Raw genomic sequence first — 72089 nt, forward strand, 5'->3', positions numbered from 1 at the left:
CCTTAATATGATTTTGCATCACTTGGTCTTTTGATGTTACACTTGATTGAACAGTTTATAAGTAATATACTTAGCAGGTTTTCTTAACATGCTTACTGGAGATGTTCATTGGCTGTTTTTTTAAGCACAGAAAGAAATAAAAGGACCAAAGAACTTGATTAGTCCTTCCCACAAAAAGTGATAAGGATTTCTTTTTCATTGTCTCCACACAGTGTCAGGTACCAAGTATTCAATCAAATCTAAGGTAGCACGGTTTCCTGAAGGGAAAATCTTGCCCAAACCTATTGGAATTCTTTGAAGAAGTGACAAGCTGGCTGGATGAGGTAAATGCAGTGGATGTTGTGAATTTGAATTTTCAGAAGGTATTTGACAAGGTGTCGCACATGAGGCTACTTAACCAGAGCCTGTGGTACAATGAGAAACATACTAGCATGGGTAGAGCATTAGGTGATGGAGTAGGAATACAGGGATCATATTCTGATTGGCTGCCAGTTGCTGGTGGTGTTCCACAGGGGTCAGTGTTGAAGCATTTTCTTTTTATGTTGTATATTAATTATTTGGATTATGTAATAAATGGCCTTTTGACTAAGTTTACAGATGATGCAAAAGTAGGTAGACGAGCAGGTAGTGTTGTTGAAACAGGGTTGCACAGATTAGGAGAATGGGCGGAGAAGCGGCAAATTAAATATAATGTCAGAAAGTGTACTGTCATGCACTTGGCTCGAAAAACAATAAATGTTATAAATAGAGAGAAAATAGAAAATACCCACATGCAACAGGGCCTGACAGTCCTTGTGAAGGATGCCCTGAAGGTAAATGAGCAGATTGAGTCATTGATGAAGAAGGTAAATGCAATGCTGGCATTCATTTCAAGAGGAATAGATAGAAGAGCAGGGATGTGATGTGGAGGCATTACAAGGCACTGCTGGTATCTCATGTGGTATTGTGAGTAGTTTTGAGCTCCTCCTTTAAGAAAGGATTCACTGACATTATAAAGGATCAAGGAGGTTCACAAAGATGATTCCGGGAATGAAAAGGTTATCATATGAGGAAGGTTTGATGGCTATTGTACTCATTAGAATTTAGGAGAATGGGAGGGGGTGGGGGGAAATCACTTTGAAACATTTTAAATGTTGAAAGGCAGGGGCAGAGTTAATGTAAAAAAATTATTTTCCCATGGTGGGAGATTCTCGAACAAGAGGCGCAAACTTCAAGATTGAAGAGCGTCCACTTGGAAGAGGTATATGGAGGAATTTTAGCTAGATTATAGTAAATCTGTGGAATTTATTGCCACAGGCATTTGAGGAAGCCACATTGTTGGGTGTATTTAAGGGAGAGATTGATAGATTCTTGATTAGACAGGGCATCAAAGATTATGTGGAGAAGGCTGGGCAGTGGGGCTGAGCAGGGAAATGGATCAGCTCATAATTTAATAGCAGGCAGACTCAATGGGCTGAATATCTTAGTTCTATTCCTATGGCTTAGTGAGTTATGGTTTTACTAAAACAGAACAGGTTCTGTGCAATAAGGCACTAAGGTAATCAACAATACTCATATGAAATGTTGACTAATATTCTGTATAAATGCAAGATATGCTCCTGTTCTATTTGCCACAGTTATTAACATAAGAAAATAGCTAAACACTCATTTCAAATTTTATTTCTTCTAGTTTCTACATGTAGGAAGATTTTTTAAAAATCACTTTGAGAAGTCACTGAACTATGTAGTCTTTCATTACATTTCAATGGATGGGCATAAATCAATCAATTCACAAATCATAAATAAACCTTGTTGAGTCATGGCATTGTCATGGTTTCAACATATCAAATGGTTTTGAAAGAACCAAGTTATTTTGAGCACAAAATCTGTTTGTCACAGTTAAAAATTAGGCTACATTTTAAAAGTTTTTATAGCACTCATAAAGTAGAACATTTTTATTCAATTAAAATACAAACATTTAATTGTGAGATTATGGAATTAATTTTCTTCTCTTGCAATGGAGGTAATAACATGGATTTTTGCAGCCAATAGCCAAGTCCTATGAATGATGATTAAGTAAATTGCCAGAATATTTGCTTTAGCCTTCAAGTTACAACCCATAATTTTATGATTATAAGAGGCTGATCAGCTGACAAATTCAAAAGAATGCAGTTATCAGAAGGTACAAAAAAATATTTTCCCATCAAGTACAACTTGCTGGTAATTTTACATCATGCCCAACCTCTCTAAGAATTAGTTGAGGACTGCAGATTTGAGGATTTTTTCATAAATTTATCCAGCTACTATTTCTCAAATTAGTTTAAATGGAATTATTGTTGTACCAATCCATCTATCAAAAGAAAAAAAAAATAACAAGACCATAGCATTATTAGTGAAAATAGTTGCATTTATTTATCCAAATTAGCTTTATTCAGCAGGTAAAATCATTCCTTGAGAAAAAAAATAGCTTAACAAGTTAATCACAAAGGTAAAGGAAACATTGAATAAAATGACACAACATATACAAAACAAAACTTCTACAACAAAGTTGTATATAATCACAATTAGCTTCTTCAGAGAAAATGAAAGGGCAAATATAAAAGATCTCCGAGTTATTTGCTCAGCAAGTTATGACCTTTTCAATTCATTGGCCAAGTATTGGCACAGAATTCATTGCAAGATATTTGCTATTCCTTGATGCACATAATACATCTGGGACATGCCATGGACATGCTTACTGGGATAACTAAATTGCTGCAGTTAAAGTTATTGCCTAATATTTTGAGCTTACCACAGAAGTATTAACTTTATGGTAAAGTAACTACTGGACTTTTCAATAAATTCTCCCAATGCTTTGCTTGGAATGCTGATTCACTGAATATTCTTTTGATTACACATTTCAGATTTCAATGAACATTAGTTATAAATAATACATTACCATAATTGAAGTTAGTTGGTTTACTGAAGTTTGAGCTTGCTCTTTCTAATATTGTCTTTTTTTTTTCAGTTGAACAAATAAAACACCACTTCTCAATATACAAGGTATTTTCCATTCTTTTGAAAGCATTATGACTGTATGGAAGAACATGGGGAATGAGGAATGAGCGCAAGCTATAGTTTGTATAGGAAGTGGAAATTGTTGCAAAGGCTTACAATTCATTGTCCTCCAATAATTGTCCTCAGGCAGAGTGAGACAGTTGGTCTTGGAGGGCATTACAGAGTCAATTCTTTTACTAGATAAGGTCAAGCAATTTTCTTCTCTGAGGATATTGGTGAATCTGGTGAGATTTCATGGAAATCTGACATTACTTTTAGTTAAGATTCACTTCTTTGAATTTAACTATCCTAACTGCCATGGTGGGATTTGAATTCAAATCCAATAATTTAGTCTCTGGATATTTATACTCAAGGCTACCACGCTCCATAAAATGAGAAAATAATTTACCTCTTCTCTGATAGTATGTCAATTGTGTGTGAACAGAAATAATGAATTTTCTGCACCTTTGAGGATGTTCCTTTTATCTCCTTACATTTGCAAGATACAAGAAGTAATCCACATTGGAAAGTAATGATGTGTAATTTGTTTCAGAGTTTAAAGTGTGTGCAATTGCTTTGAATTTCATTTCCAATTATTCTACATTAGACCAAGTGAAGTTATGTTGGTATACAACTGTGGGGGAACTTAACAATTCATTATTATGCAGCAATGAAAATCAACAGCATCCTTTGAAGAACACTTACAATAATTCAGTATTCTATGTCTGGCTTTTAGCTTTTTACAATAAAGTACATACTTTATTTTCCAAACCAAGATGGAACTGACTGCAGGGATATCAAAATATTTTAAGAAAATTGTCATCTGCTTCTAACCAAGCACAGATACTTTAATCTCAATTCTAACATAATCTGCATATAGGGCGACAGTGTAAGATGACCGCTCTAGGGCAGTAATGTCACCATAGACAGTTTCACGGGCGTTGTATTTGGAAGTGAGGAAATATTAACAAAGACCAAGCACCAATAACACTGAATGAATAAGATGACCTGATTAATGTTGATCTTAAAAATTCTAGATTCCAAAAATGTATGAAAGATAGTAAAATAAGATCTTCCTCTCTCTGAGATACATGTTGATCATTCAATTCTGAATGTAATAAATTCCAGCAGTTATGGGTGCCATAACACATTGTAAAAATAAGTTTACAAGGCTCTTACCTGCTGTTGACAGCCCTGCTAAGAAATAATACTTCGAAGTTAACAATCTATGAGTAGGATAATATGCATTCACCTGAATTATCATTCCCTGGTACATTTCAACAAATTAATGCGTTTTATTCCAGTTTGGATCCTCCCTAACACCAAGTACAATGGGTAGATTCACATTCAGAAGGATTTAACTAGTGATTGAATTCTCTTGAGATGAAGATTAAATAACCTTCTTCACTGAAAGAAGAATATGTATGAGAAATAAGGGGAAATAGAAGTAATGCTGAATAGGTATCTTCGAGATGCATTTGTATCAGGTGTCTTTGATGTGACCCAATTGGAACTCATGGGAAAATTTGGTAGTAAGAGTTGAGCATTCATTGCCGAGCCATTGAACATTTCTTTCTGAATTCAACTCAAAGAAAGCAGGTTCTAATCCTGACAATTCAAAACCATTTTGTTCCTGTTCTAGTGACATTTAATGCAAATCTGAAGATGACAATTTTAAATCAATATTTTTTTTATTGGTTATAAATAGTCCTTGATAAATACTTCAAAAAATATTTGCAGCTTGAGCACTAATGTAAATTGATTTTTTAACTCTATAACTCATGATATTGTAGCCTATATTTGCCATGAGAGAAGATCATCCAGTTCTCATTTTGCAAATGTCCTTTCTTGTTAACTTTATTTCAATCAATCTCAAGACATTGTTATTCATTGTTTGCACACTGCTAACAACATGTCTGAATACTTAGATTATGCAACTCATAGCCCACTTCTGTTCTTTGCATATCTAGATTACATATCCCATGAACTTATCTTGGGCATAAGCATGAAGGGAAGTGCATAGAAAAATGGTGTACAGTTCAGAGCCCGTAATGATGCCATTTTTGCAATATGACTTGCCCCTCCCTAAAAGAAATACAGACGACTTGATCTGCATTGTCAATCTTTTATATATTACGCAAAGGTGCTATTTTTTTGACAATCTTGTAAATTACAGACAAATTAGATCCCCAATGCCTTTACACTTTGTTCTTTAATAAAATCACCACTGTATTACATCTATTTGTTTTAATCCCATTTACTACAATTGGAACTTCAATCTACTTACGCTTTGTCAATAATCTTCATTTGCACAATACACTATTGGATCCCAGTAATTGTTTGTCTAACTTTTTTTTAAAGCCAATATCCCTAGTTATGTTGGGTATAGAAAGAATAAATGCAAGTAGGCTTTGCCTATTAAGGTTATGAGAGATTCAAACCAGAGAACATGGGTTAGGGGTGAAAGGGGAGAAGTTTAGGTGGAATATTAGGGAGAATTTCTTCACACAGGCAATAGTGGGAGTATGGAACAAGCTGCCAACTGAAGTGGTGGATGTAGGCTCATTTTTAACATTTTAAGAAAAAAAATGGACAGGCACATGGATGCGAGGGGTCTGGAAGGATATGGACTGGGTGCAGGTCAGTGGCACTAGGCAGAAATAATAGTTTGGCACAGACTAGAAGGGCTGAAGGGTCTGTAATGTTCTTCTGGTTCTAAATTCTCTACTGTGTGAGCATTAACCCGGATGCACCAGCCTCTGTTGTCCTGTCATTTATATCCCCCTTGCCATTGTATCAAGACCATAAAAGAAAGCCCTGACAAACAGCTTCCAGTCTACATTATGATAGTCTAGAGTCCAGACCTTGAGCTGGACTGGAATAGACAAGGACTTTTTTCCCTAGAGCACAGGAGGCTGAAGGGTGACCTCATAGAGCTGTATAAAATCATGTGGGGCAGAAAAGGTAAATGGTCACAGCTCTCCCCCCCACCCCCCCCCATCTCCCAGAATAGGGGAGGGCCTAGGTTTAAGGGAACAGCAGAACGATCTAGTAGGGGGGGGGGGGAATGTTTTCCACAGATAGGAAATGAAGTGCCAGAGGAGGGGCAAGCACAGCAGGTAGGGGCAAGCACAGCAGGTAGGGGCAAGCACAGCAGGTAGGGGCAAGCACAGCAGGTAGGGGCAAGCACAGCAGGTAGGGGCAAGCACTGCAGGTAGGGGCAAGCACTGCAGGTAGGGACAAGCACTGCAGGTAGGGACAAGCACTGCAGGTAGGGGCAAGCACTGCAGGTAGGGGCAAGCACTGCAGGTAGGGGCAAGCACTGCAGGTAGGGGAAAGCACTGCAGGTAGGGGCAAGCACGGCAGGTAAGAGATAACTGGAAAGGAAGGGTCACAGGGCTATGGGGCAAGTGGAGCTCAGCGGAGCAAGTTGGTCGACGTGGACGAGTTGCGCGAAGGGTCTGTTTCCGTGGGAAACCATTCTGGCTCATCAGAACCCACACGGACAGCTCCCGAAGCGACCCGTCTGCCTACATCTAAAGCAAGACAGTATAATGGTGCTTTGAGGCAAAGTGACAAGAGGGTTACATTTCTCGGTGCTTCGAAACATTCACGCCGAATATGGAAGGGGATGCAATAGTATCTGATACTAAGAGCAGACTCTCGTGAACAAACTACAGGTAACCCGTGGAAGCGGGAACGACCTCAGCACACGGCGGGTCAGAGTCCTGGCTGTGCGTGGAACTTATCCCCGTGTCCGAGTCCGTGTCGTTCACGTCAGGAGGGCAGGGAGGTTCCGAGCTGCTCTTGGGTCGAGCCTGGCCGCACTCGGTGGCGTCCACGCGTGGCCCGGGGACATCCTCGTCCTCCGCGTCTCCCGCGAGGTGCAGAGCCTGCAACTGTTCCATCAAGCGCTCGCCTTCTGCCGCTTGGTGGCCGAGAGCCAGTTCCTCGCGTCTCACTTTCTCCTGCACCTCCGCCAGCTCTTGGTGGAGTTGGAGGGCAATGCGCATAGCAGCGTCCAATTCCCTCTCCACTCTCCGGGACTGGGTCTCGTCTGGGCTGGAGCCGGGGCCACGCTGCTGCCCCTTTCCCTGGTCGGCCCCGCACAGTCTCGCCAGCTCCGCCTCGATCTCCGCTGACAGTTCCCTGATGGTCTCCCCGTGCTGCTCGATTGGCTTCTGCAGCTGCCAGGTCGCGTCCCTCTTGCTGCAATGGTCTTGGAGCGCAGCCCTCGCCTCTTCCTGCCGCTGCCCTCCGCCCTCCAGCAGATAGGTCTCCTGCACGTAGTTCTCTCCCTCCTTCTGGATCCGTTCCAGGTGCGTCCACGACTCGTACTGGTCAATCTCGGCGTCCAGCTCGCTCATCCTCTGCAGTTGCTGGCGGATGGTGTGGTCCTGGGAGATGATCAAATGCACCAAGGTCTCAATTCCCTCCCTGCCCTCCTTCAACTTTTTCATCTTGGCCAGTTTCCTGAAGGCTTTGCGGACCATCCTCTTCTGCTTGTCGGCCGGCAGGCTGTTGATGTACTTGGCCGGGCTCACTTGCCGCTGCCCTCCTGCGTTCTGGATCACCTTGGCTTCGGCGCTCCTCAGCCCCGGCACGGCCAGCGAAGCGCCCACCTTGACCAAGACGAAGTGCACGTTGGGCTGCTCCTCTCCCCAGGCCGCCCAGAGCCGCAGCAACTTGGTGGGGCGAGGAAGGAGCCTCTCGAAGCCTCGCCACTTCTCCACGATGCAGTAGTCCCGGGCCGGTGCGTGGAGCAGCGTGGTGGCGCCGGCGTGGGCCAGGTGGTCCTCCACCAACGCTCTCACGACCTGGCCGCAGCTGGTGCGTCTGGTCAGCCCGCACACCAGCTTCTCCTCCTGGCACACCCACACCGCGATCTCCGCGCCCTCCGGGGACCCCATGGAGTCAGACCTGCAATGAGGAGGAGACGAGCTGTCAGCACGCTGGAATCCCTCAAAACGCACACATCCAAAAGTTGGCCCGAGTTAAATTGCAACGATCACGGGGTCGAAACTGGCCAATTCCCGTCTCTCAATTCTCTTTGAAACTCCTGCCTCTCAGTAATTTGTAAATAACGATACACAATGACATCAGATACAATCCCATCGCCAATTCACCATCCAACAGCTTCAATGGCCCACCCATTTATCCCAGGCTGAAAACGCCTCTGACATTTCTTTTCCCACCTCCCCGAATGATGAACGAGAATCGGGTTCTCGAAGTAAAACGTCGCTTCGGATCCTTTTGTCGTTAATGGGTCTTTTTTTTTTTGGCTTCGCGCAACTTGGTGGCGTCTCCTCAACCGAGTTAACTTGCGGCGAGTTGGTCCTCGCATATTTCGGCACTTCTCGGAATAATAAAAGCAGGAGAATAAAAAGTAATCGCTCTCTTCTCGATGTGGAGTCGCGATTTTTATTTAAAAGAAAGCGGAGACGGAAAGTTGCCGACAGAAAAAGTTACTGTCCTTGTTCTAAACTTTCTTTCTGTATGACAGGGGTTACCCTTTTTCACCATCTGTAACAAAGTATACAATATTTTTTAATTAGACTTTATGAGCTACTGATTTTATTCTGCTGCGATGGAACAGCACACAGCTGTAGGAATGCAGTTCCACAGGTTTGATTTGAACATTGATATTTAGCCTTGACAAGCCATCCATTGCAGAGAGAAGCTTCAAAACTGAACAGCATCCAACCACTTGCACATAAAAAAGTTTATCCACAGCCAGCTTACTTTATTCTGCTATTATAATGTTTGTCCATTCAAACAGTACTTAATACCAATTGTAATTTTAGAAGCAAGGTATCCATTATTGCTAGTTCTTCCCAAAAATTTAAACCTGAACAAGATTTGTGTCAATAATATTTTATTAACTTTGGGTTCAAGCTGGCTAATTATTTACACATTTTAAAAATATTTGACTGAAATGTAATATAATGATACTTGTTAGAATATGAGATCAAAGCATATTATTTAATAGATTATTAATTTGTGATATTGAACCTTCCAGAATATCCGGTAAATTTAGTTGGTTAATTACAAAGCAACTCATTTCTAATTTAAAAAAAAATTAATCATACAGCATGATAACACACCCTTTTGGCTCACCAGTTACACCAATTGATCTGTCACCCCGTACATTTCAATCAGTGGGAGAAAACCCGAGCTCCCGGGGAAAACCCATGCGGACCAGGGGAGAATGCACAAACTCCTTACAGACAGCACAGGATTTGAACCCAATTCAGCTGAAAGTGACTTTATTTGGTCAGTTATTGAACTTGCTTTGATATACCATTCATAATTTTTGAGTTAGAGTGCAGGAGATCTTTGGATCTCCAGAAATCGTTTTAAAAGAGATAAATGCATCTAATATAACCACTTACAGCACAGAACAGGCCAGTTCGGCCCTACTAGTCCATGCCGAAACAAATCCCCACCCTCCTAGTCCCACTGACCAGCACCCGGTCCATACCCCTCCAGTCCTCTCCTATCCATGTAACTATCTAGTCTTTCCTTAAATATAACCAATGATCCTGTCTCGACCACGTCTGTCGGAAGCTCATTCCACATCCCCACAGATACGCTAAGTGCTATGCTAACTGAGTCACCCCAAAATATTTTTTTAAAGTGCAATGACATATTTAAAAATATATCTTCCTAACTTAAGATTATAAACTTTGATTTGTTGTGATGAATGCAATACCTTTTAAAACACAATGTTTAAATTCCAGGTAAATTATGCTTTCATTTGAGATTTCACTGCATAGATTTAAAAGCATTATTTTTAACTAAAAATAGACGTTATTCACAATCAATTATTCACAAAAAACATTCCAAGTATTTTCACATCCATAATGTCAGTTTTATCTATACATTCCCATCAATGGACATTGTTATATTTGTTCTCTAAATACACCAGTACACCACCACTGTGGCACCTTACCATTTCTCCCGCCTCTGTTGGTTTTTTTTAATATTTTTTTAAATTTTTCACACTGTGAACCATATCAACCAAAATACATACAAACATTTCCCTCTTAAATATACACAGTGGCATTTTCTCCCCTTTTTTCCCCCTACCTTCCCTCCCTCCTTCCTACCCCCCTCCTAAACCAATAAACATTCAACATATACAATACAATAAAACCATTAAACAATGCCATAACACAATGAAAATAAAAAAGAAAATGGTGTCATCTACTTTTACACACTGGATCAAGTCATTTTGTCTTCTTATCATTTTAAGGGGTAGAGGTCCAAGGCAAGCCCTCTCGGTTATGTTCCATGTACGGTTCCCAAATTTGTTCGAATACTATGACTTTATTTTTTAAATTATATGTTATTTTTTCCAATGGGATACATTTATTCATTTCCATGTACCATTGCTGTACTTTCAGGCTTTCTTCTGATTTCCAAGTTGACAATATACATTTTTTTGCTCCAGCAAAGGCTATCATAATAAATCATTTTTGGACTTCATCCAGTTTGAGGCCTAATTCTTTACTTCTTATATTACTTAGAAGAAAGATCTCTAGATTATTTTTGGTATGTTGTTTTTTGTGATTTTATTTAATACATGATTTAGATCTTCCCAAAACTTTTTCACTTTCTCACATGCCCAACTGCCTCTGTTGGTTGAGGGGTTTGTTACATCTGTCTTGACTTTGGCAATATATTGCAAGGCATTTACACTGTGCTCATTGAGGGTTGTGATTTTAATCCCCATTATGGTTCACAGGAGACCACAGTTCACAACCCTTACAGATCAGTTAGCGTTAACCATCCTGAGCCCAAACACTATTGTTTAGAAAGGGGATTATTATTTATGAACGTATTGAATCTAATTAATTAATTATTAAGGAGAAATTCACTCTAAGAATGTTCAAACACCCGCAACTGAGAGTTTTTTTTCCACAATTGGGATTAAATGCAACTCTGATTTTGATGCACCACAAACCTTCAAAATAACCTCTCCACTGAGGACATTAAAACAATGGATTCTTAGAAAATGAGAGAACCAGATTATTGTTTGAATGGACCCATAAATAAAAATGACATTTTGCAAATGTGCTGCAATAATTAACCTGAGTTTCTGAGAAGGATTGATAATGTTGAAGGAAATTGGATGTAGATTTTCAAATTGATTCATTTAGATAATGTTTACAGCGCAACAAAAGGAGTAAGTTAAGGAAAAGATTGTTTTTTGTTTCAGATGATGTTTCTACCATTTACATCTGAAGGGAAGAGAAAATTCCCAAGGCATTATTTGCAAATAGTGTCTGCAACTGTCTGCTTTGTTGTGACTCTTATATATCCTTCACGTGGTAATAGGGTAACACAGCCCAAGATGAGATTCATAGTAAGGCAATTGAAATGCCGCAGAACACGAAAGTGAGCAGACACTGTCAGAACACAGAAATGCTGGAGGAATTCAAGCCATTTCACAGTGTTCATAGAAGGTAAAGATATATTACCGACATTTCAGGCCTGAGCCCTCCATACCGTTGAGAGTGAGATGCCTTCCCATTTTAAGGTTCTTGGCTGCATGGGTGGACCTCATAGAAGGAGGGTAGAAGGAACAGAGCCAGGGGTAGGCCATCCAGTTCTTGAAACCTGCTCCCATTTAGTTCTTGCGTGATTTTTTGTTCTTTTTACATATGTGCTTTTGGGTCTATTTGATTGAGAGGAATGTAGTCACAGAGAAGACCCGAACACCCCTACGTTTAGAGTGGGAAACATTCTGTTAGTTCAGGTAGGCTATTTGAGATGATGGAAACTTGTGAATTAAGAAGCACAGACAATAAAAGTACCAGCAGAATTCAGTTCAGTGTCGAGAAGTTTTTTTTTTAAAAGAACTTTTGTCTTTGGAATTGATTACTAAAGCATGCAGGAAGCATAGATTTCCTACCAGCCTTCAAAATGAGTTAATGAGAAGAGTATATTTCATGCTGGTAATGTAAGATGCAGAGTTGCTGAGAAAAGTACAGTAGTAAAGAGTCTAGGAACATGTTGTTGGCTTAACATAAATGTTTTTAAGAGCTTCATAACCTGAATAGGAGGTTTTTTTTCTCTCTAGACACTGCCTCTCCAGGGAAATCTCAAGCTTGGGTGGGAGACAAGTTGGAATGTCCTGTTCATAGTTGAACCACTTCTGTTTCCACCCTTTTTATACTTCCTGTGAGGAAACGCTTCAATTATGTTCTGACGTCAATTGCAATTTGAAATTTAACGGCTTTTACACCTCTAACCTTAGTTTGGAACAAAACCACGTCAAATTTCAAATGATGCATTTACCTCTTCTAAAATTATCCTGGTGACCCAAGGATCTCCTGCATTAGAACTCATAAGGTAAAGGATTTAAAGTGAATGGTGTATCAAAACATGTTCAACACAGACCAAATAAGGCAACTTCTGCTGTGAAGCTGGGGAGGCTCAGTTCCTGGATAGGATGAATTAAAAAAAAATGGGATTTAACTCATTAGATTAAGCTGCTGAATGATTGTCTTCCAAACATTTATATCCCTTCTCCATCACAAAATGAGTACTGTGTACAGTTTTGGTCACCAAATTATAGGAAAGATATAAACAAAATAGAGAGAGTGCAGAGAAGGTTCACGAGAATGTTGACAGGATTTCAGGGTCTGAGTTACAGGGAAAGGTTGTGCAGACTGGGGCTTTTTTCTCTGGAGCGTAGAAGATTGAGAGGGGACTTGATCGAGGTGTTTAAGATTTTAAAAGGGACAGACAGAGTAAATGTGGATAGGCTTTTTCAATTAAGAAAGGGGGAGATTCAAACTAGAGGGCATGGTTTAAGATTGAAGGGGGAAAATTATAAGGGGAACATGAGGGGAAATTTCTTTACGCAGAGGGTGGTGGGGAAGTGGAATGAGCTTCCGGCAGACGTGGTCAAGGTGGGATCATTGGTTACATTTAAGGAAAGACTGGATCGTTACATGGATAGGAGGGGACTAGAGGAGTATGGACCAGGTGCTGGTCAGTGGGACTAGGAGGGTGGGGATTTGCTACAGCATAGTAGGGCCGAACTGGCCTGTTCTGTGCTGTAAGTGGTTATATGGTTATATGGTTATACATGCATTTTTAAAATATGCAGCCATACAGCATGGAAACAGGCCTTTTGGCTTATTGCAGGGGGTTACCAAACTCTGGCTCCAGGACCAAGTTGCCCATTTTTAAGTGGTCCAGGGTGAATTTTAAAAGCAAAATGCAACATGGGGCATAAGAACATAGTCTTTAACAATGAATTGCACTGAATGTACAGTGCACCTCTTAGTTTCAACACCAGATGTTGTTGCCATATTGAATACCTACTAGACCGACTGTTGCAATGTTACTCATCAATGAAAATGTTTACCTCAGTTAAACAAAAAAAAAATGTTTACCTCAATTGGTTAAATGGGGCCAAACTGAAAATACAGAAAATAGCAAGGGATTTGCAGAAAATTTCAGGCATGGTGGGAAAATAATTCTTTTTCACTGAAGTCAAGAGGAAGTTCATTTGTTTGATTTGCAAGGAATCTGTTAACTTTAATAGCCTATCTACAGATTTACTCATGGCATCATAATCATTAAGGTGGACACTTGGACCATGAACTGTATTCACTGAGAGTTGTGGAGGAATGTTGGAGACTATCTTATCCCTTTCTTGATCTTTTCTCCTGTTTTTATTTTGCACCCAGCTTTTTATTTTATATTGCTTCTTAATTGAGAGTTATAATGAGTTTTATTGTATTTATTTAAGTTAAATGCAAGAGCAGGAGGTACAGAAATGCCTATTGTAATATGTGAGAACACCAATAAACTACAGTAATGTCAACTGCTAAACTGTTCAGTAGTGTAGTACATTTACTTTGAAAGAAAATGAATTTTTGATGACACAGGACTTTTCTAGTCTAAATGCACCATTTTTCATCCCGTTTAACTGGTTGAAAACTGCTGGTCTTAAAATTGTTTGGTCCATGACTCCTAATTTTTTTTTAATGTATGTGACCCACAACCAAAAGATTTGGCCACCCCCAACCTATTGGGTCCATACTGACTATTAACGAACACTTACAGTGACTTTTCATCAATGCTCATTTCTTTATTCTGCCCAGATACCACCACTTCTGGTGTACATAGAGGCCGTTAACCTACCAACATGAAAGAACATCTCAAAGAAACCCACAGGGTCACGAGGAAAACATGCAAATTCCTTGCAAACAGCACCCGAAATTGAACCAAGCCATCTGTCATGCTGAGGTTGCACCCCTATAGCTGGGACACCATGCCAATCACTCATCTCACTGTGACACTACAAAAAGCCTTTTCTCACATTTTTAAAACAAACTTTCCATGTGACTGTAAAAATTACGAGCTCGTTAGGAATAAGCGATGTCATGGAAGGAAAAGTTGGGAAAGTAGGAGAATACTAGGCCTCTAACTTCATTTTCCAGCCAGACTTCCTGGTGACTGCCAATTCCAGCCAAATACTCCCTTTACAATTTGCATCCCTGGGAGACTACGCACCAAAGAAATCTCTTGGTGCCCACCGCCAGTGGGCTGATCTCGCCCCAAACCGTGCATCTTGGCACCTCACAGTTCGGTGGGCAGCAACCTCCTTTGAAGAAGAGCCCACCTCACTGACAAAAGGCAAAGGAGGAAAAACCCAACACCCAACCCAATTTTGCCCTGCAACCGTGTCTGCCTGTCCCGCATCGGACTTGTCTGCCACAAACGAGCCTGCAGCAGACATGGACATACCCCTCCATAAATCTTCGTCCGCGAAGTCAAGCCAAAGAAGAAGATATTAATAATGGAGCTAACAGAATATTGTTATTACAGTGCCAACAACCCTGGTTCAAACCTGCCGCTGTCCGTCAGGTGTTCCTCACACATTTGTAAAGGCGTTTGGGGTCGGTAGGTTAATTGACATATTTTATTGAATCGGTTTCCACCGCCCGCAGGGGCAGCAAATTCTATATTATTATAACATGACATTGAAGAACTACTCCTCACCTTACCTTCAGAGTTTGCTTGGTGAACGCTTCCCTTCTTGACGTAATATCATTGGAAGTAATCTTCTTCTCAGGTCAATTTGTGTTGAGCTCAACCATATTATTTCCAATCTCTTTCTTCAAATGTGAAGCCGTGTGAACATTTTACGAGTCTGCCTTTTGCACAACTTTTTTGTCTCTTTTTGTATCTAAATTTCCATTTCTGTTCATCCAGTTTTACTGCTATTGTTTCATCCGAGACCTTCATTCTCATACGTCACGTCAACCTCTTCCCTGCAGGTTACTATTATGTCTTCTCCTTTGGCTTGGCTTTGCCGACGAAGATTTATGGAGGGGGTAAAAGTCCACGTCAGCTGCAGGCTCGTTTGTGGCTGACAAGTCCGACGCAGGACAGGCAGGCACGGTTGCAGGGGAAAATTGGTGGGTTGGGGTTGGGTTTTGGGTTTTTCCTCCTTTGCCTTTTGTCAATGAGGTGGGCTCTTCTTCGAAGGAGGTTGCTGCCTGCCGAACTGTGAGGCGCCAAGATGCACGGTTTGAGGCGATATCAGCCCACTGGCGGTGGTCAATGTGGCAGGCACCAAGAGATTTCTTTAAGCAGTCCTTGTACCTCTTCTTTGGTGCACCTCTGTCACGGTGGCCAGTGGAGAGCTCGCCATAGAACATGACCTTGGGAAGGCGATGGTCCTCCATTCTGGAGATGTGACCACCCAGCGCAGCTGGATCTTCAGCAGCGTGGACTCGATGCTGTCGGCCTCTGCCATCTCGAGTACTTCGATGCTAGGGATGAAGTCGCTCCAATGAATTTTGAGGATGGAGCGGAGACCTAAATCGCTGACCTAAATCACACTTCTTTCCTTTTGTTATTCCCCTTTAGCCACGAGTCCAGCTGGGAGCTACTGATGAAAAGTGAAATGTTGCAGTTGCTGATAAGGCAACTAAAAAAAGGACTTCAGAAAGGTATTCTGGGGAGACTGAGGTCTTCGAGCTGGGGTTGATTTCTGTCACTTGAGAAGCAGGATAGAAATGAATTTGGTGGGGCTAGAAGTTAGAACTGGGTGTGTTAGAATTGGCTAGAAACAACAATGGCAGAAAGGGTAGGATGTAGTGCCCCACAGCTGTGTCAGGAGCTGGCAGGGAATGACTGCCAGACTGGAGAAAGCAGAGAATGCGGGAACATTTAGCAATCATAATAGGTGGAGCCAAAATGAAGCAAGCATATTCCTTGATTTATGTGTGCTGAAGCCACTAGAGAGGAACAAAGGCATTTTACAGGAAAATAAACTAAGCAACGCCCAGCTCAACAATTGAAGGCTCAGCTAACAAAGGATCCAGCCTTGCTCATATAAAAAAATTCTCAGGCTTACAACACTGTATACATAACCCTTCTGCTTGTAGCTGACTTGCTAGCTAATTTTAGCATTTGCTTATTTATGTCTATTTTAAAACCATAGAGTATTATATGCTGTTACCAAAGGAAGAATTAAATGCATTGATGATCTATACACTCTAAATCAGGTGGCAAAATGCTTTATAAACGTTTCATCCACTTTCCTGGTGGCTAGTATTAAAATATTAACGGAGCATATTTCAACTAATTTGCTATATACTTTTATTTAATTTAAGGAAATAATCAAATGGCTCAGAAACTGATATAAAAGAAGATGGGGGTACTAATGAAAGATAAGCTATATGAAATAGTTATCTTATATCTCTTTCCAGATGCTGCCTGTCCTGCCAAACATTTCTGTTTTTATTTCAAATATCCAACATCTGCACTATTTTGCTTGAAGCAAATGTTACATTTTACTTGCACGGCAATATTGAAGGAATGTAGAACCTTGCACGCACTGTTAAATTTGTCAAGTCCCAGAGAGATGGTTATAATAGCTCAAGCCTATATGTGTTGAAAAATCCCACTGAAAAAAATTATTATTTTGGGTTTCTTCAGTGCTGCCCATAGGCACTAATTCCAAATAAAGATTACATATCATTTATTCAAAAAAAAGATTGAAGCATTATTCCTCCCATTCAACTCTAGTCATCGTCAGTGGCACTCACACCTAATCTTCCCTCACTTATCTGAGAGTCAGTAATGGGAAAGAAGGTGGATGGACAAGCTACCAAATGGATACACGACCAGCAAGGTCAACCTGTGTATTATATTTATATCCATACAGTACTGAAATCGGATTATCCAAAATCTTTTGGAGCCAGAAGTGATGTCTGTTCGGCTCCAAATTTGTTTTCTCCCAAATAATTGAGTATTTCAGAAAAATTTAGAAGCCGAAATGACATCATCTCGCTTCAGATTTTCTTTTTTTGTATAAACGAGTATATCTGAAACAATCAGAAATCTTCAGTTATCCATTCCCCCCCCCCCCCTTCCCCACTCTAGCTGAACTGACGTCACGGGTTGAAAAAAGTTTGGAATTTTAGAAAAATCCCCAAGTAGAATTTCAGGTTTTTGGTGATGGCTTTATCTTATTTTGCTCAGGTTTTTGGGTGAGAATTAAACATTATTTCATGCTTTAAAAGCTTTCCCTTGTTTGTTGTTGTTTAAAGACTGTAATGTGATTTGCTGTTGCTACTGGGCTGTTTTTTTTTAAATGACCAGTTATCAGAAAATATAATTTATCTGAAATAGGCCCATTCTCGACCATTTTGGATGATCAGAGTTGTATTGTAATTGGAAACTTTTGCACTTACCGCCCTACAGCTTATTAGGTAGCATACTTCAGTTAGGTCAATGAGCTAGCATGCTTCAGCAAAGGTTTGGGGTTATGTGTTATCAATATATATATAGCCTTTAAAACGTCACCTTGCTTTGGTGAAATAAAACATAGATTAGATCTGTGGGAGCGGTCAGATGGCCATGAGTGTGATTTGCTGAGTTTCTCCAGCATTTTTGTGTAAACTACAATTGCAGTATCTGCAGATTTTCTTGTTTGACTCCTTGGGCCATGTATATAGATGTTGCCTGGTTATTAAAACGCCCCTGATAATAAAGACATAACAGAATGTCAGTATTTTTGTGCATTAAGGTTACCTGGTATGGATGGTATTTTTTTTTAAAGTATTTCAATTTGTAAGAATGATGAAAAAGGCTTACAGCATTTTAAATTTAGAAATACAGCTTGGTAACAGGTCCTACTGGCCCATGAGCTGGTGTTGCACCAATATATCAATTAATCTACAAACCCCTTATGTTTTTGAAAGGTGGGAGGAAACGTTAACCTACACAGACAAACATATAAACTCCTTACAGCCAGCCCTGGCTTTGAACCCAGGTCGAACCCAGCTGTCATCGGGTTAGGCTAACCACAACACCAGGTTTGGATGTCAATGACCACTGTACTCAAAGACTTCATGTACAGAAATACAGAGGCTACACTGCAAGATGCAAACCATGGCAAAGGTGGTATGCTTTGGATCTTGGGCTGTTCCATTACACCTCCACGCTTTGATCTTGTCATCACTCTAATACAGGTTGATCTTGGTCTAATCTGTCCACAAGACCATTTTCCAGTAATCTGCAGACTCTTTTAAATACTTCTTGCCAAACTGTAATCTGGCCATCCTTTCTGTGGCTAACTAGTAGAGTGTAGCCTCTGTATTTCTGTTCATGAATTCTTCTGCCTTCAGTAGAAATTGGCATATCAACACTTGGCTCCTGAAGAGTGTTTCTCCTCTGTCGGACAAACACTACATTTTCTTTATTATGATGAGAATTCTTCTGTCATCAGGAGTGGACGTCTTCCAGTGGAGGTCCCTTCTTCTTAATAATGTTCCCAAGTGTTAATTTCAGTAATCCTAAGAGTTGGGTGATGTCTTTTACTGTTTTATTCTTGTTTTTCAGCCTCATTATTTGACTTTTCCTTGGCAAAACTCTGGTCCTCATGCAGAAAAATAGTAACTACAGGCTCCAAAAGTGATTAGAAGCTTCATAACAAGCCTAACCCCTTATACCTGCATCAATGAAGCAATTAAATATACCTGAGTACTCACAAATATCTGTGAAGCTAAATGTCCCAAACATTATGGTGCCCTGAAATGAGGAGACTATGTATATAAGGTGCTGTAATGTCGGCATGGTCAAACCAAAATGTATACAAATAACGATGAATAAAATCTGGAATGTCCACTTTAATTACATGTGAATTGTTTGATTACAAATTTAAAATTGTGAAACCCAGGGGCAAATAAAGGCTAAAAAGTGTCTTTACTTCAAAATTGTGGCAGACACTGTATATTATTACTCCCCATATCAAAATAAGCAAGTTTTAATTTATTACTCCCCATATCAAAATAAGCAAGTTTTAATTTAAACAAACAATTTCATGTCAGTTGGTTTTCTCAATTAAATGCCCCAACCAAAAATAATGGGGGTTAAGGGGTAATGTGTTCCAGTAGAAAGATAAATTAAACAAATCTAAGGAATTATGTTCAGGAATTGGGAGGGTTGGATAAAAAAAGAAACAATAACTAAATGAAGGGTACTAAGAACTGAAAACAGCCTTCAGTAAAGATTAAAGATGTAGGAAACCTTAGAAGGGCAAAGAGAGAGCACAAGATAGAAAGGGTGGGCAAGTTGAAGGAGAATTCCAAAGCATTTTAGATTAATATTAAGGGCACGAATGTAACCAGGGATTTTCTTTCCAAAATCCATTTAAACACCAAAATGGCCATCTGTGTTGCTGGAAGACATGGGTGCATTCTTTAACAGATAATTCTCATTTGCAGAAGGACATTGCAATTGAAGAATTCAGGAGGGAGATTTTGATCCTCTGGAAGAAATGACCTTTGAAAGTGAATAAGAATTAATGTCCTCATGGATCTAAAGGTGGATAAAGGTGAACGACAAACTGAATAGCCAAATTATGTCACTTTTTTCTCCGAAAAAAGGGGTGGGAACATGACACCCATTGACCAGAAGACACTCCTCTAACAGGTAACACTTACCATTTTTCGAATTTGCAAAGTGGTCAAGGCTGGGGAGTTGGTTGTTTATTCTGTGCTGCTGAGAATGAGAATCTCCTGGCTTTCTGTCAGTGGATGACATTTGCTGGTGGCAATCAGGATTCGTCTGGATTTATTTGTGAATCTGAACCATTGGGGCTTTGGAGTGAAACGGTACGAGGGCACTAAATTGCAAGGTTGTTTCCAAAGAAGAGCAGCAGCAATCAATTATTTAATTATCTGTCAACTCGCCAGTTGTTGGTTATTTTCTAATATCAGGATAGGGTTATACTTTTATTTCAGTATAATGCTCAAGCAGGAAGAGATGAAAAGTTAAAAAAAAATGCAGATGCAGGAAATTTGAAATTAAAACAGAAAGTGGCAGGATGGTCAGAGAGCCTATGTGGAGAGAGAGACCCTGAAATACTGCCTAGGTTATTGGAGTAGACCCAAATCAATGAGAAACAGTTCCAAATGATCAGGTTTATAATTGCTATTCTTCATACCTTCATAATCATGTTCTTTAGAGTTAATTTGGGTTTTTGTTGATTGTGAAATCCTTGAAGGTTAGATACAACCTTCTTGTCAATAAATCATATTTCTAGCTTTTCTGTCATTACCTTATTCTCTTATTATTTTCATCTGTTGAAATCAGACCCAGAAATAATTGAATCGTTTATTCCATCACACATTGCCCTGCCCATGCAGGAGCCACCACTTTTTTCTGGTTATTTGGAAGGCGTTTTCCTTCTAATTTAAGCACCTATTAACATTACTGCTGTTATCGATAATAAAACCACCAGCAATTCCCCAATACTGTACAAGTTTGAGGCCCCAGAAAGAGCTTTAAAAGAGAACTAAGGGATAGGGACACACACACCAGAGTAAGTTGTGGAATCAGATACAATAACTATGGTTAAGAGGTATTTGAACTGACACAAAGGATAGAAGGATAGAGTCATATTATGAACGATTGTATTTCGTGCAGATGGTCAGCAGTAGCATGGTGGGCCAAATGGGCAGTTTCTGCGTTAAGCAACTCTATGAAAAACACCCCTTTTTGTTTGATCCGATCTGGATTTAAAAAAAATATATAACCACTTCTGTTCCTTTCACTGGTTGGCTCCAAGATCCATCTTGCCATTCATAAATTAAGGAAATGTTCCATCTCCCGGCTGGAAGAGGAGGAACGAAAACCTATGTTTTAGCAATATTTATAGGTCAGTCGTACTTTCCTCGCCACAGTATTTCCAGGCCCAACCAATCCAGCATGATTAATATTAAATCAAAACTGACAGATGCGAGTCCCCCAGCATAACTATCAGAAAATTATAGCATCAAAATATTTGCACTTGGTCACATGGTCTTGTGTGCTGACCAAAGGAGGATTCACTGATAGATTGGATGGCCATCACTAAAGACAGAAACTCCGCAAGCAACAGATCTGAAAATCTGGCTAATTAAAAGCACCAGCAACACAGGAAAATGTGTTTTTTTTTCAATAAAGTGTCCATGCCTATTAGTAGGAAGGCTCTCTTCTTAAACATGCTTTATCTCAGTTGCAGAAATAGTTCAATTACCAAGTTACCAGCCTTTCCTTTCAATTGTTCGGCTGTCGTTCAAGAAACAGATATAAATAATGATTCCAAGCAACTTAAAAGCCAGCTATATCACACCAAATGTCTTTCCATCTTCATGCTCATCAAGCATCCAAAAGTTCATTTGAAAGTGAAATTCTTTCTCATATTTATTTCAAACGACATCTAATGACATAGAAGGTGGCCATTTGCCCCCTTAAGACAATACCTCTCTCAGTACATTCAACGTGTCCATTCTCAATTTATTTCCATGTAACTTATTTTCTCTCTCAACTCTTCGCACGATTCTCCTTCCCGTCACCGATGAGAGACAATTGACAATAGAAAATTAATATTTCATAACATGCCTTTTAACAGTGGGAAGAAAACCACAAGAGAAGCAGAGAGAATGAGCAAACACCACACAAACACCATATGGGGTCAGAATTGAATCTGAGTTGCTACAGCTGTGCAGAAGCATTAAACTACTTTGCCACTGGGCTGCTCTGCTGTGGTTAAGATGAAAGCAAGGAGGAAATTTGGCTATCAATTCAAATCCTGGATGCACATCCAATCCATTACAAATAAACAATTGAAATCCAGTAACACTACCCTTTATTGTTCAGTACTGAACATTGACACTTCAAATTGATTACAGATTTTGGTATTTGGACAACTATAGAACAAATATCATTCCCCAAAAACAAATAGAAGTCTTTGAATCTACTGTTCAACCATTTGATTTTCTTTCTCACATTTAAAAGCCCAGCTCCATAGGACCACATGTCAAGTCAGAAACTGCTTGGGTTAACAGGCAGCAAAGTTAACGCTGGAGCAAATTCTTCAAGCTGCCACTCTTTTAAGACAACTTCTTAAGATTGATGCTTATGGTCTCACTACTTGAAGTAATGTAGTAATGAATAGAATGCTTACAGTTAAGACTTTTAAACCTGTTTGAACAGGTAAGAAAATCTTGATTTTCCCTGTTTTCTAAATTAGATTAGGGCATTAAAAAAAATTGGAGCTGAAAGAAGTGCACGAAGTGGAATCCAGTTATCCTAATGCAGAATCCAAAATGTTTGACAAAGTGAAATAATGCTGCCAGAAATGCCCAATATTTCAAGCCACCACTAGATGCAAAGAATGTGATGAACATTTCTGACAGAATTATGAAAGATATCCATTCTGTAGACAGGTTTGCCCTTGCTAGAGAACTGGAAAAAAACACAAAAGTGTGGAGAAACTCAGTAAATCACAGGATCCCCAGAAAGCAAATGGCATTTGATGTTTCAGACTGGAGCCCTTCATCACGAATAATATAATCCAGCGTTGTTCATGGACACTACTTTATGACCACTATCCAGGCCTTTTCAGTACCTGTACTGTCTTTTTATAAAACTTTGATTCTTTTTTGCATCTTTTAGACAGTAAAAAATATTAATTTCCAAGCATACCTGTTCTTTCCATTCTGAATGTTATTACAAGAATGAATAGCAATTTATACAGTTACAAGTCACAAATACACGGTTTGCCTAAAAGTACAAATTCACTGTTTGAACTTTAACTAGACCACCATTTTCAAACTTTGCTCTGTGCAGAAAGTACATAGGATCAGAAATAAAAAGAGAAAAGGCAGCCTGAAATTTATGGCTATCAGTTCTGGGGCATGGACAGATAAGTAGTGATCAATTTACAAGGAGCATGCCCATTATTATGATTCCAAAAGTCATCAATACTTTCATTAGGCACAGTTATCCATTTAATTCCACAGAAATACTTAGCCCCACAATAATCAGGACTCTGGATGTTAGACCTGTGTGCTATTATCTTTCCAAAATACAAACTGGGTTGCTTTAGGGAGTCCACGAATCTTAGTTCCTGGAATCAAGGAAGAATGTAGCACACAATGAATCAATTTGCTCTGTATGAGTGAGGGGGTCATGTTAATCCCACTTTCCAGGTCAAAGTCTCTGAGCTTATCTGGTGCCCATAGAGTTATCCAAGCACTTATTGTGTAATTTGACCATGACCATCCTTTCATGTATTCTCTTCCTGATCCCCATTAATCTTTTTTAAAGATTTCTCATAATTTATACTGCAATTTCTACCTTAAGTCCTATGATAAATGTCCCTCTTTCTGAAAGGAAATGTGACTTTCCCCCTATGTGCACCCATGGCTTTTGGTGAAAAGCATCACCATTAAATTCACCATCAGTCTGCTTTGTTTTAATGAAAATGGCCCCCAGTCTTGCGAATCCTTCTCATAGAATGTCTAGAAAGCTTTGTAGGATGACCACATTCAGTTACAAAATGTTATCCAGGGCTCCCAGTCATAAGAACATAAAAAGTAGGTATAAGAGGAAGCTATCTGACACGTTGAGCCTACTCCACCATTCAAAGAGATCATGGCTGATCTGATGATAGGCTCATCTCCACCTACATGCCTTTTCCCCATATCCCTTAATTTCCCTACTATGTAAAAATCTATCCAACCTTGTCTTATTTTTTTTACTGAGGTAGCTTCATTCCATAGATTCACCACCCTCTGGGAAAAACAGTTCCTCCTCCGCTCTATCCTAAATCTACTACCCTGAATCTTGAGGCTATGTTCCCTAGTTCTAGTCTCCCCCACCAATGAAAACAATTTTCCTACCTCTATCTTATCCTTTCACTTCACCTTTTCATCCCAATCATACTCTGACCTGACTTCAGCAAAAAAAAAAATCAACACAAGCTCAAGGCTGAGATTTCTTTCAACAACTTAGCCTACTGCAACCCTTAAGACTCATCACTAGTCTTAACAATTTAAATTCAGTAGATTTCCAGAGTGAATCAGAAGTGACTTGCTTCTCCTCCATAGATGTTATCTGTCATGCTGAGGTAGCCAGCATTCTCTTCATTGTCTAGCATTTGTTTCTCTCTGCCCATTCTCATTAATTTCCCTTATTTAGGTCTTTCAATCATTTGTGCTCCAATGGCACCACCAACATGAGTAATTTAATTTCTCCAGGTTAGCATAGTCATTCCCTTGGTTCACTACATTCCTCCTTTTCACTGCAACTCCTTTGATTTCTAACATTTCCAAATTCACATGAGAGATTATCAACCTGAAACATTTAAATCGGATTCTTCCTCCACAATGCAGTCTGACGTATTGAATATATCCAGCATTTTCTGTTTTATTTCACATTTCCAGCATCTGCAATTTTTTTTGCATTGAATTGTGTGAATTTGCCACTAATAGGGGTGGTCAGAATTCTATCTGTGGCCTAATGCCTAATCAATGTTTTATGCACCTTCTTCATGACCTCTCTGCTCTGATAATTCTATTCCTCACCCAACGAAAGAAAATGGGACATTCAGAACAGGGAAAGCTGAGAGGCAGCACAACTGAGCTGTTAGTAGAGGTAGTTGTTACCTCACAAATATAGCGACCCAGGTTCAATCCTTAAATCTGGTGCTGTCTTTGTGGAGTTTGCATGATACCCTTAGGTTTGTATGAGTTTCTTCCTGTGCTCCAATTTACTCCCATAACCTAAAGATGTGCAATCTAATAGATTAATCACCCTCTATAAGATGCATCTGGTGTATAGGTATGTGGTGGAAGTTGATGAAACTGTGGCGGGACTGAAACAAGATTAAGGTAATCATGAATTTCAAGTACGCATTGAAGCAAAAAGCCTGATTCCATTCTATGGTTCGATGAAGCTATTAATCTCCTGGGACACCCTTTTTACCTACCATACAATTTTCAGAGATATGTGGTCAGGTATACTCCACGATACCTTTGTTCCACCACTCTTCTCATTTGCCCCTCCTAATTGAATGAATTTACTTCCTCGCATTGATTTCCATTGGCCATTTATATGCCACCTGATGTTCCCAGATACTAGTGCAGCAGTGAAAAAATATTGTTAGCTGTATAGATGGTGCATGTTTCATTAATTCATTAATTGACATCAGAAAGGAGATTTGTATTGGCAAATGTTAGCCTGCTCTGTTGACCAGGCCATTAGTTTAAATGAGAAATATTTAACAAGAGGCTGCTTAACAGGTCTGTGCATGTTTTTTTTTCAGGTCTTAGCTTAGTTTCCTGGCATTAATAAAGTCAACACATTGATATATTTCTAGCCTATCAGGTATACAACATCTTATCTGGTTTTTCATGGTTACTACATTGTAGGTTTTTCTTATTTGCATTAGCTTCCTAAACAATAGACTGGGAAGATGGACCAAAGAATGGTAAATGGAATTTAACTCTACAATGTAGCACCTTGGTGAGTTAAATCAGGGTGAGACAATGTTAGGGCCCCAGAGAGTGTTATAACTGAGAGAGACCCCAGAGTACAGGTACATAGTTCCCTGAAAGTAGCAGCTGAAGATGGAGAAGGTGGTAATGGGCATGCTTGCCTTCATTGGGTATAAAGGTTATTTATTAAGAACAAAAGTCAGAAAATTATGATTATAACTTTGCAAATTGTTGGGGAGACCATATGTGAAGTACTATGTGCAGGTCTGCTTACATTGCAAAGGGTGCAACAAAGATTTTCCAAGACGTTTCCAGGACTAAAGAGCAGTACAGAGAAGGGTTGGAAAAACTCTGCAGGCCATGCACCATCTGTCAAAAGCAGTCAATGTTTGGGGCCTGAGCACTTCTGAAGAAGTGCCGAAAATCTGGCAGATGCATGAATAAGAAGGTGCGAGGGGAAGGAGAAAGAAGAGGCTAGCAAGTAATAGGTGGATACAGGTGGAGGGTGGGGGGGGGGGGTGAACAAAATAGTTCAGAGGTAATGGGGAGGAAGAGGCAGAGGGCTGAGAAAGAGAGTTCTCTGAAAGGAGAAGGAAAGAAAGAGGCTGGGGAGCTGGAGGGAGGGAGTCAGAGGGGATGAGAGACCGGGAGAAAGGATTAACAGAAGTTGCAGAAGTTGATATTGACGCTGTCTGGTTGGAAATGGCAAAATCTTTGCTCTTGCAGTGGACAGAGCAAAGGTGCTCAACAAAATGATGCCCATGATCTGCATCTAGTCACCCCAATGGGGTCACGGGATGCAGAAAGTGACCCCCCTACAGATCCACAGGTGTAATGTTGCTTCCCTTGTTGTGGGAGGAGGGTGGAGGTTTAGATAAGTGTAGATTTCTTCCAGTCAAAGGGGGGGGGGGGGCGATTTGTATGGGAAGAGCTGAATGGATACTAGAGTAAGGGAGAGAGTGACCCTTCTGGAAAGGGGAGAGGGAGTTATGTTTGAATGTAGGTGGCAGAAATTGCAGAGAACAAATTTCCATGGATGTTGCATGACCAACTGAGTTTCTCCACTTTCATACGCTGAACCAGACCTGGTGTCTGAAGATTTCTTGTTTATCTCGAAGACTGGAGAGATTGACCTAGAGAGAGACTAAATCTTCTGTTCCTGTAGCACAGGAAGCTGAAGGATGAATGATCTTTCTTACCATAGTAGAACTAGAACTAACTGTAGAATTAGAGGGCAGAGTTTTACAGTGAAAGGGGAATCTTTGAAGACCTGAAGAGCAATATTTTTTTTTATTGAGAGGATTGTCTAGATCTGGAACAAGCCATCAGAGAAGTTATAGAAGGAGGTACAGTTATTCAACAGGAATTTGCACAGATATATGGATAGGATGTCAAAATAGTATATGGACCAAATCCAAGCACAAAGGACCAGCTCAGAATGCCGACTTGGTCAGTGTGGAGGAGTTGGACTGTGCTGCATGACTGTATGATTCATTCGAAGGACACCACGGTCACTTCAGAAAGTCGCACACTTTTCTGTGTCGGTTGCCTTGGTGGGTCGGTCCGCACCTGTCACTTTGTAAGGAGGCACATGATCACCCTAAAATGGCAAAGGGACTTCCAAGATGTTGGTCTCAATCAATGGATATTAAGGAGAGAGAAAAGATTGGAATGGATTAAGTTGGATACAGAAACAAACAGGGTAAGGGTAGATTAGAAAAAAAAAATGACAAATGTTAAAAATGCACCAAGAGTCCAGGACAACCATTGTTTTTTTTAATTTTTTTTCACATTATGAACCATACTAACCAAAATACACACAAACATTTCCCTCTTGAATACAGTGTCATTTTCTCCCCTCTTTCCCCCTCCCTTCCCTCCCTCCTTCACCCCCCCCTCCCCAATGTTCAACCTATTGGATACATTAAACAAGGTCATCACCCAAGGAAAATACATGGAACACAACAGAGAAGTCCTACCGCGGATCTCCACCGCCTAAAATGACAGAAGGAGAAGAAGAGGAAATGATCTGACCCAGTGTGTAAAAGTAGACAACCATTGTTATTGGCAGTGAGATTCCACAATTGAATTGGTGAGGCCAACTTCTTTTTGGCACCAGCTGCATGGGAGTAATGCGCTCAGTTTGTTACCAAGGGCACAAATGCAACAATTTCGAGCCTTTGGCTTGGCCACGACTCCAACGGCGAAGCTTCGCCTTGCCCATAGATTTAAGCCCCTGCCCACAGCACCTCGCGAAACATTTGCAATGCAGACGCCAAGAACCGTGGGTGGATCTTACGAGTGTGTTTTTAAAAAAAAGCCATTCATCAGGCGTGTTTCTACACATAACCTGCATTGCCACTACGCTAATAATTCTGGCCACCCTTCGCCTTGATATTTCACATTCCAACTATTGGCAATGACATCCCACACCCTGTGACAAGCCTAAAGACGGGGTTCCTTAAAATCCCCACCGACTGAAACGGGATTACCCTTCATTAAAAAACAAATTTTAAACTTCTTCGGTCGAGTTGGCCAACCCAGTGTGTTTGACCCTGCCCTGTAGGACATCACATTGGGCTGTTCCCCAAGTTCAGGTCGCCTTACCTTGCGGCTTCCCACGGACTCCAGTAACAACTTCCAGCGGCGAGCCTTCGACTTCTGTCACCCCACATTCCCGGAGAGCCACCTTCAAATAAGGAATTCCATTCCACTGATGGTTGACTCATTAATTGTGACCCTCTGAATGCCGGAGATGCCGAGAGAGAGAGAGCGGTTTCGCACCATCCCACGCCTGAAAACCTCCCACCTGCTTCGGTTACAAAGGAAAGTCCAGAAACTTTTTCAGTTCAAAACAAACATGTATGAATTTTGGCTGGGATCGTCAACTTTCACATTGCAATCCGATTGAAAGCGTGTGTTTCGCTGGAATACAAGGATAATATTTACAAATCACAGACCCATGCAATCGAAAGGTCACCTTTAATGCATTAGATATGGAGGGGTTTTTTAAAAACTTTTTTATTGTTTAATTTCTAAGCGAGATTTACTTTTTTTCCCTCATTGGTTCACTATGAAAGTCTGTGCTTGCATCTGTTTGTTGTTGGTTACTAGAACGATGGGAATGTTTGGCAACCGTGACACCAGATCTCCTGGAAGTGACCTCTGCTGGAAGGTGCTGGTGGTTGGACAGGGGCAATGGACAAACCTGCGGGTAGAGTGGGAGTACTGGTTTCCACATGCAGTGTTGAGGCAGAGGGGATTCTATCAATTTTACTCAGGACGATATTGGGATAGACCATATTTACAAACTAACTTACAGGGAGGGGGAGAGAGACATTCTTTCTATGCTTGCCCACACCATCGGTATATGCAGAGAACAGATGTGGAGAGGGAAGAAGAGTTTGGAATTTATTCCCCAAATATAATTGTATTATATAAAGCAAACAATTGTCATAAGCTAGTACAAAGACAACACTGGAGAACTCAGCAGGTTAAACAATTTACATTATGTCGCAAAGCTTTAGCAAAGCTAAAGCTAAAGATACAGATCTAACGTTTTAGGCTTGGCCAAATAAAGGATGGTGAAAACAAAAAAAAAACTGGATGCTTGGATTTGGAATAAAAGCCAAGACGGAGGAAGAACTTGGCAGGTCAAGCAGCATCTGTGGAGGGAAAAGCCTGATGTAAATCTTGACCCTAAATTGACCTACACCAGGGCTTCCCATCCTGGGGCACATCTATCCCCAGTGGTACATTTGCATTTTTCAGGGGATACATTGGGTCTGAGAGAATAACAACTACGGTACAATACATGGTGTTGTAATCTGCAGTCAGATTGCACAATGTCGTGGTTTTTTTAATCCTTAATTTTTAGGGGTACACGGGAACCTATAAAAATGCCCAAGGGGTACAGAGGAACAGAAAGGTTGTGAATCCCTGACCTACACCCTTTTGAGTCCACACATGCTGCTTCACCTGTTGAGGTTGACCAAACATTTTTTGTTTTGCAGATGCCAAGAGGAAACTTGCCTTTGGGCCTGGATGTGGAATAAACTAACATTGGCTAATGTATATCAGGTTCAATGGATGTATGACATGCAAGTGAAGGTTCAAGCTTTCTGTTCTGCTCAGGTAAAGATGATAAACCATTGACCAAGTCAAATCGTTATGAATCGCGCATAATGTGCTATAATAGAAAATGAAGCAGACAGTGTTTAATTTTAAAATTTAAAACTCTTAAACTATAGTCTTAACTTTTAAATTATCCTTAACACTAAATCCATTCCCAGCTGTGCATGTATCTAGTGTGTGTGTGTGTGTGTGATATAGATATATTCATTCTCAAGAGTACGTGGAATTTAGATTCACCACATATCCCCAAGGCCCAGATGCTAAGAATGAATTGAAGCTAATAACTTGTGGATTCTCGGCTCCTTGGAAGCTTATGGATAATTGTGTGACCACAAGTGGAAAATGTGATGGACAGACAAAGAAATATTTCTCTGAATGATTCCAGTCATTTATTGGAATATTTGAAATAAGAACTGTTTGCAATTTATGTGAGACCACAAAATGGGTAATGTTCTCATCTTCAGATTCAGGATATTGCATATGAGAAGTATAGTTCTTACTTCAGCCAGGACATTTAAAAACTCAAAAGATATGCCGAATCCCTCCATGCACACCTGACTAACAGTTGTTGCCTGTGTACCTGAGTTTAGGTACATGATCCTGCAGTAGACTCCATGACGCCTTTTGAGATATTTCTATTTGGGCCTTTCCTAACTGCAGTATTATGAAGCACACAACTGGTACCACAGTGTTGAGCATATTATACAGGGAGCTAAATTGTCACCAGGCCTTTGACATCTTGATTATTTTGAGTTCTTCATTACAGTACAGTTTTATAGCCCTGAAGTGTCATGGTAAACTGTGCTTGTCACTCAGAGGTCAACTTGCTTTTGATCTTTTCATGAACGTCCTCCAATTACATGGATAAAAATGTACTAACATTACATAATAGCAGTCACTTTTGCAGATGGGTTCAGCAGAGAAACCAACCATTTCCCCGAGAGGATAACAAATCCACTTCAAGGCCATTTATTCATTAATTATTTGTCAATACAATTTATGTTTTATAAACTTTATACTTGAATGGAAATTGGATGCTTTTAAACATCATACTGTATCATATCAGTCTTAAGCTGTATGTGACAGAGGCAAATCAGAGATTCTGTGGCATCAAACTGCCACAAGAGACTAAATACAGGTCATGTTTCTGGGTTCAATTTTAGTTGATGAATTAGTAGGGAAGGATGTTTGTTGTCCACAATATGTCAACAAGCCTGCAATTTATTGATGGAACCTTGAACATAGAACATAGCATAGAACAGACCCTTTGGTGCACAAGGTTGTGCTAACATAATAACCTAGTCTGCCAACTGCCTACAATTTCCCTACTGCATATCCCTCTATTTGTCTCTGTTCCATGTGCCCAATAGTCTATAAAAGATCCTATTGTACCTGCCTACACCACAAATGCTGGCAGTGCATTCCATGCACCCATCACTCTCTGTGAGAAAAATATACCTTTGATATCTCCCCTACACTTTCTCCCAAGCACCATAAAATTATGCCGCCTTTTGTTAGCCATTTCAGCCCTGGTAGAAACCTCTAGCATGCCTCTCATCATCTTGTACACCTCTATTAAGTCACACCTCATCCACCATCTTTCCGAGTAGAAAAGATCAAGTTCACTCAACCTATTCTCATAAGTAATTTTCTCCAATCCAGGCACCATCCTGGAGGTATTCAAGTATTCAATACTGCTCATTTATCTGTTTGTTCAATTAATATGGTGAATAGTTTGGAGGTAAATCCACTGCTTGGCCAAAGTGAGCAAAGCCATGTCAAGTCCAATCCATCTAGGTGTGGGGTGATGCACTTTGGAAGGTCAAACTTGAAAGTAGAGCACATAGCTAATGATAAGATACTTAACCGTGCGGAAGAACAAAGGGCAAACAAATCTCAATATTGCCACGCAGGTTGATAAGATAGTTAAGAAGCCCTATAGTATGCTGGCCTTCATTAGTCGGGGACTGAATTCAGGAGTCATGAGGTAAGGTTGCAACTCTGCAAATCTCTAGTGAGACCACACCTCGAATATTGTGTTTAGTTCTGTTGTCCTCACTACAGGAAAGATACAGAAGCTGTGGAGAGGGTGGAGAAATTTACTAGGATGCTGCCTGGATTAGAAAATATGTCCAATGAGGCAAGGTTAGCTAAGATAGGGCTTTTCTCTTTGGAACGAAGAAGGATGAGAGGTAATTTAATAGAGGTCTATAGATAAGGTAGACAGCCAGCACCTTTTTCCCAGGGTGGGAGTAGCAAACACCAGAGGATATCTGCACAGAGTGAAGGGAGAAGGGTTTTGCGGGGACATCAGGGGTAAGTATTTTTTTTAAACAAAGAGAATTGCAAATGTCTGGAATGTCTTGCCAGGGGAGGTTGAGGAGGATGGAACAATAGGGGCATTTAAGAAACTCTTCGACAGGCACATGGATGGAAGAAAAATTAAGGGTTATAAGGTAGGGAGTGTTTAGTTGTTTTTTATATATATATATAGATATAGATTGGCACATCATTATGAGCCAAAGGGCCTATACCATAGCGTAATGTTCTATATTCAAAACAGAAATGGAATAGTCAATAATTATTGGGTCTGTAAATCACCTGAATATTAGGCAAGTTAAGGCCTGCTTAAATCTTGTTCTGAATCATTAAAAAAGGGGAATGTTTATTGTTTAATGCTGAATGTTCAGAACACACCAGGTATAAAAATCCAACCAGTTCATAACTCCTCTTCACATATGGAGTCTAGAATCCCACAGACACGAGAGTACATTAATTAAGGAATGAAACCCATAATTAACTTTATTGACCATGTGCTGACATGAAAGCGCATGGCAATATTTACTTTTAATAGGTGGGATTAAAACCAATTTATTTTTGACATTTCAAAAAAGCTCTCTTTAACTGACTACTAATTTCATAGGTAACTATAATGCCTCAAGATTAAAAAGACACACACTTTGATTTTAAAAATGTCAATAATTCCAAATATGTCCTGATAAAAGCAAATGTCAAAAAAAGGATGAAAAATGATGTTAGTTCACATATAATCAGGCTTTAAGGCATACTTGTTAAAGCAAGATCGATCTACAAAATATATATTTAAAAATGGTTTTCAGGCTATGTGGCTTTATCAAAATTTGCCATAGCTGCTCTGTAGTTAGTAAGAGATTACTTGAAGTGATATGTGAGTGGAAAAAAATGGTTGAGAACCACTGGCCTAGATAATAGGCCAACAATGCAGCTCCAGCACATGGCAATGACAGCAAAAGTAAAGCTAACATTCGTAAAATAGCTGGTGACGTCGCAAAACTCAAAATTTAAGCTGGGACACAAAAACAAAATAATGTCCAAGCATCAGAATTTTTCAGATTTCTGATTTTCTATCAAAGGAATTCAAAATTTAAAAAAAAAACAATAGTCATCTTGTTGAATATTGGGACGAATGGAAGATCATCCCGACATTTTCCTGTCTTCTGGAATCTTAGTTGTACCCCAATTGAATCAGTGCCTTAAGATTTGTTAGTTCTTGTGGCAGATCTGGGCAACTATGCAGAAAGATTCAGAAATAATAATAAAATAATCTGGATTTCTTGATATTCAGAAGAAATCAGTGAGAACATGACTCAATGTGACCTAGTGCATGAAGACAACACATTTGACGCAACCAGCACATTGCAGATTTGTTTTACTTTTCTGCTTTTTAATCAATGATAATGTTTCTTCAAAGTGAATTATGAATAGATTTGTTTTTGTCCTGGAATGTGTTTTTTCTTGACTGAAGTGGCACATCAAAGTAGCCTGCATGAAAAGGCAACAATTTCATCAAAAATTGTGATCTTTTCCTCATCTTAATGGCATGTTATATAGTCTAATAGCTGCCTAAGCTATAATTTTATACCAGAAATGCAAAAATACATACAAGGTGAGTCCCATGGGCGCCCGAATCAATATAAAATCAATATAACATTTAATGACCTGAGCCTTCCATGGGAATTGTGAAAAATACAAGCAAAACTCAATATAATAAATAATTTACTGACCTCATCATGGTTGCAGAATTATATTATGTTTCTTTTCTTCCTCACAATTAGCTTTATACCTCTCTGAAGGAATTTTCCTGTAATTTCTATCAAGCCTCTATGTTAAACTACAAGTGACTATAGGAGAGATAAACCAGTAATTGGGTGGGTAAGGAATCTGGATTTGTTTTGAGATTGCATTAGCTCTATGAAAGTATGATAGCTGACCTGAGTTTGAGCTTTCCAGAGGCAAGTATCAGAAGATAGAGCTTCATCTGCTTGGATTTGTGTCACGTTCGCCGCTCCTTGGTACAGATGAAATTCTAATTCATGCCATTCGTGTTACATTATAGCACAGCTATCTTATTCTCAAATTCATAATCCTTGAAGAAGTACATTCATGTTCTGGAAATTTCTGGACCATGACCATGGCGGGCGTCATGGAGGGATTGTCTATGGAGTCTCTGTGGGTGGAGGTTAGGAATAGGGAGGGGTCAATAATTTTATTGGGTGTTTTTTTATAGGCCAACCAATATGAACAAGGATCATAGAGGAGTAGTTGGGGAAACAGATTCTGGAAAGGTAGTCATTACAGAGCTGTCACGATGGGAGATTTTAATTTCTCAAATATCGATCGGCATCTCCCTAGAGCAAAGGGGTTTAGATGAGGTGGAGTTTGTTAGGTGTGATCAGGAAGGTTTCTTGACACAATAGGTAGATAAGCCTACCAGAGGAGGGTCTCTACCTGATGTGGTATTAGGAAATTAACCTGGTCGGGTGTCAGATCTCTCATTGGGAGACATTTTGGAGACGGTGATCATAATTCTATCTCCTTTACAACAGCATTGGAGAGAGATAGGACAGACAAGTTAAAAGAATGTTTAATTGGCGTAAGGGAATTATGAGATTATTAGACAGGAAATTGGAAGCTTAAATCGGAAACAGATGTTCTCAGGGAAAAGTATGGAAGAAATGTGGCAAATGTTTAGGGGATATTTGTGTGTACAAAGGCTGTAAAAAACGTAGTCAAGAAGAAAAGAAAAGTTTACAAAAGGATCAGAGAGCTGGGCAGAGATCTAGAAGATGATAAGGCTAACAGGAAGGAGTTTAAAAAGGAAATTAGGAAAGCCAGAAAGGGGCCATGAGAAGGCCTTGGCGGGCAGGATTAAGGAAAACCCCAAGGAATTCTGCAAGTATGTAAAGAGCAAGAGGATAAGACATGAAAGAATAGGACCTATCAAGCACGACAGTGGGAAAGTGTGTATGGAACCAGAGGAAATGGTAGAGGTGCTTAATGAATACTTTACTTCAATATTCACTATGGAAAGGATCTTGGTAATTGTAGTGATGACTTGAAACAGCTGAAAAGCTTGAGCACGTAGATATTAAGAGAGGATGCACTGGTGCTTTTGGAAAGCATGGATAAGTCGTCGGGGCCACATAAAATGAACCACAGGCTACTGTGGGAGGTGAGGGAGGAGATTGCGAATCTCTGGTGATTATCATTGAATCATCAATGAGGACTGGAGAGGTTCCAGAGGATTGGAGGGTTGTGGATGTTTTTCCTTTATTCAAGAAAGGGTGTAAAGATAGCCCAGGAAATTATAGGCCAGTGAGTTTTACTTCAGTGGTTGGTAAGTTAATGGAGAAGAAGATCCTGAGAGGCAAGACTTATGAACATTTAAGAAAAGTCAACATGGCTTTGTCAAAGGCAGGTCATGGCTTACAAAACTGATTGAATTTTTTGAGATATGACTAAGCTCAATGATGAAGGAAGAGTAGTAGATGTAGTGCATATGGGTTTCAGTGAGGCATTTGATAAGGTACCCTCTGCAAGGCTTATTGAGAAAATAAGGAGACAGGGGGTCCAAAGGGTATTGCTTTGTGGATCCAGAACTGTCTTACCCATAGAAGGCAAAGAGCGGTTGCAAGCAGATCTTATTGTGCATGGATGTTAGTGACCAGAGGCTTTCCAGTCCCTCACTCTTCGTGATTTTTTTTTATAAATGACCTGGATGAGGAAGTGGAAGGATGAATTAGTAAGTTTACTGATGACACAGAGGTTGAAGGTGTTGTGGATAGTGACAGAGGTTACAATGAGACATTGATAGGATGCAAAACCAGGCTGAGAAGTGACAGATGAAGTTCAGCCCAGATAAGTATGAGGTGGTTCATTTTGGTAGGTCAAATATGATGGCAGAATATAGTATTAATGGTAAGACTTCTGACAGTATGGCAGATCAGTGGGATCTTGGGATCCAACTCCATAGGTTGATTCTGTGGTTCTGTGTATTGGCCTTCATTAATCGTGGAATTGAATTTAGGAGCCGAGAGGTAATGTTGCAGCTATATGGACCCTGGTCAGACCCCACTTGGAGTACTTTGCACAGTTCTGGTAACCTCACTACCGGAAGGATGTGGAAGCCATGGAAGGGGTGCAGAGGAGATTTATGAAGATGTTGCCTGGTTTAGGGCGCATGCCTTGTGAAAGCAGGTTGAGTGAACTCGGCCTTTACTCCATGGAGTGGCAGAGGATGAGAGGTAACCTGATAGAGGTGATTAAAATAATGAGTAGAAAGAAAAAGGTTGGAAAACCACTGTTTTAATCATACCTAATTGACTCGTTATGTGCATTGTTTCATAACGCCAAAGGAAATGGGCCAATGACAATTTTTCTCAAGCAAAATATTTCCCTTCCCACTCACATACCACCTTAAGCAATCTCTTACTAATCAGAGCACTTTCGGTATAGAAATTGCTTAAGGTGGAATGTGAGTTTAGGGGGCAGTTTGAAAACCACTGATTTATAGGATATTTCCGAGGAGCAACAAAACAAAAATCTTTCAAAAGAAGAACATTTCCCTGTGTAAAGTGCCTCGTGGCCATCCTGGTCACGAGGTGGGAGATGTAGATTGTTAATTAATATTAATTTTAATGTGAATATTAACTCTGTCTGAAGTTACCTGATGTAGAATGTAGAACAGGATCAGCCCTTTTTCCACAATATGATGCCGAATTAAACTAAAATTCTGCTGCTTGAACCCTTTATTCCTTGCATATCCATGTGCCTTTCTAGAAGCTCCTTAAATGCTACTATTATATCTGCCTCCACCATTACTTTGGTAGTCCATTCCAGGCACCCATTGCAGTGTGGAAAAAAAAACTTGCCAGGATTTCTCCTCTAAAGTTTCACCCCATCCCTTTCACTTTAAATACATGGCCTCTAGCAATTGCTAATTTTACTCTGGGAAAAAAAAATCTGATTTTTCTATTTATTCCTACAGTTCACTACTTCAACAGAATATTTGCTTATACGTGAATAGGGAAGATACATCTTTCTTCAGAATCCTGACAGCACCAGGCACCTTTACTTGGATGCATGCCATGAAAATTCCAAAGTTTTCACTGCTACAGAAAGAAAAATATAGCTTTGAAACTGAACAGAGGAATACAGACTTTAGTTGAGACCCAGACAGCAACCTATTCAAGTGATAGCAAAGATTACATCAGCTTCTTCCACACTTTCATCTCCCGAGCTGATAACCAAAAATATGTCTTAATTGACTACAGCTCTCTGACATTTTTTTATCTGAAGTTAGAAAATATTACACACAGCCAGCATTTCAGCCAGTAACAATGGTTAAACAACTGTGAACTATAACAATATTCAGGTAAACCCAATGTTAAAAGAAAGGTGTCTCATAAATTTGATCTCATTGAATGCTAAGATTAAAAGAAACCCCTTGAAGAATCTCTAAGAGGATATCACACAGCAAGTTATATATTATCCAAAGTTTTCTGTCACTCAGCATTTTAATTCAGTAAATAATGATTATTTTTGTCCTTGTGCCCATGGGACAAAGTGTCTGGGATGTAACTGAACTGACAGGGATGGTGATATCTGATGCTCTGCTGTTGTAGTCTGTCTAAATGTTTTGTATTCATGTACAATAATAAGGTTGAGCAACATTTAACATCACTTGCAAGAGGAACTAACATAGGCAATCCAAACATAGTGCTTTTCCACTTTGTGTTTAAAAAGAATACAGTCAGAACATGTTTCTCATGTTACAAAAATTAGGATTAATTGTCTTTCTAGAATTCCCTGACCCTCTGTTTTTGTCACATTTTTCTCCATCATAACAAGTATCAGATAGGAAAACCAAGGCAGTGGCTTGAATCTGAAAAATAAAATAAAGGCAATTAACAATACTTTGGGTTTGACTTTTAATCTTGATCATTTCAAGTGTGTGAAGCTTACCTTTCACTGAAAAAAAGATTTTCTTCTTCTAATTTCATTTTGATCTGAAAACAATTTCAATTCCAGAAAGAAGAAAAAAGAAGATTGCGCTATATCTTGGTTTGCATTAAATCAGGTCGCGTTAAATCAGGGCTCCATTGTATCGCTAATCTGTCCATGCAGTCACTACCCATCTCACATAGACCCCAGATGCACGTACCAGAAGTATAACTCTGAAAGTTTTGGGTTCAAATATGACAGAAAATATTATGCATCCCTTGCCTGCTACAATTAAAGCCCTTTCACATAGCCAGGGCCTCTTAGACTTTGCCACCTATTCTTGGCACAATTCATTTGATGTGATCTGGCATACATTTCCAGCTCGTTAACCTGTTCACTAAGTCCATTTTTACTACCATTATTGTATATTCATCTGACACTTGCCTTCCTACGTCCCCAAGCAGTGACATATCCAAATCCATTGCCAAATGCAATCTCCATTTGTATTGCAAAATTTAGTGTCTGTATTTTGTAAATTAAGGTGAAAAGCGAGAGCTGGTAACCAAAAATAATTTCTTAAAAGTGATCAACACTGATAGGAACAGTTGAATCAACAATGTGTTTGAAGTTCTCCCACGTAGTACACGTAGTTCATAAGAATACAGTGTATTTCCTAAATGTAGAAATGACCACTACAGGAGTTGAGCGGATGAAGAAAAAAAAGAAGCTATTGAAACATTTAAAAATGAAGTTGATGGTGTTCTGTGGATAGAGCTGGATAATATTTAATGAGAGAAGGGAGACTTGAGTGCAACATGATCACTGGTTTGAGAGTGATGAGTCGAATTTCTTCTATCACATGGAGTTGTTAATTACTTATCTCAGTTCCTGAATATGGTCATTATAAACACCTTAAAACATAAAAACAGGAGGGAATGATTTTTCTTTGTTTCCGGATCAAGAGTTGTGCTATCTCATTTGCCTCCTCTTCTGGCGAGACGTGCGATATTACTTAATGGAAGGATGCTGTCCCGCCCACTCATGATCAGTGGTTGTGTGACATCACGTCTGGTTTGAATATGGAAAAAATTCATTATTCAGTTGATAATTCAGACATAAGAATTCAGACCCTGTGGGGGTTATTTATGACTCACTTTCTTACTTTATAAATTTATTTTAATGTAATTAAATTGTCTGAATTGTGTCTTTTCCACATTAATTGTTTTTTTTTTCTTTTCATTTTTCTTCTAATGCCAATTATATAGAGCATCTGGCAGCACTATTAGGGAGGGGATACTGAGTTTTCTCTCTTTTTATTCCTTTTAATACTCTATTTTCTTCTATATTTTTCTTTTTTTCTCCTTTTTGTCCATTATTATTTGTTTCTTTTTTGAAAGGATCATCTGGATTAAGAATTATGAATATATTTTACAATTTAAGTTTGTTTTTGATAAACCAGTTATTTTATTAATTTTGTGTAACTATTCATATTGTTTCATTGTATTCTATTATTCTTATAAGCTCTTTATTAAAATTAATAAAATATTTTAAAAAGAAAGAAAATGTAAAAAGAGAAAATATACCAACAGTTTTGTCTTATTGTATTTGAACAGTTAATAAACTCAAGGCCTTACATAATTAATTACTCAGAGATGCAGATTCTCAGGCATGCCTTTCAATAAATGGATTCCCATCAATACAGAATATTCTCAAGATAATATCAACGCAGATCAAATCAAAATCCAATTGTTCATAGGAGTTATCCAAAATCCATTTGTATTTATTTGCTCTGGATGTTAATACATTTAGATATTACATTATTTTCCTAGTTTTTCATCATTACCCAGATGGACCAGTTATTTTTGCATTGGGCTCCTTAACTCACAAAACAAATCATTCAGAACAGAAAGAAAAACAATTTGAATGACTACGACTCTATGACCATTATAGCTTTCACATATAGATAATGTCTACATCAAACAAGACTTTCATTTCATGAGATACATTTAAAATGTCTCTTCTCTCCTAACTCCAGCAAGGTATGACACTTTTAATTCAAATGTCATGGATAAGATTAGACATTTCTAGGAAATGGTGTTTTTGAAGGACCTGAGATAAGTGACTGAGAATTAATAAAGCAACTCATTGATATGTCATCTCTAATTCATCATTCCTTCTGCCAAACTATTATTTCTAATTGTTGATGATTTGTCATCCCCATACAGGGGGTACTGGTGAGCTGCACCTAGATCTGAGGGAGTCAACTACTCCATTGAGTGCTCCTTTCTTCGGAGAGGCTGGGCGCAGACTGGGAGATCGCTTTGCTGAGCACCTTCATTCCATCTGCATCAATGACAGGGATCTCCTAGTGGCCAACCATTTCAATTCTGCGCCCAACTCCCATGCTGACATGTCTGTCCGTGGCCTCATGCACTTCCAAACCAGAGCCAACTATAAATTGGAGTAGCAATGTCAAATATTCCATCTGGGCACTCTCCAACCAGATGGCATTAACATCAACTTTTCTGCTAGATACTCCCATTTCTCTCTACCCCATCCCTCTGTCTTCTCTCCTCGAGGTCTCCAACCCTGCCCTCACTATTCACAGAGCTGTCCCCCCTCCCCCCATTTTGTCTTGTGCCCTCCCTTCCTTATCCACCTATTACCTTCTGTCTCTGGGCCAATGCTCCTCTCCCTGACCCTCCCCTCCCACTATTTTATTCTGGTTCCTTCCTACATTTTGCTCATAAACATTGGTAATGTCTTGTTACGAGCCCAGCGAACTTCAAAATCCAGCAGCAATAGAAATTCACCAAAACATGGTTACTTAAACAAAAATAATTTTAATTTTTTTCATCCGTCAAAATATCAATATTTACTTATTGCTATTAACTTAACCCCCTTATAATTCTAAGTGCACTTACTGTGAACAGAATTTAACATTTATGATTTTCATCAGGCTCTGGTACTTTAACTTAAATTGTTACCACTCAGAAAAGTCTTTGTTGGTTTCAGAGAGATATTCGTTAGACACACACAAAACAATCTCCTTCAATCAGTCACTTCAGCATCTTGCTGAAGAAACGTGGCCACTCGTGGATTTTTCCAAAGATAACCTCTTCTTCTAGGTAATCACAGAGTTCTTCTATTTCCCCTATTTCAGGAGAAACAGGATAACCATCCAAAACCTCGTCAAGGGTTTAGAATAAGCTGAAGTCAGAGCTCAAAACCCATCTTCAAATGGGGCCTTGCAGCAGGTCTGCAAAACTTTCAGTCTTCAACACCAACTGCTGCAGGAAAACTGATTCTCTCTCTCTCTCTCTCTCTCTCTCTCTCTCTCTCTCTCTCTCTCTCTCTCTCTCCTCCCAAAGAAAGGCATCTTTTTTTTCCTCTGTTTGAAAAACCCCATGACCCCTAGAACAGCAGACTTCAACCAGAAACTTGGATCACTGGCACCAGTTAAGCTAATGATTCCCAAAGTGGCCGCTGCCACCCCCTCGTGGGCGGTGGAAAGATCCAAGGAGGTGGTGAGGGAAAAGCGGGTGATCAGGGGGCGGTGAGGAAAAAGGAGGCGTTTTAAACCTTCAATTTGCGGCAAAGTTTAATGAAGAAGCCAGTGCAATAATTTTCTGGCCAGACTTGGGGTGGCAGTAGTGAGCAAAATAAATGGCGACCCAGTATTCTTGCAAGAGATGATCTCGGAGATCCACCCCCCCCCCACCCCGAACAGCACCGACACTACACCCCACCCCACTCAGCACCAAAACCAACCTCCCCACCCTGCTCAGCACCACCACTAAATCCCCCACCCCACTCAGTGCTGCCACTAACCTCCCCCCCAGTGCCTTTGTGGGGGGAGGGTGCTTGGAATGCCAAGGGCGCATCAGTTCGATGAAGTTTGAGAACCAGTGAATTAAGCAATAAATCAGTTTCTGAGCCTGAACATCTGTTCAAACATGATATTCCTTTAAAGACAACAGTCCATTTCAATTCTACAACATCAGTCCAATTAACACCTACTTGCAAAGTTTTCACAGGCACTCTTCATGGTTTCTGTAAAGTCAGTGACAGACATGAAGGCTTTTGTACAGGTTTTTGCATTCCAAATGAGATGTTTGTTTGTAAGGTGTGGCCTAAACTAAACCCCCACAATCTATCCCTTTTTAAGATATATTTTATCATAATTTTATTAACCCATCCCATAACAATATCTTTATCTTTCCTATATAAAGTATGCTGTTTGACAATGAGTTTCTCCAGCATTGTAATTTTACTTCAATGTAATCTTACGTATTCTCATTCCTGAATATTCTGATACAATATAAATGAACTTTATGAATTTTACTGCTTTATAATGAATTATTATTTAATAAAAAACTATTAAAACATGAATTTCAAGTATAATAATGATTAGATTATACCCTTTTATTACTATTCCCAGATGATACTCTAATTAGAATCAGAACTGAAGTAAAACTCAAAATGAAAGAACATCAAAGTAAGCATTTTACTATAATATTTCAAATTATACACAATAAAAATAAAGCATCATTTGATTGTAAGTCGTGCACAGTTGGGAACTAAATGTGCTGGAGTTTTGAATCAATTTGACAGCAAAATTTCTTGTGTTTCAGGAATAATTTTATTCGCTTTACATCCAAACAAAAGTCTGCATGACATTTAGAGATGCAAGTATATTTATAAGTGAAATGATTTCTTTTGGCTTTCATTTGCCATTAGATCTTATTTGTGGAGAAATGCATCAAAGGTTTTCAAAGAAACTGGCAAGTTAAGGGCAGGCATGGTTAGTACAGCGATTATCATAATGTTGTTACAGTGTCGGCCTCCCGGTTCAAATCCACTGCTGTCTGTAAGGAGTTTACACATTCTCCCCATAATTTGTAAGAGTTTTCTCCAGGTGCTCTGATTTCCTCCCACCTTCCAAAAACGTGGTTTTGTAGGTTAATTGGTGCATGTGGGCAGGCATGGGCCTCATGGGCTGGAAGGACCTGTGACAGTGCTACAATGCTAAGTTAAATAAATTATATATTTTAAAAATTATTTATACAAAATTTAGTATATAATCCACATTTCTAATCCTACCCAAAGATTTTAACTTCATGAAAATATTGATGGAGCCATCAATGGTCAGCAGAGCATGTTTCCCCTGGGCCCTCCTGAAGTCCACAGCCATATCTTTTGCTTTTATTTGTTGGCTCTGCACCAGATATACCTCATCTCTGTGCGCTGACTAATCAGGCCCTCCATGGTCGTGTTGTCAGCAAACTTAATGATGTGGTTCGAGCTGTGTTTAGCAGTACAGTTGCGGGTCAGCAGAGTGAACAACAGTGGACTAAGCCCCCAGCCCTGGGGGTCCCCTGTGCTCAACGTGAAGATCTCGGAGGTGCTGTTACCGATCCGGACTACCTGAGGTCTCCCCAACAGGAAGTAGAGAATCCAATTGCATTTAAATAGATACATTAATTTCTCTAATCGAACCTAGTTCAAATTTTCTGAGTACATCGTACTTATATCTGTCCTAGCAGAATTGACAATGTTTGAATAAAGATCAGGGTTTTCACTAGAAAGCATAAAGATGCTGCAACCATACTGAGCTCTAAAATATTTATATCAAAACAATTGAGGCTTGCATTAAATAAGTAAAGAGGTCATCATCAGTAAGGTTGAACAAGTGTTTGTAATGTTATTACAATGGACCAAAATCCCTGCCACAGTACATGCTCATAGTTTATCCTACAACAAATTGTTGAGCCCACTAAGGGATAGAATTTCAACAGCTTTTTGTTTCATCTTTGAATATAATCATAGGAAATGAAAGAATGATGGTATGTAAGCAGGATATTGATTGAGTCATGTTTATAAAGTAAGTCATCTCATGTCCACCAGCCACCAGATAAGGAGGTAAAGAGCTACTCCGGTCAAATCATGTCATTTATTCAAAGTGATTTATTCCCATCTGTTTGTAGGTCTGTGAATATTGTTCATTGTTCACATTTAGATGTTTTATCATGGAAAGTTTATGTTCTTTCGCAGATGACTGCTTCGTCATGCAGTAGCAGTGCATAAAGTGCTGGAGAAACTCGGCATTTCGGGACCTGTGCCCTTCTTCGGAAGTTATCAAAATGAAGCAGTCACCTGAAAAGAAATGGGGTGGGGGGGGGAGTGGGGGGGTGGGGGGGAGGAAAATGGGAGGGGCCTAACAGGAGATGCGATAGATGGTTAAAGGTGGTAGCATAGAAAGAGGATGGGGAGCTGGAGGGAAAGAGAAAGACCAGGGAATGGACGGGGTGGGGGGGGGGGGGGGCGGATGTGGTTGGGGGGGGAGGAAATTAGAAAAGTCAGTAATTATGTGTCTGTTTGGAGACTGCCAAGACAGAATAAAAGGTGTTGCTCTTCCGATTTGTGGGTGGCCTCCCACTGGGCAGAACATGAGGCCATGGACTGACCGACATGTCAGTGTGGCAATTGAGTCTGGAATTAAAGTGATTGACCATTGCTATTTCACCAGGCAGAACAAATGTGCTCAATGAAGCAATCTCCCAGTCTGCGTCCAGACTCCCCGATATCGAGGAGGCCACATCGATATATGGCAGTAAATGTTTACCTGATTTTCTTGAAGTCATCAATTTCATACATGGAATTGTCAAGTAGCATGTATAAACTAACTGGAAACAAAATCAATTGGAAATATTCAGCCACAAATCTGGAGAAAGGAATTACATGACTGCTTTGAATGAAAGACTGACCATCAGAAATATGACAACAGCATCTGTGGTATCCGTCTGCTGTATTACTGGACAGGAATGGACTAAAGCAAGCCAATTGGTCCCTGGAAAACAGATGGCTAATGCAGTGTATGCAGCGATGTGTTGCCAGCATCTGTGCATGTGCAATACCAGAAAGACATCAGGAATACACAAATAAGATCTGATGGAAAATGAAAGCTAAGATAAATTATTTAGTTTGTAAATATATTTGCCCATCTGCACCCTCGCTCTTTTAAATTTGCAACTAAACATTATTTATATTAATACATGCAAGAAATACAAAAAGACTACATGATTTGAAGTCCATAAAGGAGCAAAAAGAAAAGGCTATTCAGCTCGAGTCTGCCCTGCCATTGAATCATGAGATGATCGATTTTTCCCACTCAGCCCCACTGCCCGGCCTTCTCCCCATAACCTTTGATGGCCTGGCTAATCAAGAACTTATCAATCTCTGCCTTAAATACACACACTGACTTAGTCTTCACAACTGCCTGTAGCAACACCTGGCCTAGTTGTTGCTCATAGCCCAATGTGGATGTCTCAGAAGGCAAGGGCCACAGTGATCACTAAGGCAAGACAATAGAACCTGTACAACATCAATTTAGCACAGCTGCACCGAGATGGTGTGGGCAAATGATAAGAAGCAGAGGCCATGATCAGTACAACCTGGCTCTTTCTTTAATTCACTGCCACTTCTATTGCAGAAGTTTCCTTGCAGTACTTTGGTCTCATTCCTTTCATACCTTTCTATTCCCCTTCTTGTACTTGAAACTATCCAAACATTGTCCCTCTCCCACCCCCCACACCCAACTAGGCCAGAATATTATCATTAATGTTTTGGAAGGAACATCAAACTTCAATGCTACTCTCTCGCATTACCAGACAAGCAGTCACATCCCGCATTTAACTGTCAAAACATTCCAATGTAATGTCTCCTTCCACAGAGGTGAACTTTACTTGGACTCACAGAATGCTGTTAAAAAAAGTAAAGTGGAGATATTTTTGTTGATAATCTAAAGGATGTTATTTTACCCTCACATTGAAAGTTTATTTACACTTTTCTTATAAACAGGAAGCCATGGAAATAATTCTCCATGTTGCTGGAAGAAAGGCTCAGATCAGTATCACTTTCCTTGATGATTTAAAGGCAGATATTATTAATCTGGAAGCAGGTATCAAGTAAAAGGAGAATCAGGAATTAAGTCAATGTTGCAATTTAATTTAATTGAAGGATGGAATACTGACTTCCAGGTTTTGCTGTGCAGACTTTTCCATGGAGATGATGGCATGATCTTAGTTCAAACTAAGAGAACAGTGAACACTGGAAGTTGAAGGCTGCACATGGAGCAAGTGTTAAGAAGCACAAGATGCCAGTTACTAATTTTCCTGTTGCAAAAAAAAAAAAAAAAATTGCAAATCACGTCAAGAGAATCAACAGTGGGAACATTGTACATTGCACCCTTCCCACATTTGGACAAATGTCAGGTGAAATGAGTTGCCCGGATATTAATTTTTGGTACGCATGCTATTTTGAGTATCTCCGGCATGTTGTGCTCAGCTATGAAATGCGTTCCATTGATTTGCTTCAAATGTTATGAAATACAGATTTGTATTAATATAGCTCCTTTCCACCTCAAGGTGTGCTAAAGAGCTATGTAGCAAATTACTTCTATACAAATGCAGCCACTGTTGTAATGACAATGTGTGTAGCACCTTCCATAAATAATAATTTGATTATCTGGAAATTATGTTCGTAGATGAAAAATGGAACAAATCTGCAGATGCTGAAAATTTGAAGCAAAAGACATAAAGGCTACAAACCATCAATATGTCTCATGTGAAGGAAAGGAAAGCAGATAGAAGACCCTTTGTCAAAACTGGGAAAAAGAGACAAGACCTTAAAACGTTCACAGCCATTGGTAAGGTATACTCATCAAGTACAAGAAATAGCACATCATATTCTTGGAAGAAACAGGCACCTGAGAGCAATAACCTACAGAAGCATTTCTGATCTGTGAGGTCAAAAATCTGTGCCACTAATGCCTATTATTCTCCAGCTCATCTCCCTCTTGTACTTGCTGTACCTGATCTCTCCGCTGCACTCACCACTGCCATGCATGTTGATTGTTTTTGATTCAAACTGTCATATACATGTGTGAAGGATGTTAATTGCACCAATGATCATCTCCAAGCACCAAGTCAAGCCAATTGTCATCAAATTCGTTATTCATAGCACTTAAACATATCTCTGTAAAACTCAATTGTTATCCATTAGAATTGGGTTAAAATTATGATTATGTTACTTAAGCAACCCATCTCCTCCCAAATGAGCTTATCTTGAGAATTAAAATTTTTATTTTCAGTATTTGCAAAAATTTCTCTTTAAAGAAACAATTTCAATTCATGTAGAGTAAATTATAGTGGGGCATGTTAATGAAAAAGTATGTGAAATATGGTCAAATAATCAAATTATAATTCAAGAAGATCACTAAAATTGGTATCATGCCTTGGAAAATGGCAAGTGGACTATCTGAAAAAAGAATTTGTTTTTTTTTCAGTTTCTTCTTGTTCAATAAATCCTGGAAACATGAGCAACTGCAGATGAGGCCATCTGGCGCGAGAAGCAAACATCAAGAGGAACAGTAGATGAGGCAACATCCACAGAGGAAAATGTTCTTCCCAAAGTCTGTATTTGGATCACCTGGCAGTGCACCTTCTGCCTTCATGCAGATCGAGCCTTAAAAGAGAGGCTCCAGACATTAGAACAGCCAGAAAGTGGTCATGGGAAGTGAAAGAGCAGTTACAGGACTGCCTCGTCTCTAAATGGGGCAGCAGTCAAGAAGTCACCTGAGAAGCTGAATGATTATACCAGGGCTGTTACAGACTTTATCAAAACAGCTGTGATTGAGAGTATTCCCCCATCAAATCATTTAGGGTTTTCTGCAACAGGATGAACAATGAAATTTAGAATCTGCTGAGAGCCAAATCATAGACATTTAAATCCAGAGATCCAGAACACAACACAAGGAGCAGGTACGAAGAACAAAAAAGCATCTCTCAGGTGAGGTGGAGATTCTGGACAAAAATGGAAACAACAAAGGATACCTAACAGCTTTGGCAGGGGTATAACCTGCTAGAAATCCAAATCTGGTGCAATAGGAGACAGCAACACTTCATTCCCAGACAGACTCAATGCTTCTACAACCAATTTGACCACCAGAACAAGGAAGAATCTTTGAATAACCCCATGTCTCCTGATAATCTAATGACTGTGTGGCTCCATACAACAATACCATCTACAAATTTGCTAACAATACCATGATAGTACATTGTATCTAACATGGCAATGAGTCAGCATACAGGAGGGAGAATGAAAACTTGGCTGAACGGTACACCAACAGTAACCTCATATTTAATGTCACCAAAACCAAGGAACTTTCTTCTGGAAGGGAAAACCAGTGATGTACGATCGGGGATCGGAGGTGGAGAAGGTGAGAAAATGTAAGTTCTTGGAAGTCACTATCTCGGAGGATCTTTCCTGGAACCAACACACTAATGGCATCATGAAGAAAGCAAAGGTTTGGCATGACATCGGAAACCCTGGCAAATTTTGACAGATGTGTGGTGGAAGGTGTGCTGACCAGCTGCATCATGGTCTGGTATGGGGACACCAATGCCACTGAGTGCAAAGCTCTACAAAGTGTAGTGGATACAGCCCAGGACAAAGAGCAAAAGTAAGAGTCCTTAAATTAGTCCCTGATTGAGTTTGTTGTTGAGGAGTCTGATGGTGGAGGGGGAGCAGGTGTTCCTGAACCTGGTTTTGTTGCATTTATACCTCTTTATACAGTGTGCTGGATGATTGCTGCTGCTCTCGGATGGCAGCATTCCCTGAAGATGATCTCGATGGTGGTGAAGGTTTGGCCTCTGATGCCCTGGGCTGCATCCACTACCTTTTGGAGGGCTTTATGCTCAGGTGTATTGGTGTCCCAATATTAGACTGTGAAGCAACCTGTCAGCACAGTTTCCATCATACGTTTGGAGAAATTTGCCAGACTATTTGATGTCATACCAAACCTCCACAAACTCCTGAGGATGTAGAGGTGCAGATATGCTTTCCTCACATTGCATCCAGGAAAGATCCCCCAAGATAGTGACTCCCAGGAACTTAGATTTGTTTACCATCTCCCCCTTGTGATCACTGGATCGTACACCTCTGGTTTTCCCTTCCTGAAGTCGACCATCAGCTCCTTGGTTTTGGTGACAATGAGTACAAGGTTGTTGTTGCTTAGCACATATGAGAAAGGTTTGTGTTAATGCCTCCAGTGAAAGAAAAATTGGATTTATCTTTAAATACAGTAATCTAAAAACAATATAAAAAGAGAGTTATGAAAATAACAGGCAGCATTTGTAGAGAGAGAAATAAAGTTAACTTTTCTGGGTAGAACTGAAAGCGATTACAGATGAAAATGTTTGAGATGAGCAGAAAGGAATCAAAATAAATTAATATAGATATTACACCTACTTGTGGAAATGAATGCTCTGAACTATCTTCCTCACACACTCATTTGTAGCTTCCTCCCAAGAGCAGCTGTTTAAAATAAAGCACCCAATAAGATTGTGATGGGAGAGATGAGACACAAGGTTTTGAATGTGAGTTTGATGCTATGGATAAGGCAGATCCAGAACGGTGTATGACGGTGGTACCTCAGTGGTGAACTATTTACACCACATTTAGAAGGAGAACTGGTGATACTTAGAGAGTCCAGGAACTAAATGTTTGTGTGGTGTCACATTCATTTGACATTTTTTTTTTGTCTTTCAATATTGTTATTTGGTCCTGGATCCCATGGAATGATATTGTCAGAACAGCTAACCAGCACGACTAATGTTGCTACTCATTCTGACATGAAGGAAAACCCAGGATTCCAGAGTCTAAGTTCATTTTCTATTTCATGCCGGCAGGCCTTCATCTAAGAAGACTTTTGTGGTCTACTGCATTGGTATGATTTTCAGTAGGATTCATGAGAATCCAGTTGGGTAAAATGGTGCCAATCTAAACTCAAAATGGTAGGCCGTCTTGGACAGGAAATGAAAAGATGGCTGTTGCAACAGCTTTACTACAGAGATTATTTTCAAATATTTCCCCAGCAGGAATTTCAGTAACGAATGCAGATCCCAGGCTTTGTGAAAGTTGCACCAAAATATTTAAATGTATCCTTGCAATATATGTTTTAATCCCATTTTGAGATAAACAACAAATTTTGAATCAACAATGACAATAAGAAAACTGAACGTTACTTCATGCTAGATAATTTATCTCCATATAATGGATTGTTCTCCATTATATCAATTGTTTTTGATCCTGTTGAATTTGTTAATGATCATCAGGTCTCTGAAAATAATTTGCGAAGTCACCAGGGCAGAAAATTCTTCGATAACAAATTGGCAGAATGAGCCTTATTTTATATTGTTCCGTCCACATAAATCAGACAGCCTAAAACAATTATTTTTGAATTGCAGTCACTGTTGTCTTCTCCATCTCCAGGGACAAAAAAAAATGGCAATCATTTTGCACACTCTAAAATCGCACAGGCAGAATAGAAACAATTAATGTGAGAGTTTTTGGAGGACAAATTTCAGGGCAAATGCACTTTTAGCCTCACCTGTGCCTTCAACGTGTTGTTGATTCAAAGCCTTATTGGTACTGACAATAAAGCATTCCCTCCATGATACGCCTGATGCCTGAACCCATGAGCTGCTATCTCTTGATAGAAATTGAATCAAGGCCATACACGTTACCTAGGTTACTAGGTGGGCTATGGCACAGTGAAACTTTTAGCTACAAGAACTAAAAACTTCAGAGGGCTAAAGGAAAGAACTATGTTCATTTTATTTTTGGCATTATTAGTCCCCAAGACTTTATTTTTTGTTGGTCAGGATATACTCCCCATGCACTTGATTGAATGGTTGAATAAAAATCAATGGACACCCAGCATGACATGGTAAACACAACAGAAACAGACTTTTCAAACAGAGAGTTAAAATCCATGATGAGGTCATTGACTTTAACACTTTGCTGCCAACTTCTACCTTGACCTCAAATTTATTTGTCCATCTCCAGCAAACACATTCCCTTTTCTCAATATCTCTCTCTCTCTCCATCTGAGGAGATGAACTCTCAGGAGTCAGCCCGGGAAACAAATTCTCGACAGACATCTTCTACAGGCCCACTGACTCCCACAGCTACCTCAACTACACCTCTTCAGACCCTCTCCCAGTAAGGATTTACTTCCCTTCTCTCTAGTCATCCATCTCCATCACATCTTCTCCCAGGACAAGTACTTCCATGCCAGGTCATCAGAGATGTCCTCCTTCTTCATAAAACGTAGCTCTACCGCTATCAACTTGGCCCTCACCACATATCCTCCATTACCCTCACTATCTGTCCTGGCCCTCTCTGCCCTCAGGCACACAAGGACAGGATTCTCCCTTTCCTCACCTATCACCCCACCAGCCTCCAAGTCCAACATATCCTCCTGCCATTTTAACCACCAAGACCAGAAACAAATGCCCCTCTCCACCTTCTGCAGGAACCACTCCCTTTGTGACTCCCTCATCCACTCCTCCCTCCCACCAATTGTCCCCTTGGCACCTATCCCTGTGACCACAGGAGATGCTCCACTTGCACCCACACCTCCTCCCTTATCACGATTCGGGGCCACAAACAGTCCTTCCAAATGAAGCAACATTTCACTTGTGAATCTGCATCCAGTGCTCCTGTTGTGGTCTCCTTGAAATCAAGGAGATTGAGTGCAGACTGAAAGATTACTTTGTTGAGCACCTCCGGCTCTGACTGCTGCAATTGCGAGGATCTCTCAGTGACTACCCATTTCAATTCCACATCCCATGCACTTCCAGACTGAGACCACCCATAAAATGGAGGAACAACTTCCTTACATCTGAGCACCCTCCAACATGATGGCATTAACATTGACTTCTCCAGTTTCCGTTAAATGCCCTTTCCTCCTGATATTTTTCACCCAGCTCTGTCTCTCTCTCTTGCTCTCTCCCTCTTCCCTTTTCCCTTTGCCTCTTTTCACAGAGCCAAGAACAATTCTTCCCTTTCCTGTTATCATAACCAATTAATAGCTTTCGACTGTTGGTCTGGACTCCTTCCCCTGCCATCCGTCAGTCTTTATTCAGATGCCTGCAGAAAATCCATGCTGGAGAAACTCAGCAGGTCAAGCAGTGTCCTGCCTTCCTGTTTTTTTTTCCTTGTACCTTGAGGAAGGGTACTGGTAGACAGGTCTGTGAACCAACCCACTGTTGGATCAGACTGAATTGCGAAAAGCTCAGGCTTGTAACCCATTTACAGGAGAGAAGAAAAAAGATTCCGACTCTCTTGACTTCAATGTGCACAAAATTAAATAGATAGGAACAAAAGTTCATATTGGTGGTTCATATTACTTTGGTACTAATCTTCACCTCCTATGGATACTGCGAGAATGTTGAGTTCCTCCAGCATTTCTATGTGTTCAGTTACAGCACCTGCAGATTTTCCTATTTCACTCTAAACAGTTTGCATCTGTGGTCAGTATTCCATAACACTTAAAGGAGTCGGACTGGAGGAGGTGATCATTCTTACTGCTGAACGACTTTGAAATAAGGCTTTAATATTAATTCTCCAAACACCCTTTAGGGTTTGCAGCATCCGATCAAGATGCAGACGTCCCAAGGCAGTGTCAATAACCCTGGGAATGGGGAACAGGTTCTCACTCTTCAGGGAAGTTGAGGGACCACGCTCTCTTGACGTCAAGACAGCCGGGGAGGTCTTAAAGTCAGCTCTGCCACTTGTGTTAGACCCAGGGAGGAAGATTACAGCCCAGCTGCTCGCTCACTTCCAACTTGCATGGACTGCAGGTTGTAGCGGAGCGAGGATTCACCCGCTGATACAATGAAGAGCCAAGCGATGTGTTGGCTATTGGTCCTCTGTTTTCACGGCATGTGTTCAGGTGAGCATCAGAAAATAGGGGGGCTTGTGTTCCTATCTATTTAATTTTGTGCACATTGAAGTCAAGAGAGTCGGAATCTTTTTTCTTCTCTCCAGTAAATGGGTTACAAGCCTGAGCTTTTCGCAGTTCAGTCTGATCCAACAGTTCCAGTTCACGGATCGGTGGGTTGGTTCGCAGACCTGTCTACCAGTGCATGAAGGGGCTTGGCATTTGTTGGTGGAAAGGTTTTACCTCCTCGATAGATTGTTATTGGACCCCGATTAACACTAACCATCGACCCTCCGAGTGATCGACAAGGAGAAGTCATTCACACTCAGCCACAAAGTGGCAATGTAGCCACCGAGATCTTCAACCGCAGCAGTTTCAAAACGGCCAGGGACTGCATTTAACTTTGCAGCCATTGGTTTTCTGATTGTTGGGATACTTAAACGGCTCTTTCAAAAGTTTTTGGTTTGATCTGCTCCAGCCGTCGCGACTGGAGTTTGCTAATTCATATCAATAGTTTTAAAAAAGGAGAATCAGTGAACTTGAAATAATTGCATATAGATTGAATTTATGGCAGGTTAAATGCAAAATTCACTAAAACAGATTTAAATGGGTTAACTCTCATAGTTTTGTTGTTTTGCTTGTCTGAAACTGAATGCAGGGCACATCATTCAGCAAAAATAAAATTTCATCCCATTGCCCAGATCTTGCCCATAGCTGAAATTATTATCATTTGTATTCAAGTTAATCTAATGACCACAGTTCATTGATCTTTTTGTTTCCAATCTATCCTACCCTTCCCGCTTCGTAATCCTATGCATCTCATTTGAATCTTTCCTCAATATCCTAGATAGGAAAGAAAACAAATCTTCCTTTGCAGTTAAACAATTCTGGACCCATCAACATCTTTCTAAATGTCTTTTTATGATGAGGGAGGTCCTGCCAAAATGTTACCGTGTGCTTGATTGGGGGGGAGGGGTCAATGTAAAATCAAATGAGAAATAGATGGATGGGGTATTTTATGTTGGTATATGACGTTCAGCAAGAATTTAGCCCATTTCAAAAAAATAAAAGGATTTTATGAGAAAAAAGTTCCATTTATGATTAATGCAGGAGATCACGTATAATGTTAAATTGGAAAGTAGAGTGTATGAATGTTGGTGGTAAGCCAGAGGACCAGGAAGCGTTTAAGATCTACCAGCAAAATGTTAAATTGGAAAGTAGAGTGTATGAATGTTGGTGGTAAGCCAGAGGACCAGGAAGCGTTTAAGATCTACCAGCAAAATGTTAAATTGGAAAGTAGAGTGTATGAATGTTGGTGGTAAGCCAGAGGACCAGGAAGCGTTTAAGATCTACCAGCAAAATGTTAAATTGGAAAGTAGAGTGTATGAATGTTGGTGGTAAGCCAAAGGACCAGGAAGCGTTTAAGATCTACCAGCAAAATGTTAAATTGGAAAGTAGAGTGTATGAATGTTGGTGGTAAGCCAGAGGACCAGGAAGCGTTTAAGATCTAGCATCAAAAGACCAGAAAGTGCCCAAGAAGGAAGAAAATTGATTTTGCATGGATGTAATATTAAAATAGTTTTTTTTTTCTCTCTCTCTGTGGCTATATCTATAAGAAGATGCTTACTGAAGTGGGCAAGGGTCATTGAGAGAATAAATAACAGGGGGGGGGGGGGAAAGGGCAAAACACCATCTGTCATTGGAACTGACCAGGCTGAGTACCATCAATGTGAGAAAAAAAAATGGCTAATGTTTTGGGCTGGAATCCTACAAGGCATTTCATCCAAAAAAGAACAGTTATCATTCAGCTCATGATTAAAGAGTGGGGCAGACTCGATGGGCTGGATAGCCTATTTCTCCTCCTATGTCTTGTGGTCTTATGATACAGAGAATAGTTGACCTCATTCCAAATAACAGCAGTGATCTTATAAAATGTCCTATTGTCAGGGAAAATCATGGGGCTCGAGAGAAACAAATAGCTGGGGCTTGACACCTTGATTGTGAAGTACTTTGATATATTTTGAAATTGTGAAAGGTGCTGAGAAATGGAAGTCTTTCTTTCTTATCGATCAAAGATTTATGGTTAAGGAGAACTGGTGCCAAAGAGGTGTTGTGGTCAGCATAAATCAGCCATGACCATACAGAATGGCGGGTGGGCTTGAGAGACTTGCTGGCTTATTACTGCTTCCATTTTTTCTTGAGTTATCTACATGACCTGTAGATTTCTCTCTTTCACTTGAAGATGGATGCAAGATCTGCTCTCTTTCTGCACCAATTTACTTTAATGATCTGTTGTGTGGCCTACATAATCCTACACTTTTATTGTACAGATGAGCCATTTTTAACATGCTCTCTATTCTACTGACCAATTTTTTAATTGCCCTCTATTTGCCATTTCTTCATTTCTTTTTAAAGTTCTAAAACTTTTCAGCTTCTCAACAGTTTAAATTATTTTAAATCCAATGTAATTTTTTAAAAGCTTTTTTTTAAATTAAAACTATAGCACGGAAACACGTCCTTCCTGCCCATTTAGCCTGTGGTGCCCAATAATCCAAATAGACTACAAACTCAGAATGTTTTTCCCTATGGCATCCTTATTTGGAGGGTGGGAGGAAATCAGAACACCTGGAGGAAAACTGGGTCATGGGAAGAATGTATAAACTCCTTACAGACAGTGCCGGATTTGAACCCAGGTCACTGGCATTGTAATAATGTTATGCTCACTGCTGCACTAACCCTACCACCATTTTCTCTTCAGTCTTGCCACATAAACTCAAAGTCGTTGGGTAATAACCAGATTTCCACATTTTTTTCATTGTAGTGAGTTTTTCTTCCTTTATATTAGCCTGATCTAATATTGATTGATATTAACAAAAGTGTTTCCAGTCTAGTTAAATCACATCACATGGCACATTGTAGTAATTTAGTTTATACAATCGCTGTTGGTGGAACTTATGTACCAACAGCAAATGGAATTTTTGTATCTCTCTACATTATATTTATGTCACTTTGGCTTGGCTTCGCGGACGAAGATTTATGGAGGGGGTATATGAAAATAAACTCTCACTTTCATGCAAAACTTGGAAAAACTGGCTGGTCCTTATTTCAGAATATTTACTGCTGGCCCATCTCTGCTTTTTCCCCAACTTCCAAAATTGGATCCACCTCAAACAACTTCCAATTGCCAAGCTTCATTCCTCAAAAGGAGGCCGAGACTGACCATATGCTCCTTAGGTTTAGGTCCAAACAGACGGGAAACATTTTCCTCAGTGCATTTAAAATGTTTAAAATCTCCTGCACTTGAATATTGATTCTACATTTCTTTCTTCTTGGTACAGTTTACAGTTACTGGTAATTAAAAATTAGATTAGATTAGATTCAACTTTATTGCCATTTTTGGCAGTAAAAATACAAAGCCAATGAAATACAATTAGCATCCAACCAGAAGTTTTTAAAAAAGTGATATTTACAAATAACTACTATAAGCAAATAATTGTAAAAGTACTGACAATACAATGTGGGTGCGGAGCTGTGATTTACAGATCAGGAGGGTCACAGCCTCAGGGGTAAAAAAGCTCTACTTGAGCCTGCTGGTTCGACAGCGAAGGCTGCTGTAGTGCCTACCGGATGGATTATTACAACGGTAATAAACATCGAAAAGTGACTGTCTGCTATAGATATAATTCGCATAGCTGAATCGAATAAGCACACAAAAAAAAGCAGGTATTTTAATATTATTTTCTAAAATCCTGTAAGACACATCCACCGCCATTTTGCGCAAAAATTATGCCTGGCCCACAGGAAACGAATCTCAGAGTTGCTTTGGTGACATATATGTACTCTGACAATAAATTTGAACCTTGAATTTTTATTTAATGTTAACAACATTGAAATCCCTTTCCATCACTGCATTATTGTTTTTGTGCTTCCCATGTACCTCATACCTTCATATTTTCATGAGGCAATCCTTTCTCTATGGCATTTGAAAGCTTGTCTCCAAGGATATTGATCATTCATGCCCATTCACCCTTAACCCATGTTTCAATAATTGCAATTATATTAGATATTCATGTGTAGATTTGTGAATTTGATTTCTTTTGCTTTATTCCCCAGATTCCTTGTATTGAACTGCACACCATTAAGTTGTGGAAACATATTTTTCAATGTAGATTTCTTCTGTATTTTAAACTTCCCAACCTTCTCCCTGCAGTTTTTCCTCCTTCACTTTTAAAACATAGAACATAGAACATAGAACATGAGAGCACACTACAGGCCCTTTGGCCCTTGATGTTGTGGTGACCCATATATTCCTTAAAAAATACTAAACCCTTCCCTATCCTGTTACCTTCTATTTTTCTTCCATCTAGGTGCCTATCTAAGAGTCTGTTAAATGCCCCTGATGTATCAATCTCCACCACCATTCCTGGCAAGACATTCCAGGCACCCATATCTCTCTGTGTAAAACAAAAACCCTAATGTCTTTCCTAAACTTCCCTCCCTTCACTCTTTGTACACATGTTCACTGGTGTTTGCTATTCCTGGGAAAAAGGCACTGGCCATCCACCTTAAAAATTAATCTCATAACTTTGTAGACCTCTATTAAGTCTCCTCTCATCTTTTTATGTTCCAAAGAGAAAAGACTCACATCTATTAACCTTGCCTCATAAGACTTGTTTACCAATCCAGGCAACATCCTGGAAAATCTACTCTGCACCCTCTCCATAGCTTCCACATCCTTCCTATAATGAGGTGATCTGAATTGAACACAATACTCCAAGTGTGGTTTCACCAGAGCTTTGTAGAGTTGCAACATTTAAACCTTGACTACTGAACTCAATCCCCATATTAATGAAGCCCATCATCCCATAAGCCTTCTTCACTATCCTATCAACCTGCATGGTGACCTTGAGGAATGTATGGATTTGGTCCCCAAGGTCCCTCTGATCATCCACACTCCTAAGTAACTGACCATTAACCTTGTACCCAGCCTTCTGCTTTGTCCTTTTAAAATGCATCACCTCACACTTCTCTGGATTGAATTCCATTTGTCACTTTTCTGCCCAACTTTGCTTCCAGTCTATATCATTTTGTAACCTAAGACAACCTTCAGCACCTTCCACAACTCCTTATCCGAAAACTTACTGACCTATCCTTCTGCTTCTTTATCTAGGTTATTTATAAAGATCACAAAGGGTAAGGGACCCTGAACAGATTAGGTTCTCATGTGCTTTCCCACGTAATTTAAAGCTTTTCCAACAACACTAGTAAACTTCACAATGGTGCTATTACCTTGGCCTGTAATTATGCAATAATTTCATATTACAGATCTACTTCTTACAAAATTTGGTCCTCTGCACCATGAACCTCAGTGATTTTCCTCCCCCCTCCCCCCCCAACCCCCATAAGGATGTATTGAATGATCACCGGGAGAAATCCAGAGATCAGCACCATTCGAAGTCCAACTTTTTCATCTATTTCGGAGCTCTCCAAAATCTGCTTCCAAGAGAAATATAATCTACCTTATTGAAGGGAGAGAGATATACTCCATGTCTCGTTTAATCAAGACGATATACTTGCAGGAAAACTTCTTTACTGTTGTAATCTTTTGGTAACAAAAGGCTGAAGTATCATTTGCTTTCTTCTTGGCCTGCTTCCACTTCATTGCTAATTTTCAAGATCTCTCAGTCTCTCACCATTTAAAATATTTTTTTGAATTTCTGCAAATGTATCACTTCCTTGATTCACCCTGATTAAAACTAAAACAGATTTGTTAAGCATCATTTTTCATTTTTTAATTCATCACAAAGAATGACCAAAGGAAAATCATGTCCAAAGATGCTTTGATTTTCCAGTTGCTTTTTACCATGTTTCTAAAAACATGTTTGTGTTGTCCTGGTCCTCTTCTAATGTCAGAGTTTCTCGCCTGGTTTCTGGAATGGTCATGGCCCATCTCATTCAGTGTTTTGTCATCTTTTATTCCCACTAATTTCACCATTATTAATGTCTTTATTATTCTCATTTTCCTCATTCAACAATAGACTATTAATTCTTCATTTTTTTGTGATTTGATTTGTATTTTCAACCATGGACCCAGATGTGAAGGTTGCTTAATGTCTCTGCATTTTCCTTATTTCCCATTTGAATGGTCTCATCTTTATTGATGAAGGGCCCCAAATTTACAACATTGTATCACAGAATAATGCTGTGATGAAAAAGAGAATTGAAAGGAAAGCGAGTCTAAGAGGCTAAGAGTGAAATCGGTAAACTTTGTTTGCAATGATTGGTTTCAGTATCTTCTGTGCACACGGGAATAATGCCATCAGAAGGCGAACTTCTGGATCATCTTTATAGCTTAAAGGTAAGACTGTTCTGATGAAAGTAATATCCCTACCTCATTATTCCTTTTGTTTTTATGCTCAGATGTTTCTCACAGTGAAACAGGAATCTAATATTAATGTACAATTGCTTTGGAGTGAAGGTTGAATTTAAAAGCATCCACTGCTAGATGGGAATCATGCAGTTATTCCTTTGGGCAAGTGTTGACACTTCAAACCAGCGTACAAGCTATTCCCCTTGGCTGTGCCACATTCTCCTCTCTTTTTAAGTTGAGATACAATTCCTTGGTGAAAAAATAAAAGATTCTATGGTTCTCTCCACTTCTCCAGATGTAGGATCGGGGGAAAATCACGGATTTATAAAAATTGCTCATCGTTTTCTCTTCCCAGAACTTTTTTTGCCAAGTTTTTCCAAATCTGTATCACTTGGTGACCTGCGTGCCAGCATAAACTTTTCTTCCATCCTGTTCATCGTTAGGAATTGTGTATCTGGTTGTGTTACTATGTATGCTGTAATATTATGGTAATGAAAGCATTAAATGCATCTAAATCAGTTGTTTTGTGACCAGGTGGATTGTTTAACATATATTGCTTCACTTTCCCCAATAAGTTTCACTATTTGAATCAAATTGATCTATTATAGATGTATTATTAACTAAGCAATTTCATTGAAATATTAATATTGATTTGATAATATGGATTTTTTAATCCACATTCAACCAAATAATAGAATAACATTCTTAGTTGGCAATGCATAGGAAACATGCAAATTCCTTTATTTATTTGAATTAATTCAGTTACTTTTAATTATATTGTTGCATTGTAGATTTTTAAAATATTTATTTAAACATGCAAATCTGCAACCACTGTGAATGTAGTCTGCACAAAAATGCTGGAAGTCACGAGCATTCTTTATTTAGCAAAGATAAAGGTACGTAACCAATGATTTTGGGCCTGAGCCCTTCCTCAAGGTATGAGATAAAAGCAGATGGGCACCTGAACAAAATGGTGGTGGAGGAGAACAGGGTTACAGGCATTTGGTTGATAGGGCTGGGAGGGTACAAGAGAATAAAAGCTTTCGCAAGCCTTGCACATACCAAATCAATGATCTGCCACCAAGTCCTTTTTGAACAGTAGTTACAGTTAAAATTTAGCAGCCAAATTTCACTCATTGAATATCCATAAATAGCAATGAAACAATAACTAGATAGCTTTTTATAATGATGTTGATTAAAGGACACATTTTGGATTGCATTCCATGGATAGCTCTCATGGTTTTCTTTAGAATTGTGCACTAATGTTGTTTATGTCTGCCCAAGAGAACATTTGGTATCTCAGTTAAAAATCTAATCTAGAAGACTAATCTAGAAGCAATTCTGTGAAATTGAACTTGAGTGTATCACTCTTTGACTCCAATGTGCCAGTGCTGCCATGGCACTATGGCTGATATTGCAGATAGTAATCTGTTGTGAGGTACCTTGTATCATAGGTCCCAATACACAGAGAATAAAAGCCTGGGCAGTAACATCTCCATCATGTAGAATTCAAGCAACTGACAGCCTCAAATAATGGTCAAAAACAATGTGGAAAATATATAGGTAAAAGTTATGAAAGTTTAAAATTGGCACCCTCTAGCAGTTAGTTTGTCAATCACGCAACACACAATCTAAACCAAATGGCTAATTCACTTAACTGGCATCTAGAAATCCACATAGGTGCTGGATAACAGGGGTTTTTACTGGAAAAGATGGTTTTTTTGTGTAATCTCTTAACTTTTTCCTTTCCACCCACATACCACTTTAAGTAATCCCTATGCCTTTGGTGCTCCGAGATTAGTAAGGGATTGCTTAAGGTGGTATGTGAATGGGAAAGGAAGGTTGAGAATCAATGCTCTAGACCTAATTGCTACTGAAATAGTTTCCTTGAGAAAAATTGTCTTTGGCCCATATCTTTTGGAGTTATGAAATCATGCACATAACGAGTCAACTAGGTATGATTAAAACAGTGGTTTTCAAACTTTTTCTTTCCACCCACATATCACCTTAAACAATCCCTTACCAATCACAGAGCACCGATGGCATAGGAAATACTTAAACTGCTATGTGAGTGGAAAGAAAAGGTTGAGAACCACTGCTCTAAAAGATGGAGTGAGCAGAAGTTGAGGGTAGTTATGATAATAACACCAAGATACTTGATGACTTCTTAGACCTTCAAATTGCCTTAAAGAAGGCAACCAGTAAGTGCATTAAAAAGCCATCTCTAATGAGATGGTGTTTTAATCACGTGCCATCCTCACATGAACTGGGGCACTGTTTCCTTCTTATCACTGGATCACAGCACTGTGTGAATACCTTCAAAACCTTCCATGGGTAAAGAAGACTCCAAACAATTTGACTGTGTATCCCAAAATAAAAAATTGAATGATAATAATTGAGTAGGTCTGTAGGGTTGTTTATTACAGTAAAGCCCTGGTATCTCGCATTATGAGGATATGTAGATCCGGATAAGTGTACTTTCCAGTTGCTTGAGACTTTTACAATGCCTAACTAATACACCTATATTAAAAATAAACAGTTTAATAGACAAAAGTAAAAAATACATGTGTACTTACACGAAATAAACTTTACTTGCATTAATATATAAACCTTAAAGCATTTAACTTTATTTTAATTCACATTATTTGAAAACATTAAAATTTTGTTGCATCTGAATTTTCCTCCCCTTCCATGGAGCCATCGGAAAGACAAACAATAACATTATAAATAATTAACCCCCCTCCCCCAAGTTTACAGACAAAGCAACTCTTTTAAGATACTTTAAGAGGGCCATCCCAATGGCGAACAGTGTCAACCAGCTCTTCATCCTGGGCGACGCCATTGCTGTTTCACACAACTTTATTCAAACAGCAGCTACAAGCAAAGCAAGACCAACGCACTATTCACCAAAGGATTATATGCAACTTCAGAGAACATTGGCTTTCACAATTTTAAACATACATATTTTTACCTATTTTATTTTTAAATTTATTTTACTAGACTTCTTTTTGCTAGTGCCTTGAGGCTGCCAGTTGCTTGAATCTTGGATACCAGGGTTTTTACTGTACTTATTACATTTTACTTCTAGCTTATTTCATACTTTAATTGCAATACACGTCATGGCATTTTGACAACCATGAGTGACACACCTGGCTAATCTTGATCAGCTGTAGCTCCCTATGGCATGTGGTCTATTGTTTCCTTCAAGGAGTAACATCATCTAGATGTTTGTGGTGAGAATAAATCAAAGATAAAGAATGTCAGTTTAGAATTTCAAAATTTGAATGAAAAATTCCAGCATGAGGCTATGTTACAGAATGTAAAATTAGTTTTAAAAAACAATTTATGTATAAATTTGCTATTTCTTTCTTAATGCAACTCGAAAACATGACAGCAAGAACAATACTTGCTTTCAGATTTGAATCCAGGAATATTGTCCTGAAGCTCTAGACTAAAACCCCCAATAGTGATTGGTAGATGTTGGAAAAGTGAATTTAGCAGTTGCTTGAGACTATGCATTGTGTGATTGGAGATCTAACTGCAAGGTGTTCCAATTTTAAACTCTTGTATTTTTTAACCTCTTTTTTTCCCTCAGTGCTTTTGCCAGTTGCTTGATGCTGCTCGTTACTTCAATTCTGGATATCAGGAATTTATTGTATTAAGGAATTTTCACTCCCATTCTAACTTGACCACCACATTAATCATTTCCTTTGATCTCCCATACATTCTAATTCCTAATTTTCCAGTATATTATTAACCTGTTTCTGTGTGTACTTGAAATGTCCTTGCTTTTATTTGGGACAAGTGTGCCATACGTTCTGATTAGTGTTGACCTAACGTTGGCTATTGGGAGTGACACATTCATTCACACAAGCATTTTAATCATTGTTCTAATTACTGTTTGCTGGACACATACAGCTTGAATTGTAATCACAATGGGGACTTGTTTTGCAGTTGTTTCAGGTTGACCAAGATTACGGTGACTTTAAAGATTCAAAATATGAGAAAGAGAATGAAATGAAAAGAAGGTATCCCTACATTTTAAAAAGGCAAACACGTGTTGGAAAATCTCGTAGACCTTATGTCCTTAAGCGGAATTCTGTCTTCTTAATGAATTAGTATCTCATCATAAGTATGACTTTTCAAGTAAATATGTGAATCTTTATTGATGACATAGATGAGCATGCACAAGATATGTTTAACAAATTTATGTTTGTGCAAAGAACATTTAAATCTACATGAACAGGTTTTACTTAAGGCCTGGATTCAAAAGATATGTTTTAATTGTGTGCATTCTACAATCATATTTCTATTTGGAAAGGTTGTTAGAACTTAGCATGCTCTACTCCTTAAAGTGAAAGTTGGGCTATTGTGCATTCTTGACCTGGAGCCTTTTGTAATCAAAGTAAAAACTGCACGATACAGAGAAGGTGAATATTTCTCAGCATATTCAGAAATGTAATATTGCAGCATTTACTTTAATGTAATTGACTCTGTACCCTATATGCCAGATAAATCCCAAGCAGCTTTTAAGATCAATGATATGACTGTCTGAAATAAACATTTGATTACTCTGCATGACAATCCTCTCAGTTTATGGACAGAATTGTGTGTGCTTTTCCTAATCTTTTTCAATATTAGCTGACATTAAACTGTACACAACAAATGGCCTTATGTCTATGTCACATTCTTTGATTGCAAATATTAAATAAACTTCCATTGAATTGCTACGTTCTTTTTGGTGAAAATATTTTAACCCCGCTATTATCTTGTTCAGTGTGAAGCAGAAAATGGAAGGTTTTCCTTTCTGAGTTGTAATGGATGTGACACTACTCAAGATAGAAACATACAAGACAAGAGGCGAAGGCTGACTTACTCCATGTAAAACCTACGTAGCCATTAATGAAAGTAATTGGAACATATTTATCATGGGGGGGTGGGGGGTGGGGGAGGTTATATTTCAATGAGCATTCTACTTTTGCTATTGAATATTAAGAATTTTCAGTGGATATTTGAAGTGTTTTATTCTACTTTTATAATGCTTATTTGTATGGCAAGTTCAATTATTGATATAATTAAAAGAACATACCAATAAATGTTTTTAAGATTAATGATGGTGAAATTATAATCTTTTTGCGAGCTATTTTGATTTTGGAAGTGCTGGATTAGCAAATTTTCCCAACTATACTATATTATTCCAATTAATATCCCATCACACTTTTAATATACAATGTTAAACAGTAATATAATAAATTTCCAGTGAACCTATTAAGTTTACAGGAGTGCAGAAAATGCGGCCCAGGTCTGTACGGCCAATCAGGATAAAGAGACCCTGGGAACAGGTCTCCATTGAGTTTCAAATGACTGCGGTATTTATAGGATGCTGATGAGTATGAAGGAAGCACGGGAACAATACGGGTGAAATTAAAGTGATTGTAGGAATTTGTATCCATTGAGCTAAACATAGAAGCATTTCAGAAATCACAATTTTACCCTATCCATTTGCAGGGAATGTAATTCTTCCAAGATGCACATTCCATGAATTTCCTTTGGGCTTCTTGGACAGATTTGTTGGACTTCCTTCACGGTGAGAGGCAAAGAGAGAATGTCTCAAGAAAATTTTCAGCACAAATGCTAGCATGGTAACAGCTGACATTTTCACTAGCTATAGCAATGGTAATAATTTTACTGCCACTGGTACAATTCAATGCAGTGTATTGAAAATAAACTCTCATCTCACAATTCTTCCTGCAAGCACTTAATTCCACCAATTCTTACCTTGACGAAGTTTCACTCTATTTCTCAGTCAATTCTTCTGTTTCCTTTGCACTTGTAGAAAGCCACTTGGCCTAGACCACCCAAAGCAACAATTCCACCTTTTCACAGGCTGGTGGTTCACAGATAAATAATCTCCTAAGGGTAATGGCAGACCTCCTTCAGAATTTATGACATCAGATTTTTCCATTCCCAACTATGTTGCAAGTGGGGCTGAAGGGCCTGTATTTGTGCTGCATGACTTTAACATTCCATGGACTAGAGGAGGAATGAGAGGGGAAGTTCTCTTCTATTAATTTAATAAACGCAGAAGGTAAAAAGTTAGTTGGGTTTTTCAATATCATCAACAATCTAGAATAGTTTTAAACAGCTGAACATAAGATTTGCAAAAGCAATTCTTAACTTATTTATGCACCATTACCAAAATAAATGGACAAATAAAAACAAATTTTTTTCTCCATGTATATAATAAAGTTAATTGAGAAACATTGCTTTTTTTATTTGCCTATGAATGATTTTGCTTTGCTTAAAAGCAGTCATGAAAAATTGGAGCTGTATATCTGAATTACTGATCCAATTTATTTAACTCAGAAATTATCCATCAATTATATCAAGCATTGGAACTATTTAATGTATGACATCAGTTTCTCATTGTTGAATATTTCTGATTTATCACCAACATCAAAATCTCCAATCCATTACAGATATTTGAAAAAAAACACAGATCTGGAAAAATACAGCACTTGAGTTCACAAACAATTATTTAAAAAAATTAACACTATTTAAAACTGCTCTTTCGTACCATTCAGAGTCAATTTTATTTGTTACAAATTCCTTAATCACTATCTGTGACTTGACAGATGCTTGAAACTAAAATGCCAATAAAAGTTCAAATATTGCAGAGATTGTCAAAATATTTTAAATTGTTGCAAGGTGGGGTTAGAATCCAGAGGACAATGCCGGACCTTAGACTGTCAGTTTTAGAAATTAAGAATATCACAACCTTTGAAATGGACTACCTGCAGAAATGTACCATGTGATATTTGTTCTATCAATGTACTACAATAATTTTGCATTAGCTGAAAATCCAAAAAAGTTATTGACATGTCAGAAAAAAATCTTTGCTAATGTGTTTTCAGCCTATATTATGCTATCCATGTTTGACTTATAAAGGCAGATGTGATGGAAGGAACGTAAGAAATAGGAACAGGAGTACGCCATTCAGATGTGGAAGATCAGTATTTATTGTCCATGCCTAATTGTCTCCTGAACTGAGTATCTTGAATGCCATGTAAGCCAAAATGAGTAAAGATTGGAAGGTTTATTCCCTGAATATTAGGAAATAAGTTGAGTCTTTCACAAAAAGAAGAGTAGCTTCTGAAGGGCCAGTTGATGAAGTAGACAAAGATGATGTGGTCAAAGAATAATCATGGCTTTTATTAGCAGAAACTCATGGTACAATAATGAAAGATGTAGGTGCATACACAGTTATACCCAAGGGGAGAGTCCTTAACAGAGGAGATAATGCACAGCCAATGTTAGACTCGCCAGAGGGGAGACAGACAGCATGGCAGACATTCACCAGAGCTTCATGATTTAATAATTATCATGCATTATTTTTCAATGAAATACTTGAAAGTAAATTTCATGAAGGCCACGGTGGGATTCAATTTCATGTCACTAGCTCATTATTTATGCCCTCCAGATGAAAACTCGGATTATTTAAACTGTGTGGTTAATTTCAGGATCAAGGTGTTGGCTCAAGTAAGGTTTTGAAGACCGAAGAATGTTTTAAAGTGGGGGAAATATATTTTTAAACATGAATCTAATATTGTTTTGATATCAAGTGCCTTAATTTAAATTCTAAAGAGATTCATCTGGGGAAATTTTTTTCTTAGGGGTTTTGAACCTATGACTAAAATGAAGAAGGGAAGATTTAAAGATTCTCTTCAAATCTCAACAAAGAAGTGGAAGCTTGAGAAAATAAACTGTTTATATTAACGAGAGAATTATGTCCACAGAACCAATTATATCCTTCAGAGAAATAAATCTGATCTCAAGAATTATTTATTGTCATGGGAGTCAATTAATTAACTGCAATGGTGCAGTCAACAATTACACATTAACTGAATCAATAAACTATATCTAAAAGGGGGAATATTCAATCCCTGAACCACAATGGAGGAAACTGTAGCTGAAAATAAAATCCTTGGGCTAAGGACATGAAATATCAGTCAGAGTGCCAGGTAGCTAGTCACTCATTCTGAAACGTGGACATGACTTGTTGTGAGCCTGAACAACAACTACTTCGGTGTAGTAGCTGTCATGGTCAAACACCCACTGACAGTAATGTTGCTTTTACCTATATCCTGGTTTAATGATGAAAAAACTCTCGTGAGATTAGGTAAGCTGTTTTATTGGTGAGTGCATTTTTGTGAGGTTATGGTAATGTGTGCTGCACTTGGCGTCTTTGATGTACTTCCCTATCAATCTCGCCGTGCCTTTCTGCAGTTCCCACAGGTCCTTCTGATGCTTCCTCTCACTTGACTGTCGTTCTGCGTCCAGCCATGCAAGGCTGAAGTACATTCTCTGCTCACTTCACATTTCTGGCACGTGCTCTGAAAGGGAACTAATGGCATGATTCCTCAGAATTTGGGTGATGTGAAAGGAAAGGAAATATAAAGAAAATTGTCACTGGAAATGTCAATTATGCCTTTATTTTGTTCATGAACAAAACCCTTGCTACTTTAGCAATGCCAGCCACATCCCATATTTCCTATTTAACCGTGCTTGCAAATCAGATAACAAATGCAGTGTTCATCTAATTGTAATATACTCATGTATTTTATGCTTATGTAATTATTTTATATTGTATTTTGTATGTATTTATTGTCTTTTAAAAAAATCATTTATGTAACTATATTATAGTTTGATTTTATAAATACCTGTTCAGCTGCATCAAGTAAGAATTTTGGTGCACATTTTTATTGAATAATATATGACAATTAACTCAGTGCCATTACCATAACTAAATTCTAACTAGTTAGTTACAGTAACAATAAGCAAACCTTTGGAACTAAAACCAGGAGAAGTGCCATGATACACTGACTATACGTAAGGTGGAGTCCACACTAAGATTCACTATGTTCACAGTTTAAATATAAAGAATAGGAGCAAAAGCTGTTAAAAAAAACAATGCTGTATTTTACATAGCGAAATAAAGATACACAACCAACGTTTTGGGGTACTTTAAGAAATAAAGAAAAGCTAATGACTGAAACTTCCAACGTAATTCATGCAGATGTCAATCAAAGCCTTTTTCAAAAGCCCCCTTTGAGGGACATGCCTTTCTATAGCAGCCAGGTTTTTTATTTTCAGGCCTACTGAGAAGTTATTGCTCATTAATCAGAAGTTACAACAGAAACTAGCGGATCTTTTTGCAATCTGTCAGGAAAGAAAATTTGCAGGTACAGTGTCTGAACATCGATTACAGCTGGGTCGTTCTATATATACTGTATAGATATATATCAACCTTGGTGTTGCAGTCCCCAGAATGGTGATGAATGATTTTTCCATATAGCAAAACCAAGTAGATCAGTCAATGTAAAATAACAAATGCATAAATCAAATTGATGAGTTTTAGGGATTTCAGTAAAAATCAAGGTACTTAATATGACATTGCAAAACTGGAGCATGTAACATTATGCTCACTGACATAAATCCTCATTTCACATGGTGAAGTGTCATTTTACTGAATGCAGAGGCAACTCACAAACTCACTGGATGGTACCGAGGGCACTTACATATCTGAACCATCATGGAGGAGACCAAAAAGGCCAAAATATTTCCCTTGTCACAAATTGACATCGATGAAATATTATGCATTATTCAAATATGTCAAATAGAACATTGTTCTATTGCATCTTATATGTAATTAAAAAAAATGTGGCACTGCCAGTGTTATTGTAATGGACCCAGGAGAATGGGGAATGGAGACACAGCTCTGCACTGTAGGATCCTACTGCCCATTCCTGACACCGACGGATCTGTAAAGGCTTTAAAAAGGTCAGTTAAAGTATCTGACAGTGTTATTTTTTAATCCTGCAACCACAGAGGTCTGGACCCAAGATAGCGGCACCTGTGCTGGGCAGCGTACCACTATGGGAAAAGACTCTAGGGGAGCAGTGGATCCAAAGCGGGGAGAAACTACTCCGCGTCCCCCCCGCCCCCCCTTTGAGAAGGAGAAGCATAGGAGATGATTCTACAATATCGTGACTGCAGCAGAGGACCAGCAAGGGGCTCAGCCACAGGTTATTGGAGACTTGCGGCCAAAGGACTCACACTGGCTGCTGGAGACTGGGCTCAGTGGAACCAAAGATTGGAACTGGGATTCAAAAGGGTTCTGGGGCCAAGAAGGGCTTCTGAAGGGCCTCGGGTGCAGAAGGGTTTGAGATTGTATTGTAGGCTTGGACCTGGAGCTTGGGTTGCTGATGGTTTGAACTGGAGTCTTAGTGACTGCAGAGGCTAAAGGAGTGTCAATTCAAGTCAAGTTTATTGTCATATGATTGTACAAGTACCACCTGACAAAACAGCATTCTCCGGTCCTCAGTGCAAAAACATGCAGACTTACAAACCAGAGGTAACACACATACAGAAACATAATACATGCAGGACAAGTGTTAACATCTATAAAAATAAATACAAATTGCTTTGTACAAATAAGAGTCTTGGACGGTTAGTATGAGCCGTTCTTTTGGTCGTTCAGATTTCTCACTGCCTGTGGGAAGAAGCTGTCCCTCAGGCCTAATGGTGCTGGCTCTGATCCTCCTGTATCTCTTCCCTGATGGGATCAGCAGAAAGATGCTGCGTGCAGGGTGGAAGGGATCACCAATGATTTTGTGCTCCATCTTCAGACTATGGTCCTGGTGGATCACGTTGACGGAGGGGAGGGAGAGTCCAGTGATCTTCTCTGCCACTCTTTATGTTCCTGTGGATTGACCTCTGATCTGTTTCTCTGTTTCGCTGGCCAGCTCTCAATAGAGCTCCGAGAGAAGGTTGATATGATGGTGGCCGGTGGCCTTGCCCGCTTCAGTCTCCTCAGGAAGAGTGGTCGCTGTTGCGTCTTCCTGACAAGTGAGATCCACTCTCTCTACTACAATGTTGTTGATGGGTAGTGGTGGGTGGTCATTCCTTGTCCTCCTGAAGTTCACAGTCATCCCCTTCATCTTGTCCACGTTGAGACTCAGGTTGTTACTCTCGTACCGTCTCACAAGATTTTCCACCTCTTTCTCTGTAGTGTGAATTATCACTGTTGCTGATGAGGCCGACGACTGTTGTATCATCTGCAAACTTGATGACACTGTTGGAGCTGGATTTGGCCATGCAGTCATGAGTCAGTCGTGTGAACAGGAATGGGCTGAGCACACAGCCCTGAGGTGCACCAGTGCTCAGCGGGACAGTGCTCGATATTCTGCTACTGACCCAGCAGACTGTAGTCTTCCCATTAGGAAGTCCAGAATCCAGTTACAGAGAGGGATCCAGTCTCAGGGGAATGATGTATTAAAAGCTGAGCCAGTCAATGAACAACTGCCTAGCATATGAGGCATCATTTCACAGGTGGGCCAGGACAGAGAGAAGCGACAAGACTATAGCATTGTCTGTGGAATGGTTCCTTTGATAGGCAAATTGAAATGGATCCAGTGTCCGTGGGAGGTGTTCTTTGATATGTCCCATTACCAGATGCTCAAAGCATTTCATGATGGTGGAGGTCAGTGTCATAGGGCAGTAGTCATTGAGATCTGTTATTGTCACTGTCTTGGGTACCAGAATGATGATGGCTGTCTTGACCCTAGGGGAATGATGGACTGCTGCAGTGAGGTGTTGAAGATGTCCGTAATAACCTCCATCAATTGGTTTGCATAGTCCTTCAGTACCAGACCAGGTATGTCGTTTGGTCTTGCTGCCCTGTGTGGGTTCATCCTGGATAGGGTTTGTAGACCACGTCGAAAGAACCAAAGACTTGTTGATCCAAACCAAGGCTTTTATTAACTAAAAGACTAGAGCATATCACATGTAGGTCGACCAGTCCAGAATGACCTGGTCTAGCTAGGAGCAATCCTTTTAGACCTGCCAGTAGGTGTGGCTATGCTCTCAGCCAATCACAGTAATCCTACACTACCATCTGTACATATACACATTGGTGATAGATTCTGTACTATCACAGGGTTCTCCTCACCTCAGCCACAGCTATGCCATTCATCAGGGGGACATAGAGATTTCTTTGGCATCATCCTGCCCTTCTCATAAAACCGTGCATAGAAGGCGTTCAGCCTGTCAGGAAGGGAGCCATCATTGTCCTTGGTTCGCGGTTGACTTGTGATCTGTTATAGTCTTGATCCTTTGCCACATGTACGTCGTGTCGTCGATGCTGCTCAGCTGTCTGTGGACCTTCTGTGTGTACCCTCGCTTTGCCTTCCAGATTCCACGGAAGAGACAGTACAGGCTGATCTTAGTGCCATCCTATTCCCTGTCCTGAAGACAGCATCACTTGGTCTGAGAAGGGCCCGGACCTCTGCATCCATGAGTGCTGGAGATGAATCCAAAAGCACTCTTTTGCTTCTCTTTCTCCTATTGTTTGTGGAGCCAAGCAATGCTCATGGTGACTCTATGTTTGCCATAGAACAAACAAAAGTTGAAATGTATTATATTTTTAATGTATTAGTACATGATAATAAAATGAACCTTTGAACTTTTATAATTGGAGAGCATAGCATGTTAATCATTCTTGAGTAGAGTATTATTGCTCTGTATTCTTGTAAAATAAAACATTATTAGCTTCTTTCCAGCTGTTTAAATTGGCTTTGATGGCCTTTACATCTTACGACTACATATATGCTTCATATTCTCGGATTAAAATTGAATCATGGTTTGCAGGGAGCAC

General features: G+C 39.3%; 1 protein-coding gene and 1 long non-coding RNA gene across 2 annotated transcripts; one reads left to right on the plus strand and one right to left on the minus strand.

Annotated features, from left to right (window-relative positions):
* Positions 1-2365: 2365 nt before the first annotated feature.
* On the minus strand, positions 2366-28541 carry LOC138746145 (ras association domain-containing protein 9-like). Its single transcript, XM_069904050.1, has 2 exons — positions 28428-28541; positions 2366-7935 (listed from the first exon to the last, which is right to left on the minus strand). Exons 1-2 carry the CDS (start codon positions 28493-28495, stop codon positions 6690-6692), a joined length of 1314 nt encoding a protein of 437 aa, XP_069760151.1. The 5' UTR covers positions 28496-28541; the 3' UTR covers positions 2366-6689.
* A 24357-nt stretch (positions 28542-52898) lies between these two features.
* On the plus strand, positions 52899-64175 carry LOC138745625 (uncharacterized). Its single transcript, XR_011346371.1, has 3 exons — positions 52899-53016; positions 59295-59362; positions 63329-64175. It is a non-coding gene; the product is annotated as an uncharacterized lncRNA (long non-coding RNA).
* Positions 64176-72089: the final 7914 nt, after the last annotated feature.

Source organism: Narcine bancroftii, chromosome 11, assembly GCF_036971445.1.
Source record: "Narcine bancroftii isolate sNarBan1 chromosome 11, sNarBan1.hap1, whole genome shotgun sequence".
NCBI classification, from domain to species: Eukaryota; Metazoa; Chordata; class Chondrichthyes; order Torpediniformes; family Narcinidae; genus Narcine; species Narcine bancroftii.

Excerpts from the sequence above, each read along its gene's own strand:
- LOC138746145 (XM_069904050.1), bottom strand. The coding sequence starts at position 28,495 with ATGTGGGGTGACAGAAGTCGAAGGCTCGCCGCTGGAAGTTGTTACTGG. Across the intron at positions 7,936-28,427 it reads AGTCCGTGGGAAGCCGCAAG|GTCTGACTCCATGGGGTCCC; the intron begins GTAAGGCGACCT and ends TCCTCATTGCAG.